The sequence below is a fragment of the Emydura macquarii genome, unplaced genomic scaffold (assembly GCF_026122565.2).
Source record: "Emydura macquarii macquarii isolate MOO-44397 ecotype Brisbane River unplaced genomic scaffold, CSIRO-AGI_Emac_v2 contig_1477, whole genome shotgun sequence".
NCBI classification, from domain to species: Eukaryota; Metazoa; Chordata; order Testudines; family Chelidae; genus Emydura; species Emydura macquarii.
The window spans coordinates 1,754,340-1,826,428 of NW_027131614.1; the positions used below are offsets into that span (position 1 = coordinate 1,754,340).

At 41.6% G+C, this 72,089-nt stretch overlaps 2 protein-coding genes across 3 annotated transcripts in view; both read right to left on the bottom strand.

Annotated features, from left to right (window-relative positions):
* Positions 1-27,386: 27,386 nt before the first annotated feature.
* LOC137156655 (carbonic anhydrase 2-like) lies at positions 27,387-47,682 on the bottom strand. The gene is made up of 7 exons (XM_067553524.1): positions 47,480-47,682; positions 46,239-46,436; positions 34,878-34,996; positions 32,763-32,855; positions 31,800-31,862; positions 30,705-30,860; positions 27,387-28,235 (listed from the first exon to the last, which is right to left on the bottom strand). Exons 1-7 carry the CDS (start codon positions 47,511-47,513, stop codon positions 28,116-28,118), a joined length of 783 nt encoding a protein of 260 aa, XP_067409625.1. The 5' UTR covers positions 47,514-47,682; the 3' UTR covers positions 27,387-28,115.
* A 16,086-nt stretch (positions 47,683-63,768) lies between these two features.
* The window catches only part of LOC137156788 (carbonic anhydrase 3-like), a 23,937-nt gene continuing 15,616 nt past the window's right edge, over positions 63,769-72,089 (bottom strand). The window contains exons 5-7 of one of the 2 annotated variants that reach the window (XM_067553826.1): positions 71,161-71,226; positions 69,399-69,554; positions 63,769-63,888 (exon numbers count right to left, since the gene is read on the bottom strand). In XM_067553826.1, the coding sequence (XP_067409927.1) occupies positions 63,769-63,888; positions 69,399-69,554; positions 71,161-71,226 (342 nt within the window). The remainder of the gene's footprint in view (positions 63,889-69,398; positions 69,555-71,160; positions 71,227-72,089) is intronic. The other variant, XM_067553827.1, reaches the window with a different exon arrangement.

Below are 72,089 nucleotides of genomic sequence, written 5' to 3' on the forward strand. Positions count from 1 at the left end.
AGACTCAGTGGCCTACTTTGAAAATTTTGTCCTAGATAAATATTCTGTTCCATGTCTAAAACTTGAGTCTTCCAGCTGGTAATACCATAGGCAAATCATTGTTTTATTTTGTTTTAATTAGTGGTCTTTGACCCAGAGAAATCACTGTGCCTTGCTGAGTATGGACACTGAGTTGTGATGGACAAAAGTTTCCTGGGAAGATAACCATTGTCCTCATGTGGCACTAAATCAGACAAAATATTCCCGTGCTGTCAACAAATAGTCATCTGGGAATTATTACCTAGGCTGGGGAGAAAACACTTTAATCTAGTGAAGTTCATTTTAATGCAGTTGCACATTTAGCTCTTGGCACTTTCATTGAAAAGAGTCCTTCAACAAATCCTCCCATTTATCAACTGCTTCCTGAAAAAAGACCTACACTGGAGCTCAAGTTCACTTGGCTTTACCTGAGTTTACTCCTTGATTCCCTAGATTTTATTCTGAGAAAAACAGCTAAAAATTACTTTATATCATATTGAAGCTAACTAAAAGCCAATTTTAAATACCCAAGGGCAGCTGAATAAAAAGAGAAGTGCCACAAATTTTTTATAAATGCCTCTAGAGATGTACAAAATAGGGAGAAAATAGATCTTTTGTGGATCATAATATTGAAGAATTACATGCTGTCTAGAGTGGCTCACAACAGTGCCAACCACAGGGCAGACTGTCAAGCAACAGGGCATGAACCCCAAACTGATTGTGTATTCATTCTACATTTCGATTTTACGAACCCAGGAACAAGTATGAGCTCCTAAAACACTATAGCAGTCTTAATAGGGCGTCACAGGTAGTCCCCTTGGGCATTCCAGTCTATCTTGCCACCTAGCTTGATAGAGGCTGCTTTACACCAAAAATCCCTACAATGTTTGGATTATTCCTAGTCCCAAAGGACAGTCACTTACCCCAGGTCAATTGTACTCAGATCTCAAATCAAAGACAAATGCTTGTCCCCAATCTTGTAATGAAGTAACTAAAAGCTTATTAACTAGGAAAAAGAAAAGAATTATTGACAAGGTTAAAGCATGTAATCATACACACACAAATGAGGTACAATCTTAACTTCAAAAAGTAACAGAAGCTTCTATAACAAACACGTTTTTATGTCCTTTAGGGCTAACCCAAACTAAGCAGCTTGGGGATCTCTTGCTTATGTTTAGGAATCTTTGCCCCTCAGCATCCAGACAGCATAAAGATACCAATTTCTGCTTAATGGGCATTTTTATGCCCTTCCCCCAGCAGTCAAGCTATGATGGGATATGGGCTTGTGGGACAAGGGCTTGGGAGAAGCCATGAACAAAGTCTTTCATCCACAGTTGCTTTTCTGATGTCTGTAGACTTTCTTTTATTGGGGAGAAGATAATACTTCTTGTCGTAAACTAGCATTTCATACTTGATAATGTTTCTCCCCTGGTTGTAGAAAATGTACAGTCTTAGCAAACATTTTTATAGTTCTGGAGCAAACACTTAAACATCACCTTATAACATGGGATACCGCTATTATAAGTAGGATTAATACATGCAGCATCCTACCAGCATTCCAGACAGTCTAAAGACATTCTTATAGCTCTATCTTAATAATACTAACACACTGGTGAGTGAGACTGGTTTCCCACTATGCATTTGTCAGTGTTCAGTGAGGGCTAGGGGCCTTGGCATGAGCTGGCACCCGGTCTGCCAGCATCACAGATGTGATCACAATGCAATGTTATTCCCATGAGAAAATCAACCCAGGTTGCTAATTGAATTTCAAGGAGCAATTTTATTTTGGATTCTAAAAAAGGAGGAGGGGCAAGCTATTTCCCAATGACTGGGATCTGGCTTGTGTGGCTGTGCACAGGAGTTAAAGTTATACGTTAAAAAGCACCCTCTTATTCCTATGTGCTGACTATTCAGGTCACGGACAGTACCACATGTAGGAAATCAGCCTCTGCAGGATTGCTATATGCCCCACCTGACCAGTTGGGTGGGGCGAAATAGGAAGTGGGCCAAGCTTTGGCTCCAAAAATACTTCCTCCAACGCATGTGTGAGCGTAGCTTCTACACTTTGCCAGGTATTGACTCCCCTCCTTGGAGCAGGAAAGGCTGAGGTAATATGGTTGGTAAAGCAGGTGATATTGTAACCTGGTGACCCAGTCTAAAGTAGTGAAAAGAGTGCAGCTCTAGGTCCGTCACTTGAAAAGGGTGCCCATGGGAGAGACCAAAGGTACGGTGCATCCCTTAAGAAAAACAATCTAGAGATGGATGGAGAAATCAATATTTAAAAAAAAAAAGTAACTGAGCTTTTCACCTAGAAAATGAGGGTTCGCTTTGATCTTAGAAATCCATAGTTACCACCTCTCTCTTCCCATCCCTGTCCCCGCTCTATCGGGGATGCTTTTTCCCTTCTCACACCGCAGTCTCTGAGCCTTCTTTAACACTCCTCCTCCCTCCCAACCCCTGAATGTTCTCTCTGAGCTGACCTATAAAGCCATTACCCTCTCATCCCTCCTTCATACCCATTTCTTCCATGACCCCTGTGTGAAACTTGCCAGCTACTAGAGGACAATTTAAAGGACCATCATGTGCTTATTTAGATGATTCTAAAACAAGAGCTGTAATGTATACAAAAATGATACAGATTTGGGCTATCCACCCCCAGCACCTGGCCTATCCTACTTGCCCTTTTGGGGTTAGGCAATGACTAGCTCAAATGGAGCCATACTAGGGTGTGTGGAAGGGAACAAGAATTCCCGCAGGTGTGGCTGTGTTAAAGCTATGCAGGGTGTAGCTCTGGGTGCTGAAGAAAGTACAAAGACTGTGTCAGATATTTCTTAGGGGGCAAGTGGGCAGGGAGGGGTGGGAGATAAACATCCATGGGCCCAGCCTCTCCCCCGTCACAAGCACACTCCCTTCAAATTCTGCCCCCGTATAATACAGGAGCTCTGAGAGGAACTATGCTTTTGTCAGGTGTCTCTGACGCACAGTAGCTCCTCTAGGGCAGCATTCCTATACATTTCTTAGTACTGTGTATCAAGGTATAATCTAGCTCTTGGACTGTAAGATCTTTGGTGGAGGGACCCTGGCGTAATGGATCCATATTGTAGAATAAACAAGGTAAGATTATGTCACGGAGGTCACGGATTTCATGACTTCCAGAGACCTCCATGACATTTTCTGCTTCAGCCCTGGGGTATCAGGGCCCCTCCACAGCTACCATGGGTGGCAGGGATGTATGCTGGACACACCCAACTGCCCCACACACAGTGGGGCTTGGGCTCTCATCCCCTCCCCAGTCAGCCCCATTTTCTCATGATTATTTGTAGTCAAAATAACATGCTTTCATGAATTTGTTTACTGCCTATGACTTGTGCCTGACTTTTACTAAAAATAACTGACAAAATCCTAACCTTAAGTATAAAAAATATAATGGGCCCTCTTCTTCACTGCCTTGCTCTCAGTATAGTCACCAACATCTCAGTGAAATGGTTGTAAAACACCCCCAGATCAGAATGGTTATGTTTTCTGTGCATGTTACGCTGGTTCTGCACAAGACAGAGGAGGGGAATCCAGTCCAGTACACTTTACTTTGGCCAACACTGACATTTGTGTCAATAGTTGTGATACTGTGTATTATCTTAATGTGTGTTGGTTCTAGTTTAGGTTACATTCCAGAGCAGACCTGCACTATCAAAAGAATTCTAATGGAATGTAGGTCAGCAAATACTATTAGCCTCTCTCTTAGTGTTCAGTGTATGGTGCCACCAGACTTTTATCAGAGTTTCCAGCTTTTCCTTTTTCCCAGAGCTTAATTTACAGAAAGCAAGAGATCTTATCTTTGTGTTGTGCTTGCTTACATTTGTTCTTCCAGTACTACTTCTGCAGCAGTGTCATCATTACACATCTCATTAGGTAGTCAAGGTCATCCCTGCATTAAGATCTGCAATGTGTGTCACCCTGTGGGTGGCATAATAAAAAGCCCTAAATAAATGAAGATTTCTATAAATCTTTTATATACTCAAAGAGATGGGAAGAAGCTTTCTTTGTCTCTTATATAAGATATTAGGCAATCACAGATTTTTAAGGAGATAGCCAGCACACGAACTAGAGGAGTTGACATGCTACTGACTTGAATTCTAATGCTGCTTTAGCATAATATCAATACTGTTTAGCATAATATCAATTTGCTCTTTCATACAGTTCACGGCTTCTATTTCATGATGAAATTATACTCTGGCAAGAGCTTTGGTTTTTTGTGGTAGAGGCTCTAGCCAAGATTTTGCTCTCTGGATTTCTTTTTGGTTGGCTGTTCATCAGTTCACATTAACATTCATGATGTAACGGATAATAAACTCACAAAAGGCTATATTCTGCAGCCCTTTCTCAGGTAAACCTCCCAGTAAAGTTAATGAGCTAAATCCTCAGTCCTTTGCATTCCCTTAATATTGCTCTGGTGGCCAAAGGGGACCAATAAAGTACCCTAACCAGGCAGTTAAGAGGTCCCCTGGCATGGGTAATCCTTGGCTGGCATTGAACCAGTATAGTCATCTATAGGTCATCCATTCCTAGCCTACCCCAGGGCAGCAGACACATTGGGTCATGGGGAGGGAGCCTGGCTGAAGCACTGCTGTGATCTATTGGTCAGTGCCAGGTTTACAATGGTGACAGAGGTGCCATGGCACCAGGCCCACACTCAGAAGGGGCCCTGGTGACCGACCATGGCTCTGCCTCCCTCCGCTTGTGCTCTTCCCCAAGACTCTGTTGCTCATCTTCTTCCTTCTGAGGCCCCATCGGCCGCTGTCTCCTCTCTGCTCCCACCCGCCCGCTGGCCGCTTTCTCCTCTCCATCCCCTGGCTCCTCCCACCTCCCCAGGGATGAGCCATGCAGGGTTGCCATTTGACTGGACGAAGTGGGGCGGTGGGAGAGGAATTAAGGATCTGGAAGTTACTAGATGAGTCTGTAATCCCCCAGGGGAGGGAGGTGGGGAGGAAGGTGTTGAAGGGAATGCAGGGGGCTCAGAAGAAATACAGCCAAACCCTCTGACCCCAGGTTACATTTAGAATAAAAAGGAAATGTGAGGGGGATAAGTGAAAAGAAGGGGCCAAAGGCAAGGGAAAGGACAGCAGTGGTAAGTTCCCACTCTATCTGTGGTACTTACATGGCCCCATCACTGCAGTATCTGAGCACATCACATTGTCTAACCTATTTCTCCTCACAGCCCCTCTGTGAGGTAGAGCAGTGCTGTTATCCCCATTGTACAGATGGGGCACTGAGTCACAAAGACTAAGGGCCAGATTTTCAAGATATTTAGGCACCTTGTGGGATTTTCAAAAGTGCTTAAAAGTTTAGGTGCTTTGGGAACCCCATTAGATGCCTAGCTCCATTTTTGAGTGTCTAAAAATCTTTGAAACTCTGTCCCTAAGGCATTGGCTGAGGTCATACAGGAAGTCCATGGGGGAGTAGAACCCTGGTTTCTCAGGGCTCGCTCCCTATCTACTGGACCAGCCTATCTCTCTGCTGCATGTGCCAAAAAAAGGAGACTCTGATAGATTGGAACAAAACCAAGAAGGCCAGTTCTCCGAAACCCCAGCAAATGGCCCTAGCAACTGGGAAGGATGTCATGGATGACAGCACGAAAAGCAGCACAGAAGTCAGGAAGGAGAGAGAATGAGAGCCAGATGAGAGGAAATCACTTAACTCCTCAAGGGTGGCAGGTTCTGCCTCATGCTGGGTTGTAGAGCAATAGCTGCTGGGCAATTTTAATTGAAAACCATTTTGTTTTGTCATTTTTTTTTCTGAGTTTGAGAAAAGGAAGGAATGAAAAAAAGTGTTGCATGAGTATCAGATGTGTTTATGCCTCAAATTCTTAGGCTTTCAGCTCTTAGCTGTATTCTGGCCAATTCCAGAACAAAGAACAGAAATTGCATCCACAGAATCCATAAAGTCGACAATTATTGTCATGATTTGTGTTATTCACTGGGCACCTTCTGTGTGCTCAGCACTGTTCAGAATATGTCAGAAAATGTAGTACCTGAGCCAATGCATATAAAATGTGTAGCCCTGGATAAGAAGACTCAGATATTTAAGTATCAAGTGTATAGTTACTGAGCACATGTTAATATCTATGAGCGGAGGCGCTGATGGCAATAGAAGTTTTACCTGATTAAGGACTGGAAGATTTGACCCTCCAACTTTTTGTTCAAGAGGAAGAGCTGCCCAGAACACCTGTGCCTGTTTATTTTCCCTTCCTGCCTGCAGTGACCCTGGTGTACCTCAGAAGATAACTTTTTTTCTCAACTTTAAAATGTAGAATTTTCTTGGTGTTTGGTTTTAAATATTCTCCTGGGAGAACTGCAACTGACTCAATCACTGGAGTGTTGTGTTTAAGAGCCTTCTGGAAAGTAACTAGCCTTTAAACAGAAGTGAAAGCAATGCTGCCAACTCTCATGATTTTGTCATCAGTCTCATGATTATTATTTCCCTTAAAGCCTCAGCTCCTGGAGTCGAGTGGATATGTGACAATTTCAGCCTTCATTCTTAAAGGAAAAGTAAGTTTCTAGCCCTCATAGCTGTGAAGAAAGCTTCAAAATGTGACCCCAGTATACTATGAAGGCTCAAAAAGCAGAAGGCAAATAAAAAGAACACCAAATCTATTATTTTTACATCAAATTGAGTTTAAGCCAATTTTATGATTTTTGGTGTGCCTGACTCCTGATTTTTGACCATTTGGGGTTGGCAATACTGTGAAAGTGACTTGAAAGTGTCAGTTTCATTCCTGTTTAAAGTCAGTTTCTCGTCTATTATTTGTAGTGTAATAACACTCCTAGAGCCCCAGGCAGGGGCAGTATAAACTCACAGGGCCTTGTCCTAGTAGGATGTTTCCAAATGTTAAACGATGTATTCCAAGCTTGGTGAACTGCAAAAAGTTTGTAAACAAAACAATAGAAAATAATCTAGATTTTTCTACAATTGTTTCACTCGTTGTATTCAAGGGTTTGTAACAAAGTAAGAATATACATTAAAATGTTAAACCGAACATTTGTCCCTTAAGTGACTTGATGTAAGATGTCAGAACATGTTAGCAGTAGAGGTGAGTGGGTCTAATATAGGCGTTAGATACAGTGCTCCTGCCAGCTAATTTCTAAATTATTACCTGCAAAAAAACCCTACAGTTTTCAGGTGCCTAAGTAACCATGATACCAGAGGCTAAAGTTGCCCACCCACCAAAATCTGAAATGATGCCCCTGGAGCTGCGCCATCTGGGACTGGTGCAAAGGAGGGTGGGGAAGGTCTGGGTGTATTGGGGCGCTGTGCAGTTGTGGTGGAAGGTCTGGGAGGTCTTTTGGCAGGGGAGCACTGGGCAAGATGGGGGGTGCTGGGTATAGGAGTCTGTGGAGAAGTCTAGGGGGGCACTGGGCAGGGAGTGGCGGTGTGGTGCAAGCCTGCCCCCGAGGGGAAGGGGCATGCTGGCAGCACAGGGTGGGGCAGGCCAGTGTGCATCTGATGGCTGCTGGTTTTTAAACAGTGCCCTTGTGCTGGGCAGAGCAGGATTGCTATGCCATGCCCCATTGCCTCCGGCCAGTCCCCTCGCACCAGGTACCGACTCCCCTTGCCCTCCAACCATGCTTCATTGCCCCCATGGGGGCCTACAAATATGTTTGGCACAGGCCCACAAAAGTTTAATCCGGCCTTGCTAGTGATCTTTGGCATAATGGTCCCTGAGAGAGGTATCAGCTGGTGGACATTAGAGTAGGTCTGAGGCTGCTCTAACTTATACTGTGGCTGAAACAGGGTGTTAGGGGAGTAGAAAGGTGGTGAGCAACCACTCCGAAAACTCCCAGCCCTTTTGGGTCTGTGTCAAATATAACTTGGCCTGATCCATGGATAACAGCCAATGTCAGCTTGTTTTGCCAGCATAAGAACTTAATAGTGAATACAAAAGGTAGTCCTGGAGGAGGACTATAAATTATGTTGGGTCATATTATGCTATCAGTCTTGAAGCAAAACACCCTATGTTATTTTTGTTGTTGTTTTTGTTTTGTGTATGTGTATGTGGGGCATTCTGCTTTAAAATCCATGGCAGGATATGACCCATAGTATGTTTGTGGAAAGCTTAAGTACGAGTTGGACAAGAACTCCTCCAGAATACAAAGAAAGGTTTTTCTCCTCCCTCCCCCTCTCCCACCTTCCAAAGACAATGGATTGAAAGGATTTACATTCTGCCAGATGACGTCACATTCGAGTGACGTAACTTTGTCTTGTGCATGATTGCTGTAGATTTCAATATGTGAAAAAGATGTTAATTTGATTTAATGTGAAGATGGCTCGTGTAAAGAAGTTACTTAATTCTGATAACTCACTTCATAAACTGGTGGCATCAACTAATGTATTGAAGCTCCAGGGGTCTGAAAATACAAGTCAAACTGCAAAGAGGACAGGAGACTGTTTTAAAACCTCTGGAGCCTGTTGATGGCAATGCCAACATACTAGAAATTCCAGGGCAAAATATAATGAGCTACATTATAAAGACTTGCAGTCATTTCACCCACCCTTCATTTTTCAAAGCTGAAAGCAGCAATGTACTTGCTTTCATTCTATGCTTATTCCATTTCTAGGAGTACATATTGCATGCTGATTTACTTAGTGCTTGTAATTATATGTTAAGGTACTGTAGGCAGCATGTGCATGTATAATTTTCTGTTATGTGCCAACTCACAGAAGAATTGCATTGACATTATATATGAAGTAGACTTAAATAGTGGGGAAATGTAGCTGTCTAATAAATGTCTGATAAACTGATACAATGCTGTAAGTATGATTCTCCTTGAAATTACCAAAGCATCCCTGTTTCATTTTAAATTCCAATAAGAACTTTATCATTACAAACAAGGAGTCTTCTCTCTCTCTCTCTCTCTCTCTCTCCTCCCTCCCCTCCCACTGGCTGGCAGAAGTTTATTTGTTCTGATGCAGGTTTTGAACAAATAATTTGCTGCCTAATCTGCCCAGCTCAGGCCTATTGGCTTCAGTGAGAGTTTTGCCTGAGAAAATGCTGCAGGCCTACGCCCTTAACGGGCAAGAACAAAACCTTAGCATTATCTGCTCAGTAATCACATCAAGAATATTCTCATGCTTTACAAAACTCCATGGGTAAAATGCAGCCCCGGTATAAGCAGGTGAAACTCTCATTGAAATCACTGGGGAGTAAGTGTGTTTATGACACATATTAGCTCCAGATGTCCAAAAATCACCTGTTTCTGTCTGAAGCATCTATATTGTACCAAGTCTAGGTGTCCTAATCCATTCAACGAACACCTCATATTAAAGAAAAACAGGCACAATTTGCAAAACTGGGGAGGAAGCCCAATCAAAACAGTGGTGCTATTATTGTTCTCGTGACTGATAAGAAATACAAATATCTGTACTAGCCCCAACTTGATTTCTTTTGAAATCTTCTGGCTATAGAACAGTCAATATAGCAAGTTATCTAAAATAATTGTACCACCCCCGGTGCTAGTGGTGGTGTGATCTTAGCCTAATGGTAGAGTATTTTTTAAAAGATAGAACTGCTTCTAGCAGTTCTCACCATAATTACCTCACTAATGGTAAGTACAGAACTAGGTGATTGACCTTTGGTTCCTATTTTTGTCCTTTGTCAACAAAGTATGACAGTTAAACCAATCTGTGCTTTTACAGTAGAGACTTTTGATAACCTCTGCATCAATGTAGTTCTAAGAATTGAAATTTAGTCTCAGGATTTGGGCTTGATTTAATTAAAGCTGTTTCAGAGTTTACATGATATGTAGGCAGCAAACAAGTGGTTAAATCAGTAACAGTATCAGGCAGTTTGTAAAAGACCTTTTTAAAAGAGATTTCTGGTACCCTTAACCAATCAGCGGGATAAGTATGAAGATGACTGAGAGGATGCAAGTCTCCCATAAGAGAGCTTTCTTCACTCCCTCCCCACACCATGCTCAACTGCACAGAAAGTAACTTATTCCCCACCACAGCCTGCTGGTACATTTAAAACAAAATTTGAATATTAATGTTAAGCCAGTGCAGGGCTGGTGAAAGATACCAGAATAAAATCTTCCAGTTATCCCTAGGAAGATTCCACTAACAATCCAAGTCTGAGGAGAAAGGTCATTGTGCCTCAGTTCTGTCCTGGTTGGCCACCTCTGGAAGCAAGGGTATAGTTCAGTCTCCATGCTCATTCAGGGTCTGATCCAAAGTCCATGGAAATCAATAGAGAGACATCTTTGACTTCAGTGGGCTTTGGATAAGAACCTCTGCTCTTGTCCTGTCTGTGGAGTTGCCCACAAAGTTGTCAGTTACAGCTAAATGAGATGGTGGAAACTTGTCCTCTAGGATTAAGTCCACTGTTTCATTTCACTTAGGCCCCCAGAGAACCAGGAGGTAAAAAGAATTTTGGCTACTACCAACCAACCTTGGTTATAATTAAACCATAGACTTGTAGCATTGTTGAAAGAATCTTCATTCTGTTACTAAACCCCAAGTGTCGATCCAGCCTGAAGCTTTTTTTAAATATATTTTTTATATAAATATTAGTATGTTGGTAGCTCTCCAAGTCTTGGTCAGTTGGCAGCCTCCAGTGTTCTGATATCAGAGCTGCTTTTAATGATAGATTGCATATTTTGCTAGTAGCTCAACACATTGGACCATCTAATGCTGTCTGTTTTTAAGAAACTCTCTACTGAAGTTAATGGGATGTTCTTAAAAACTGATGGCATGATGAGGCTCTTTGTTCTGTAATTCCTTCAGCATTCTGGGATGAATGAAACCCAGTTTTGATGATCTATTGGAAGTTTAATATCTTGAGTGTTTCATCACTCTCTTCCAGTACCTCATCTTCATGGGCCATCAAGAATAATTTCAGAGTAGATATTTTCCTGCCATGTTCTTTGAGAAAGACCATTGTAATTCAATAGTGGTCATCTGCCTACTTTTGCTTGGCCCCTTTACATCCTGGTGTTCTAGATCCATGGACTTCCTACTGATGTACTTAAATAGTTTTTTCTTTGTCTTTACATATTTGATGATTTGTTTTTAAATTCTCTCTCTTTCAGCTTTTGGTATGTTCCCTTAGGGCTTGATTAGGCTATCGTGGCATAGCCCATTGTAAGGAGTAGTGTGGAGTCATGCTGCCCTGGGGGAGCACCAAAATGCATTCTGCCTTGAAGAGACTACTCAGGAATGCAGGTATAGTCAGTGCTGTGTGGACTGGGGTCAGAGCTACAGCCTGGCCTTCTGCCCACTCCTCCATATGCCTTCAAAAAACCTAAGTTTTTATAAAGGCAAAGCTACAATAAAATGTTAACATACTACATAGTATATTACTTATTCAGGATGAGTGCTGTGAAACTTTGCCTGGCCTTTAATTAGGATGTGCAAGGGAGGAAGAGTGTGTGTGTGTGTGTGTGTTTGTGTGTCGGGGGTGTGGGGAGTGGAGAAAGTCTCCTTATGGCCTCTCTGCTCTCAATGCTCAGCCACGTATGGGCGGGACAGAATCTGTCCCTGAATTAGCAAAACCCTGTAAGAAAAATTATCTAGGGATTAACGTAGCTGGCTTAAGAGAGATGTTTTACCAGCCAAAATACAAATAAAATAGATGCAAAGGTATAGGAATTAATAGCATAATGTTATAAAACAATAGTATACCTACAGGAGATAAGTGTTAAAAGTTCTACAAACAAATGTATAAATATATGTGTGTATATATATTAATATGTTTTGTCTGTGGAGTGCAATATATAGAAGGGGTCACTCTCATAATAGTTCATATGAGTCAGTATGTTATCTTACATAAGTTTAATATGTAAAACATATGCTGCTCATAGACTATTTGCATGTAAATTACATTTTCTACCTGAGAATTTTCTGCCTGTCTTAGACCTCAGGAAATAATTCAGAGGGAATAATTTATCTGATTACTGTAGTCTCTTTTCTGATTTGTGAATTACTGGGGTATCTGCAATCCACTTATGATTTTCACAGATATTTTCATATTTGAAATTATTTGCAGCATAGTTTCTTCAATTCTCAAGATGTGTACTTGTTGTGTAAAGGATTCAATATCTGAAATCAAATGTTGTGGATTAATTGAACACACAGGTCATCAGACAGGGCCTGAAGAAATTCATCCTAGAATTAAGGAGCTAGCTGAAGCTTACTGTGGTTTCCAATTATCTGTGAGAACTCATGGAGAATGAGTGAGTTCCTACACAACTGGAGAAGGGAAAACATAGTACCTATCTTTAAAAGGTGGAACAAAGAGGACCCAGGGACTTATAGACTAGTCAGCATAACTTCAATATACTGGAGCAAATTATTAAACAATCAATTAGTAAGCACCAAGAGGATAACAGGGTTATAAGGAATAGCCTGCATGGATTTGTCAAAAACAAATCCTGCCAAACCAACCTAATTTCCTTCTTCAACAAGATGACTGGCCTAGTGGATGGGGGGAAGCAGTAGATGTGATATATCTTGATTTTTTTTTAGTTAGGTTTTTGACAGTCCGCCATGACATTCTCATAAGGAAACTAGGGGAATGTGGCCCAGGTGAAATTACTATAAGGTGGGTGTACAACTAGTTGAAAGAGTGTACTCAAAAAGTAGTTATCAATGGTTTGCTGTCAGTCTGGAAAGGTGTGTCTTGTGGGGTCTGGCAGGTGTCATTCCCAGGTCTGGCATTAATCAATATTTTCATTAAAGATTTGAATAATGGGGTGGAGACTATGCTTCAAATTTTCAGATGACTGCAAGCTGGGAGGGGCTGCATGCACTTTGGAGGACAGTATTGGTCCTGCTTTGAGCAGGAGGTTGGATTAGATGACCTCCTGAGGTCCCTTCCAACCCTAATCTTCTATAATTCTATGATTAGAATTCAAAATGACCTTGACCAATTCTCCAATTTGTCTGATTTCAACAAGATGAAATTCAATAAAGATAAGTGCAAAGTACTATACTTAAAAAGGAAAAATTAATGCACAACTACAAAATGAGGAATAACTGGCTGTGTGATAGCACTGCTGAAAAGAATCTAGGGGTTATAGTGGATCACAAATTGAATGTGTCAACAATGTGATGCAGTTGCAAAACAGATTATCATTCTGGGGTGTATTAACAGGAGAGCTATATGTAAGACACTGAAGATAATTGTCTTGCTCCTTTCAGTACTGGTGATGCTCGGCACAACACTTTAGGAAAGATGTAGACAAATTGGAGAGAATCCAGAGGAGAGCAACAGGTTTAGAAAACCTGACCTGTGAGAAAACGTTAAAAACTGGGTATGATTAGTCTTGAGAAAGGAAGTCTATTATCAGATACGCCCCTCAATCTTCAAATAGATGCAGGCCTGTTATAAAAAGGACAGTGGTCAATTTTTGTACATGTCTAATGTAGGACAAGAAATAATGGGCTTAATGTGCAGCAAAGAAGACTTAGAGTAGATGTTTGGAAAACTTTCCAACTGTAACTGTAGTTAAACTCTGGAATTGGCTTCCAGGGGAAGTTGTGAAATTCCCATCATTGGAGTTTTTTAAGAGCAGGTTGGACAAACACCTGTCGGGGAGGATCTAGGTTTACTTGATCCTGTCTCAGAGCAGTGGGCTTGAGGTCATGAGGTCCCTTTCAGCTCTATGTTTCTATGATTCGTTCCATTGTGATGCTTTGTGGTGTGAACAGAAGTCAAATAGCAAGCCGTGTGTAAATCCTGTTCAACTATGCCAGTCTGATGCTTTGGGGTTTTATCCAGACCAAGTTAGGGGTTGTGTCACTGCCTACTCTGTTACTCTGGGTGATTCGGTGCTGTGCAGTTTTGGATCCAAGCCCTGACTCCAGCAGCCTGCTCACAGCACAACGGCCTCACCCTGGATTCCACCAGCCTGGTTTACTCCTTGCAACAGGACAGCCCAGGTGGTATCTCACTGGATACTCCCTAATTATTACGTTCACTGCCTCCAAAGAGACAGAGCACACTTCAGTCTTTTAGTTTAGCTGAGGACTTCACCCTTCAGTTTAATACACAGCACTGAGATGGTTTTTTTTGTAATAAAACAAGAATAAGTTTATTAACAAAACAGATATGTAAGTGATAATAAGTAAGCATAGACACAGGCATGGTTACATGTAAAACAAAACACATCTTCTAGTGACAAATTTAACTGCAGCAAATTACAGTCTTTGTCTAAGTGGCTTTCTCACCTACAGTCAGTTCCAGTCCTACTTGGTTTTAGGCCAGAAGGATCCACTTTTCATGAGCTCAAAGGGCACTGCTTTCCCTTTGACCCCTGCAGGAGAGGCCAAAATGGCTTTCTGTTTCTGCTTATATTTCCCAAGATCTATTGTCCCAGTTTCAAAAGCCAGGAAATCTTCCTGGGGGTGTAGGCTCCATCCCCTGTCATGATCATAAAATAATCTTCCCTCACTCATTTAGCTTGGTGGCTTTGTTTACCGTATATTAAATGTACTTTTCTTGCCCTCTGAGGTATTACCTGGCTCAACTTACATAGAAGATGCAAGAAAACAGGCAAAACAACATTCATTTGGTTCGGAGAGGCTGAGCTTATGCACTGCTTGCAATATACCTTTTTAAGAACATATTTCCAGCACACATCTCTAATTCTTTATGCACTGCCCATATATATCTCACACAATAATCTTAATGACTGGTTTGCATATGATAACTTATATGACATCTTTTAGATACAAATTATGACAGTGTTGGAACAATGAGTGCATCAGGCCTGAAGTGCATTATCATATAGTGTACCTCTGCCAGTTGGCCGTGAGGGACAACCTGGGTCACACATGCTATTTTTGTTCCCTGATTGCTGATTGTAACTCTTAGAATCAGGTTTATTGGTTCAGAATAACTGAAAATATTCTCTATTTGCTTCTTATTGATGAATGTGGCCATAACTATAAGCAGAGACAAGTTAAAATGGTTTTATGTGGCCTGGAAAATCCTTTATTATAAGATGATATTAATAATAAATGTGAAGTTTAAAACAATGAGAAAAATGCTTGACTAAAATTTTAAAAGAATCTCATTTGGCAAAACATATTCCTGCTACATTCATAAACCAATGTGAATTGATAAATCACAGACAGTTGAGTCATTACAAGTTTCAGCCATGCTGGAAAAAGAAATGAACACTTTAGCAGCCTGAATTTAACTTTCTCAATACATAGGAAGCCATCTCTCATGGCAATCTATAGCAACTATGTATACACAGTGAAGAAATACTTGCCGGTTTGTGGCATAAAGATTTTTTGTCCAGTCACCAGAGCAATGGGTATCTTTGCAAAAATATGAATTGTTAGCTCAGACAAATAAACCAGAATCTTTACTTGTAACAAATAACAAACTCTACTTTCTTCTTCTCCTCGACCAGAAGGTCTAAATGCCACACATAGACCAAATGCTTTTTGCATTTACACCAGTCAGAGTAAATCTGTAGTAACTATATTGACTTTAGTGAAGTGAGTTCATATTTACTCCAATTAGAATAACTAAGAGCAGAAGCCTGGATCATTTCACACACAATCACTCCATGATCTCTGCACATGGAGTAGACTCTCTGTGAGTCGATCTTTGCCTCCCACTTGGAAAGAGAGGCTCAGATGTCTCTACAGTATTGCTCCAACTCCTCCAGATGAAGAGGACTGTGTGGATCTATACTGGGGAGGGGTTGTAGACGAGGTGGGTTGAATAGAGGCATGGACAAGTAGGTAATATGGGGTGAGTGGGAGAAGCACTCACCATTCCTCATCTGACTCTGTGGAGCTTAAATGCAATACACAGCTGGGGCAGTCTCAGGACATTCATAGCCAGGAATCATCCTTGACAGCACAACTTCTAGCAGCAGATAGAGCTGCCAGGGAGGCAAAGGCCTCTTGTGTATCTCTGAGGATCTGCAAGATTTGGGGGTGCCTCTGACAGCCTTTTCAAACCTTGTTCCTCCTCAGAACCTCCTTTCTGTGATTTTGTATCCTGGGAGGGGGTAAAGAGAGCCAGAATTTGGCCCTGCACAGAGACCCCTAAGGGGGTAAGGTGCTGAATGCAGAAACATTGATTTGTGAGTAGCACTGTATGTGGTAGAGTGCTGCTTCTGTGCTGGGGTGAAATGAGTCCCCATAAGGTGAGGTTTGATGGGGCAGGTCCTTCACAGGAGATCTGAGGGGGACTGATGGGTATGTGTAGCAGCAGATCCACCAGCCAACCCCTCCTCAGCAGATATACAGCAGAAACATTACCAAAAAAAGCATCTTTAAAGTACTGATGCGGGCTGTGATCCTACAAACACCCATGAGTGACTTTCTGCACAGGGGTTGTCCCATTGGTCTAACTAAAGTTACTTGCATGTGAGTAAGTGTTTGTGCTATGAAGAGCATTAGGCTCCTTTATTTGTTCTAAGCACAATACTACAAATCTCTTCTTCCATTCTTTTTTCTTTCAATATCTTTTTATTAAACTTTTAAAATGAAAACATCTCCAGGCACTGACATCTTAGATATTTCACATTCTCATGCTGGTCATATTTTCAGATTGGCTAAAAGGCAAAAGGAACGAAAGAAAACTGCTTGCAGGCTGGGGTTTTATCTGCTTAGTTTCTCTCGGGACTGAGTATTTATGGAGGAGTTACAAACCCCTGGAATTAAGGATTTATAATGGAAACCTTGGCAGACATTTAACCCTAGCTCACTGTGCTACCTCTGCATGCCCTTCTTCTGGCATGGAAGATGGAAGTGAAAGCAGATACAGCTACTCCAACACATTTTAAGGTGTTGAGGCTGCTGATATTTTCAGCCCTAGAAGTCTGTGGAGACACTGACTCATATATATCACAAACTTGCTGATGTACAGCTAAATGCATGGTAAAGATTCTACACAGCAAAACTGACTGCTTAACTGGGAGGCTAGCCAAGATGTGCCAGTCACTGGCTGTAATCCTGACTCCCCTGACACTCTTTTTAAAAGGCCAAGAGTTGCATTCTATTAGAAGCGTCTATTCCTCTTTCGATCAGTGGCTCATTCCTTCAGTGTGGGACTGAGGATGGTCTTGTGGCTAACACATAGGACTTGGCCTCCAGAAATCTGGATTTTATTACTGGTTCTGCCACAGGCATCCTGTGTGACTTTGGGCAAGTCACTAATATGTCTAAGCTTCAGTTTCCCTGTCTGCAAAATGGGGCAAATACTTACTTACTTACAGAAGTGTTGATTAGTTAAATTCATATTTGCAAAGGATTCAGATGCTATGTGATAAAAACTATAGAGAAGTTGAGACGTACAATAAACAAGCAGCCTTTGTGTCTCCCCTAGGGATCATGGCTCAGCTGTCCAAAAGTAACTTTTTTTGGCTATTGATGGCTGTTTGTGTGAATTTTGCATTGTGGGGACAGGTTGGGGTATTGAGAGAGGCCAGGATGAAGTGGGTGGCAACTGTCCAACTCACCAAACCTCCCCTTCTCCACTGAGGATCTAGACCACCATTCAGCATTAAGTAGACCAGTTCATTCACCGAACAACAAGGAAGATACGGGAGGCTTCTTAAAATTCAGGAATAATGGATGCTTTGACAGCATTATTGTGGGTTATGGGTTGCAGCTGTCATTGCAGTCTCTCAACTGCTGTTCTACAGCCCTGCAAACATTCAAGAGTAAATTTCAGTTGAAAAATGATATATTAGTAAGCCTGTGGTCTGAATGAGCTGTCTCCTGCCATCTATTGATAAACTGAAGGAAAAGACCTCATGAGCAGACCTTATTTGCATAGACTTTGCCATGGTGATCAATTTTTGGTTTGAATTTTGCTTGGATGCACAGGTAATGAAACATTGTTATCCTTATTGAGGGACTAAAGGGCAACAGAACTGTATTAATATGCCTTAACTGATGGGGCACTGTGACTTACACCTCACTTGCTAAGTGTGAGATAGTGATGCCAACCCCACATGAAAGAGGACGGTGAGTGACCTGGTGGTCAGCCCAACATGCCATTTGACCCATCCCCTTCCACTTCTTAAAGAGAGAGCTAAATACTTTCAGTTGAGAGCCCTTGTCTCTTGTCAGTGATTACTAGAGCTGAAATCACTGATAAGCTGGTCTAGGGGGCTGATCTTTAGACCTGCTGTGGAGACAGCATTGCGTTGAATGACAGTACAGAGAGCAGCAACCGCGAGGTTCCCTATTATTCAGTGAAACCACTAGAGCTGAAATCATCTGGGCTAGATGATGGAACCCAGAACACGGCATTATAGTCAAAGGCAGCATGATGAGAGATGCAGCAGCAGCAGCCACGATGCCCCCTATGCCGCAAATCTTAGAGCTGAGATCACTAATGGCTGGGTTAGGTGGTTGTGGTGCAGTGGAAGTGGACTGGACCAAACTAACACAGCAGAAGCATGGTGAAAAGCAAGTGTGGTGAGACGTCGCAAAGCAGCGGCAGAGGTGACAGTGGTAAGAGGCAGTGGAGGCATCACTATCCCCATCCATCGGGGCTGGAGCTGAACCCACCTGAACACATCCTTGGATTCTGGAATTTCACTGACTGTGGACAGCAAGCCATGAGTGGGATGAAGCACAGAGAAAGGGTCATTGGAATTTCACTCTGCAAGGGAAATTGAGACAAAGGACATTGTGGGATAGGTGTTTTATTTGTTTGCTCACCTTTGAGTCATTGTGGTGGTGGTTTCCCAAATTAATGTCAGACTCAGTGTTTGTGAGAGGGGAAGTATTGCCTATCAGAGGCACTCAGGGAAGATATTTGGGTGGGGACCTGAACTGGATTTGTTTTGCAATGTTAACAGGAACCCCAAGTTATTGAACTCTGCTCTTCTTGCTGCTGACATCACCCGCCAAAAAGGTTATATATTGGGAAAAATCACACATTTAAAAGAAGAAATCCTTACATTTCCTCACGGATGTTAGTAGTACTATCCTGGATTACTAAAACTGAAAGAATTTTAAACATCTAATTCACTTTCCATTATTTGTGATGGATTTTTATTTCATTGTATTGATGTATTACTTTTTATTCCACTTCACTCGGTTTGGACACCAAAAACAATTTACACCCCAATCCTGCATTGTGATGTGTGTGCAGACCCCAGTGTCTCTCTGGAGACGCTTTAAAGTCAGTTGGACACCCTGCAGGCCTAAGGATCTGCCTGTGTTCATCACACTGTAGAACTGGAGTCCTGGTGAGTTTCACTTTGTGTCTAATCAGTTCCTAGTTGCTTTCTCTTTTGCGATATCATGCCATATAAAACCTTGCTTTTAAAAAATCCTAAATATGTGTGCCATTTTCCACCTATGCATTGCTATCTTAAATTCAGACTCAGACAGCCTGCATCCTTCATAGACTTCAGTTAAGAAGACTTGCTGTCTTACCTAATCAAATTTTCAGTCTGTGAATTTTCTGAGAGTCTAGTTTCATTAGAGCTGCAATCATTGGTAATGCAGTGAGTAGGAGTGATGGCTGTCAACCACAGCGCTACTTGTAACTTAGCTCACTATCCCTCCTGGGCAAACAGCTTCATTTGAGCCCTCAGAACAAGGTTTTTGTATGATGGTAAGAAGCCATGTTTCTTGTAAACATCCAGAGACAAGTGTATATTTTCTGAAATGCACAATATTTTTGCTGGAGCACTCAGAACTAGATCCATATTTTGTCTCTTTGTTGTTAGAAATTAAAATTGTGGATGATATTTTTGGTCAAAGTACAAAATGTCTAGTACAGCGTTATAATAAACACAACCATTGCTTGTCAATATTACATTACATTTCACTCGACATCATAGGAATGATTATTTTTTTATGATTTTAAAGTAAATTGGCTCTTTACTCTGTCTAGGCTAATTAACAGTTATGTGATAAAACATAAACACGTTTAAGACAATATGATTGTATCAGAAAGCATAGCATACAGAAGGACAGGTTAAAAAAAACAAACAAGCTATTGAATCACATGTGAGTATGTCAGACAAATAGAAGTGGCAGAATAGGCCCGCTGGATCAAGGCTGACATTTATCACACAACCACAGATATTAGTCCAGGCAGACAGGTATGAGACAAAAATCTAGTAAAACATTCATTTATTACTTTATTTTAGTACTTTATAGGGCAGGGAGTTATTACATAAAGATGATAATTCCTTAGTATAAAAATCATCCTTACTTCCCATAGTCTTGGGATTTCTTCCTGCTATGCTATTTCTCTTGAACTAAATACAAGGCAAAGAACTTTTAATAGCCTACTTTCTTCCTGGTGTGTAATCTAGATAATTACTTGGTCCTAGGAAAATCCCTAGGGAAATAGGAATGAATTTTCAAGTGGGAATGAATGGTCATTTCTAGTTCTCTGGGGATTTTCCATGGGCTGGGTAACTGTATGGAAATAAGGGCTAAATACATGAAAACTAAGGGCTGGATCCCTCAGACACTTAACAAGCATGAGTAACTTTATTCAAATGTATAGTTCCATCAGCTGAGACCATTCGCTCCTGTGATGACACCCACAGGGGCAGAATCTGGAGAGGAAGTTCTCTGTGGAGAGTCCTTGATGAAGTTCTCCCTGATTGTTCTATTGGAGTTAGGGCCAACCTTAACTTTTAGGTCCCTGCATAGGCTGTGGGCCTGGGCCCCAAACATGGAGGATCTTTGGGAGGTCAGGATCTTCCCCATGGAGGCCTCTGCACTGGCTTCATGATAAAGATAGTACAGCTCCTACTAGCCTATTTCAGGGAATCTCTGTCATAGGCATGGGGTCCGTCCTCTCCTTATTACCCCAGCATCCCATTGCGCCTTTCCCCTAGCTGAATCCACAAACCTGTGCAGCTCCTTTATGGACTCTGTGGGGTGTGGGGAGGGAACAGCGCCATAATGGTCATCATCTCCCCATTCCACCATTAATCCATGTGTGGATTAGCAGAAAGAGCCAGGGAGTGGGAAATCCAGGCCATTTCAATTAATTAATGGGATTACTCATGTGAGTGATTACTCACGTTTGTAGGATTAGGCCCCAATGTTATATATTCCTTCCCCCACAGCCCTGACAAAGCGAGAAGTTATCCTCCAGAGACAGACATAAGGTTTGGTTAGATTAGGAAATGCAGCAAGTAGAACATGATATTTAAGAAGAAGGCACAGCGGGGGCTGTTGTATTCATTCTGGGATTATAGCATCAGTTAGTTACATCTGTTGGTTTTATAATTTGCTGAATGATTGTCTTATTTTACTGTATTTTTAAAGCCATTTAAAATGCTTTTAATTCAAATATGCAGTTTTGCTATGATTTCCATTCCCAGTTGTTCAGCATTTGATGCATTATTGTTCCAGAAAGAGTAGAAGGAAATGATGTATTTCATGCTCCATTAGGTTGAACCTCAAGCTGCTGTCCTTTCAAATCTGTTCCAGGACCACACTCCGCCTGAAAACAGTATTTACATGTCTTCATTCAAGCCTCATTTTTCTTTTGTCTACAAAGTGCTGCTCTGGTTTTCTTTTATTGTTTTCTTATTCCTCCTGTGGGCATGGTTCTGACTGGCCATGGTAAAATGAGGGCACCAAAGAGACATTTTCAGGAGGAAAAATTCAATATCTTCCATTGTTTGCAGTGTTATAGCTGTCAGTCCCAGGATATTAGAGACACAATGAGGGTGAGGTATATCGTTTACTAGACCAACACAGTGGCTCAAACTTGTCTCTTTCACCAACAGAAGTTGGTCCTATAAAGATATTATCTCACCCACCTTGTCTCTCTGGTTTTCAGGAATAAGTACCTAGCTGCCTTTGTTCTAAGTAAGTGAAACTCACATGTATTGTTAAAGTGTTATTTCGATTGAATACTGTTACTAAGGTGGTGATGAGAAGCATCATCCAAATAACACTTGACAAGTGTACAAGTAACATTGGATTATGGTCCATCACATGGGCCAGATCTTTCTCCATACACCAAACCCAAGTGGTTTACCCCCCATAATAGATTTTTGCAGTCCCTGGGTAATGGTGATGTCAACAGACTCATTAAAACCCCATCTAAAACAAGCAAAGCATAGAATCAACATTACTTTCACCAGCCAGCTGTTCTGATCACTGTGTTTGTATACTGTAGCCCTTTCCTTTTTCTTCTCTGTTTAGATGATAAGGCCTTCAGGGCAGTGACTGTCTCTTACCATGTGTTTGTCAATACTTAGTACAATGGGGGTGCTAGTCTCAATTCAAGCTTCTAGGGTAGGATTTTCAAAAGCATTTAACTGGATTAGAAACATAAATCCCATTGAAAATCAATGCTGCTCTCAAATCAACTAGACCTGGTTGATCTTAATTTTAAGGTCAACATAGCTACAGCTCTCAGGGGTGTGGCCTTTTCACTGTGTTGTAGACGCAGCTTGGTCAATGGCAGAATGCTTCTAATATTCGATTCTATGATTCTATCTAACTCCTCAGGGGTGTGGCCTTTTCACTGTGTTGTAGACGCAGCTTGGATGGGGTGTCCCTACAGCAATGAAAAGAAAACCCTTCTGTTGGTTTAGGCAATGTCTACATTACAGGGTTATGCCAGCGTTATTACGGCATCATAGCTATGCAGCTACAGTCCCTGCAATCTAGACATGGCTTTGTCACTTAAAAATCCTCCCAAGCATTACCGTAATGCAAATAAGTAATAATAGTATAGCATGGAACATGAGGGAAGAATTTATCAACATGGAGCTCCTGGCTCCCATTATGCTGCCTTTGCCCCATTTTAGTGGCACATAGGAGCAGAGATTACTTTGTAACAAAAGAGGTGCTGGGGCTCAAGCAATTAGGGGCCGGGGCTCAAGCAATTTTTAAATTCATAACTGATGCAGCAAGCCCAGAGGTGCCGGGCCTCTGAACTGCCAAACCTAGAGGTGCCGGGGCTCAGCCCTGGGAAGCCCTGGCACAAATTAAGCACTGTAAAGGGGTCATAAAGCTATCTTAAATTGGCATCTGGGGATTCTCCCAGCATGAGGAAGCCAGCATAACTGCACTCCCAGCCCCCCTCTGTGTGCTGAGGGAGGAAGGAGGCGTGACTGGAGCATGCTGTCATCTAACAGTTCTTACTTCCAGTTATTAAATTGCAATAAAATGGGCTAAAACACCATCAAACACTTTCCTAATGTTAGTTTTTCATATCGGTAATTGCCAGGAGATACTGTGTGGCTGGTTGAATTTGAGGAAAGAAAGTGGTCCATGTGATTGGGAATGGAGAGGAGCTATCGTCAGTGAAAATATATCTGCAAGTCACCTACAAGTTGCTTCTGTGTCCCTAAATTTAAAACAGCTGCTGCTTGCTGGCAGTTTTCTTCAAAATGGCAGAAAATTCTACCTCTTTTAATTTTGTGAGAGTCAATCCCCTGTTACAAATTCTCCCCTCTCTGACTTTAGGTGGGGCACTAATACATAATCCAGTCCTTTGAGGACTATCTCTGATCACATTATGCCCATTCATAGCATTTCAGTACAAGTCCAGTCCTTTAAAATCCTGTGCTTGGAAACAAAGGAGAAATCACAAAACTTTCTAATACTTGGGGTGAAATATCAAACTGGCCAAAAAGGACAGATCACAAGCGAATATTTGTCTAGCATCAACATCTAATGAATGTCACTAGTACCAAAGCTGCATATTTGACAGTAATGAGGCACACGTTTTACAGTGCATGAAATGTCATCTTTTGGGTCAGCCTGATTTCTTTTATCTAATAGCTACCAGAAACCAATTGTGCTGGTCATATTGAGTCATGTTGTGCTATGTAAGCATTGCTTTTCCCTCTGCTGATAAAGATTTGTGAAACGTAATTATAACCGCCTTCATGTAAATCAACAAGGAATGAGAACATAGGTCATGGAGCAGAGCCCCATTGTTCCACTCACATTCAGCTCCAACAAAATTATCATTGAAGATACAGCCCATGAATACCAGGAAAATAATTTATTTTATGTTTCTCTTCAGTTGGCTTCAGTACAAATATCTTCCTTGAAAGGCTGCAATTGTTTAGTTGTACAGTACGCACATGAGGGAACTGGCATGTCCGTTTATGCTGTGCATTCTTGTTTCGGTTTTTTTGCTTGTTCTCTATGATGGGAAAGTAAGAAAGTCCAAAAAACTAAACCTGTAAATAACCAACCAGTGGCAATGCTCCTGGGTGGGCTACAATTGTTCCATGATGGAAACAATTGCCAGTCTGTTAATACTAACCTTCACCAAATTCTCTCTCACTTCCAGGCTGCATAGCCAACTCCCTTTATATTTGGTGAGAACAAATTATGTGGCATTGGCAATGTACATGCCGATTCAAACAGGGCTCATAAATATATGGCTGATTTTGGATTTCTTTGCTAATTGGTATTTGTTATTGATCGAGCACCCAAAAATCCACTAGGTGTTTTACAGAGCAAATAGAAAGACATGGTCCCTACCCCAAGATGCCTGCAGTCTAATTTTAGCCATGATGCAATGTGTGGGAGTAACAAACAATAGGGAAGGGTTAGGGTGAGGGTTACAGCACCGTGGACATGCAGTTACTCAGTATAAACGTGTGCACATCCCGATGGCTCAATACACATTTTTAAATGATTAATTAGTATTGACTCATTCTCAGGGAATGAGTCTCCACCTCAAACTTTGCAGGCTGTATTACAGCCCTTAAAGCAGACTGTGCAACAGCTATTTCTCACGGCATCAGCCATACCTCACTGAGACATGTAACCTGGCCAGTTTACACCAGTGGCACATTTCAGTCATTGTCTTTGTTTTTGTGGATGTTACATCCTCTTATATTTACCATCACCTCATCATAGTTATATATGGCTCACCCCAATCACACATGTCATAAACACAATTTAAGGTAATTTTAAAAAAGTTATTTTGAATAGAATTAATACAGTGTGTGATTTGTTGGATATTTTAATCCAGAAATTTAAATCTCTGTCTCAGGACTTTATACTTCCACCCATCAGAAACCCATAGTTTCTACATCTTTAACACAGTTACTGGCCGAGACGATAAAGGGGAAGCAGTAGACGTGACACATCTTGATTTTGGTAAGGTTTTTGACACACCCGCATGACATTCTCATGAGCAAACAAGGAAACGGTGATCTAGATGAAATTACTATAGTAATGGGTGCAGAACTGGTAGAAAGACCACACTCAGAGTAATTATCAATGGTGTACTGTCAAATTGCAAGGGCTTATCCAGTGGAGTCTGGCAAGGGCTAGTCCTGGGTCCAGTGCAAGTCAATATTTTCATTAACGACTTGGCTAATGGAGTGGAAAGTATGCTTATAAAATTTGCAGATGACGACAGTCTGGGATGGGTTGCAAGCATTTTGGAGGTTAGGATTAGAATTCAAACCAACCTTGACAAATCAAGAGAATTGATTTGAATGCAACAAGATGAAATTTAACAAAGATAAGTGTAAAGTACTACATATAGGTTGGAAAAACCAAAGGCCCAATTACAAAATGGGAAATAACTGGATAGATTTTAGTACTGCTGAGAAGGATCTGCAGTTATAGTGGATTGTAAATTGAATGAGTCAATAATGTAATGAGATTGCAAAAAAGCTAATATATTTCTGTGTGTATTAACAGATGTGTTGAATGTAAGACATGGGAGGTAATTGTACCAGTCTATCTGGCACTGGTGAGGCCTCATCTGGAGTACTATGTTCAATAATGGGCACCACAGTTTCAGAAAGACTTCGACAGAGAATCCAGAGGAGAGCAACAAAAATGATAAGGCTTAGAAAACCTGACCAATGTGGAAAGGTTAAAAAAACTGGGCATATTTAGTCTTGAGAAAAGAAGACTGAGAGGGGACCTGATAACCGTTTCCAAATAAGTTAAGGCCTATTACGGTGAGGGTGGCGATGAATTGTTCTCTATGTCCGCTGAAGGTAGGACCAGAAGTAATGGGCTTAATGTGCAGCAAGGAAGATTTAGGTTAGCTATTAGGAAAAGACTCTAACTGTAAGGGTAATTAAGTTCTAGAATGGGCTTCCACAGGAGTTTACAGGTTGGGAAAACACCTGTCAAGGATGGGCTATATTTATTTGGCCCTGCCTGTATGTGGGGAGAGGGGTGGACTTAATGACCTCTTAAGGTCCCTTGTAGCCCTACATTTCTATGTGTCTATAAAATCCATAGTAATAGTGGAGTTCCTAGAGAATTTCATGGTACCTATGGCACTTTTTTTTTTTTTTTTGAGATAAGAACTTTTTACTTGGGATAGAGTTTGTGTTTTCTCAGAAGGGGGGTAAAATGTTTAAAAGCGCCAGTCACTCAGGAGCCCAAGTTCCATTTAGGGTATTAGGCTCCAAAATGCCTAAGAGCCAGATTTTCAAAGGTATTTAGGTACTTAAAGATGCAGAGAGGCACCTCGTTGGATTTTCAGTAGCTTCTAAAGAGATTAGATGCCTAATTCCCAATGATTTGGGAAAAAGAGATGGTCACTCTTTGGCTGGCAAGGTGTTTTTGAAAAGGAAGGTTTTGCAGGGTTTCCTAAGAATGATCATATTCTGAATTCTCCTAATCTCTGAAAGTCCATTCCATAGCTGTATCCCCTCATCTGAGAGTGTATTAGCCACAGTTTGCACACACGTCACCCTGGGCTTTCAGCTCTGCATTGTCCCAGAAGACCACAACTATCTCAGTGGTTCATTGATCAAAATTTGATCTCTGATATAGCTCGGACTTTAAAAATTAGAACCAGAGACTTAAACTGATATCAGAATCTGCCTGGGAACCATGGGGGACTTGAGCATAGACAGTCTGAGCCCTGGAGAAGCCTGTGTGTTATCTTCAGCTTCAGCATCATTATCTTTGAATCTGTTGCATGTGTTTTAATGAAAACACCGAGGGCCAGCTGGTGTAGATCCACTGAAGTCAGTGGAAGCTTCTGGGTGCTCAGCACTTTTGAAAATCAAGCCATTTAGACAGATTCCTGCCTATCGACTTAGGAAACTAACTTGGTTTTCAGTATGATTTTGTTCTCCTTTTTGTTAAGGAGCAGCTCTACTAGGCAAATGGTTTTGCTGATCCTCAGGGATGGTTGCTTAAGGCTAATACTGTAAATTAAAGATAGTTGCCTTCTCTTTGCTACCAGATATTCTGTAAGACAATCACCCTCTTACCAAAATTGGTCCACATTTCAGCTTCTGTTTCTTTGAACTCCGCCACAAAACCTGTGATATTGGTCCCTGTGTATTATATGTTTAATTAATATGTATTATTGTATTATATGTATATAATTACATATACTTAAATGCAGAAAACTCCCTGTCCTATTTTCCTAGATTGAATAAGAGTCTGGAAACAAATATAATTATAGATCTTTTATTAGCGAATTTATCTAAAATACAATATTCATTTCTTCTTTAAACTATGACATATATTATTTTAATGAAAAGATACTCTGTATTATAATAAGTTTTACAGGTAATATTTAATTTAAGACATTTTGTAATTAACCCCCCCCCCCCCACTAACATTAAGACATAATTGAGGCTGAGGATACCATGGCTAAAAATGTAAAACGATTAAAAAAATATTTACATTTCAGTTTCTTAAAATCTAAGACATTTAATCATCACTATTAATTTGCTTTTCACGGTCTATGTGGACACAACTTAATCTCTTAAATCACATTTAAAATGTCCAAATTATTCTGTATTCCTTTGCTTCCAAAAAAGCTTCACATTACTGAGTACAGTTAGTTATATGTACTATCACCTATAGATGAGGTTACTTAAAATGGCTTATTTTGCTGTCATTATGTGCTTTGCCAAACAGCGGAAGTGTCAAGTCACAGCAATTACCATCAAACATCACGCAGATTTCCCTCCTCCCCACACATTAAGACCCTTTTTCTCTTGGTCTAAAATATTTCACATTTCATTAGCCAGAACTTCAGATGCTGAATGGAAGAAGTGAGAGATCTAAAAGAAGAAATGATGCTAGTGCACAGCTGGCAGAAGTTTGATTTGTGCTTAGCAGAAGGGGCTCCTCCCTCACAAACACAGCAATTTCGAATGAGCTCAGTGCTTAGCTTATTGGAATGAAGCTCTAACGTCTCTGCCTTTCAGAGGCTGGCATGGGCGCCAGTTGTCCATCATATGGTATGGAGTCTCATTCTCAGCACTGAAGCAAAGGCCACGGAGTTTGCACAGCTGGGGAAAAAAGAAAGGATCAATATTAATCTTCAGATGCATCCTCATGCCTCTGGAAACCTATTTATGGCATACACTATGTGCCAGGGACAGTGCAAGTCTTAGAGTGAGGGGAAAGGTGGCTTCAAGACATCTCCAAGTTCTAGCAGCTGTGATGTCCGTCCCCCCCATGTTTTGCTAGCCCAGGATCTCAGGGCAAGGTGCTTCACCCAAACCCTCTCCTGCCCCTGACACATCCACTCCTGCCTTCAACATGCCCTCTGTGCTGGTAGAGTTGGGAAAGAGTGATATAGAACCATCTAGGAGTTGTTTGCTGGATCTTTTGAATCATAGGAATCGCACAAAGGGGCAAGAGCTGGCTCTATATTTGTTCCAGGTCTATAGCTTAATTGAATACTTGGCTATTTTGAAAGCTGAAACTCTTCTGACCGTTTGTTTTTTTTCCTGATCCCTTTCTCATAACGGTGTAATTCAGCAATTACCTCAACAGAAGTCAGTGAAGATATTAACGTGTGTGAGAGGAGAATCAGTCTCAATTTCCATTGGAATGTACTGTAAGAATGTGAAGGCCTATCCTAAAGCATGATCTGCAATTTCATAGCTCCCCAAAATAGAATAATCTCTGTGTATAATTGTGCCATAATACTCCTGTGTTCCAAAGATGCATTAGGACAGCTATACCCTGAAATATCTGAAGTAAATGTGCGGTTTTCCCAACAATAGGACATTTACCCTACACAGTGTTTATCCATGTACTACCACTGAAAACAAGTCTAGCTGTGCCACATTTGAGGTACCTGCTAGAATAATCAACACACAGGAGACTCTTTAGATGTGGTCCCTAGGGAGCTATTTGCCTGTGTGTGATTTTACACATCCTTCAGCTAATGCAGATCTAACTGCAAAACTCAACACCCCAGGACACCATGTGCATTTGTCACAGGCACTCAGCCATTTATGCTGCTTTGTCATATGTGACACAGGTCATGCAAGTATAATTCAATGCAAGTGACCAGCAGGTTAGAAATAGTCCAAGTTTTATTTAACTGATTCAGGACACTGTGTCTGAGAACACACAATTAAATGAAAATTGCTGACAGAAGGATGAGAGGGGGCTGCAGAATTTTGTAACATGCAGAATGGTTCTGTGACACACAATTTCTGCATGGAGGCCTGCCACAGGCAAAGAGCTAGCTTATGAGAGGCCTTAAACTTCACTGAGAGGCATGGTACATGGCCAGAATGCTGCAACCCTATGTGTTCCAATAATCATTAACTCAGTATAGCAATGCTTAGGATAGCAAATGCATAAGTCACTTCCTCTCCTCCTGAAACATATTCAAAATCTACCTATCTTTAGAAAAGCAGTTGTCAACAATGAATTGAAGTCCAGTGAAAACATTCCCAACAGATGCTAAATTTTAGGATTCTTTTCCAAACTGTTTTATGTTTTCTTGCTTTGTTCAGAATTTAAGAATGACAAAATATTTGATGTACGCAGCTCTGGTCTTGAGTAGTCAGTTTTGAAAAGTGTAATGTAATAAAGGGATTTGAGGATGGGAAGAGATGGATGATGGTTCTCCTAAGGATAAAATACTCATTTATTGTGAATATTCCCTCTCCCCTCTCCCCCATGCTGTAAAGCTACATTCATGTCCCTTTGATCATGAGTAATAAATAGTTCCTGTGGCTTTAATTAAACAAAGATGTCAACCTTAAGACTCACTCTGGAGCATCTTATTAGTATTAATAGATGCTGTAGTTTAATGAACATTTCCAATCATTCATCCTCTGCCTTTTCGCTGCTCTTTTATTAAATTATGTCCAGCACCAGATCACAGCTTCTTTTCATCTCAACTGAATAAAGAAACACACTTCTTTGTCTTAGAGCAATAGTCATTGGTAAAATTGATTTAAGTCTTTGAGGGTACACTAAAGCCCTTAAGACATGGCTTATATTTATAGACTCAAAGATCCTATTTATATCTTCTTAGCTAAACTGATGCAGACCTGAGGATGGAAACTTGCATCTACATAATTTCATTAAGGAATAGTGCACAGAGCTAATGCCAGAACGACTCAACTTGTCAGTGCTCTACTCTGCTAGGGCAATTTGCCAGTTTCCTCAAGCTGCACAATATAAGAGTTTCTTGAGATAAAATGCAAACTTCTAGAAGCTACAAATGTCATGCATTCCAAGCAATGGTTTTTCTGCTTGATTCCTGTCCTGAGTGGCAGCAAAGTCCATTTTACAGTTACTAGAATGGGAGGAAATAACCATTTCAGATATATGTATTGAACCAATATTTCAGGACACTATCTACTATTTCACAAAGCCTTGCAATCTGACTCCATTTTGTTCCAGTAATGTAAACCGCAGCTTCGGCAGAAGATCCCACTGAAGTCTAAACCAAGGTGAGTGTCTATATTTAGATGTAGAATAGTGGCCTTTAACTATTAAAGACGTACCTGTTCTGGGCTGACACTGATGGGTTCTCTCAGAACATGCCAGATAACGCATTCGAGTAGAGGGGGCGTGGTCAGTGAACCTTGGTAAGTCCAGTAATCCAGGGATTCAGGAAGCAGCCTCGTGGGATCAAAGTCTGTGAAGGAAGCTTGCTTCCCCTAAGAAGATAGAACAGCCTGTTAACTCTGGCATAAGATCAGTTGGAAAATAGACACCTTGCTTGCATTAGCGGAGATAGTTAAGGAAGATTTGATATTTCTTGCTAAGTCTGCCCCCTGCTTTAAAAAGAGAGGGAAAGAGATGGATGCTAATTCTGCACAGCACTGAGACCCTCCTACAATTTGCTAAAGTCTGTTGGGATTGAAGGTGCTCAGCAAGTTCCAGGATCAAGCTTTCAGTCCTTGCTCCAAATGTCTAAGTTATTGCCTCTTCCTCTAAAAACATCCTGTAGGATGTTTCCATAGGACCAACACAATCTATATCCAGTGCACAGATGGCTAAAGAGATACAGCAAATATAAAAATCATGGGTCTGGTTCTGCTATGTGGTGTTAATGACAAAACTCTCATTGACTTCAGTAGGAGATTGGTTGTGCCTTGTATGATTAAAGATAAGTACACTATAAATGCAGAGAGTACTCCTATCAGCTTTGCAGCTGGGCATCTAATATGGCAATAAATATTGAAAAATCACAGAGGGAATACAATCCAAATGTGGCACTAGTGTAACGCATCTGATTTATACCACCAGGGATGAACCTGGCCCAGTATAATAGCTATGGACTCCACTGCAACTGCAAGCCAGAAGCACACAATCATATTGGCATGAAATCTTTATTCACAGAAATCCTTTCCATTTGCTTCATGACATACAATGCTACATGCCTTCTATTAGCCTAATTTGAAAAAAAAAATATTTGAGCTTGCCTCAAGGTAGGGGTTACACAGGCGTCAGTGCTGATGACATGGACAGCTGTTCTACTGTAGTACTTGCACATAGGAAGCAGAAGTAAGGAATTGCAATTTTGCACGTTGAGAGAAAAAGAATATAGAAAATAGCTCTGCTTGCTGTCAGTTGGCACAGAGATCATACACTACCTTGGTTTGAATGGAGTCCAGTGCATCAATAACTTTCTGTATCCCAGGCCTGGCATTTCCCACCTGGTAATGCAAACCATATGAAAAGAAAATAAGCAGATGCATAGGTGGTGGCTCAGATTTACCACTACAGTTGACTGAAGACACATTTTAAATTACATCATCACAGCACCAATTAGTTTCATAGAGATTTCTCATAATGCTGAATAATGAAAATGACTGTGCCCTCGCATTGTAAAAAATATGAAGCTTGCCAGTCAGCACAAATGACTTGTGATGACTAGTCTGCAGAAGTGAAGGATTGTGGGACAGATTAAATTAATTTTCTTTTATGGTATGTGGATTTATTATTGGACTTTAACTATTCATTTCTTGGAAGAAGTCAAATTTAAATTCCCAACAAAACCAACATGACCAGAATAGAGGGAGCACCGTAGAGACAAATTGTCTTCATTAGTTGGTTGTGTATTTCTCAAACTTTGTATTAAGCAAAGGTAATTCATCTAGCACAAAACATCCTGTCACTCAACAGTGACAAAAGAAAGAGAAAATAGAGATTACTTAGGCTTGATATACAGTTTTTATACCATGTGATTTTTTTTCCACAGACATAATTATACTAATACCACCCCTAGTGTGGTTACAATTATATTGGCATAAAGAGTCATAGACAGTATATCTTACTGCTCTTCCCATACAGAAGGACTTATTGAGTAGAAGCACCTTTGTACCAATATAACTCTAGGGGATGTACCTCTTTAACTCTATGGCACTGTTAAAGCTGTATAGCTTCTGGGTGCAGACAAGGCCTTAGATTATAAGCTTTTTGGGGTGTGGGATGTGTTTTAGTTCTGTGTTTGTACTGCACCTACCATTATGGAGCCCTGATCCTTTATTGGTGCCCAAAGGCACTATTGCAATACAAATAATATATTGCAATAGTAATGAGATTGCTCAACTAACCTGCAGAAAAACAGCTACCACAGTCAAGCCATCAGGATGCTTCACAGCTTCACCAAATCTACCATATTTTGTGTTCCAGTGAACGAGATGAACCTAAAATCAATGAAATGAGATATTCATAAATAGTACCTTCCATCTAACAGAGCACCTCAACTAATAATTTACAAAATGAGGACCTAAGATGGCCATTTACTAAACATTAACAGAGATGGTATTTTACTGCTGAAACATTAAAAGTTTTGAATACAGCTATGAACTCATTGCATCACTGATTTGCTTTTATATCACATGTAGAAATTTGTGCAAATAGATATTTACAATCTATAAAATGCACTTCTAATCCTTACTTTCAAAATCGTTTCTGAATGCAAAGTATGTACCATATCTTGCACTCCTTATTCTGGTAAAACTCCAGTTGACTTCAGTAGGAATTTTGCCTGAGCAAGGACTGCCGGATTTGGCCTAATTATTTTAAATCTGTGTTCTGTTTTTTCAAAGGATATAGGGTTAAACATGTTCTAAATACAACTTCATTATCTTTAGGGGAGGTATACTTGATTACAGAACATTCTGTTTGGAAAGAAATGTACCTCCACATCAATCTAGTTGATTTGCTCTCCTACTTTGTTTTTATTTTCTTAGTTGTTTCTAGGGCTATTGGAATGATGAGAGGATTTTAATTCTTCAGAAGCTCATCTGCTCCTGCTGTTTATTCCTCATTTGAAATCATAACAGTCTGTGCCATCATAACTATCTGTACAGCCCGTTCAGCAGCTAATTATGGTGCCACCAGCAGAATTTTATAACCTCAGGGATCCACTCCAAGAAGGTGCTCAGAGGTCTCAGAAAGTTGAAAGATGCTCAGTACCTCGTGAAGAAGAAGCAGGGCAGGTGAACTCTGAGGGCCAGATTGGCACCAGCCCTGCATGAGTGCACAAGGGATAGGAAAAGAAAGAATGAAAGGAGCTACTTCTCTTATACTCCAGTGTAAGGACCAAGTCACAATCCCAGTCCTGTGCTACCTTAGTGCAAAAATTGGGAAAGTCCACCTCTGCTGCCAGCGCTAGTTTCCAAAGTGGACAGAGAGGAGTGGGGAGGAGTGTTAATCTATGGCTTCATCCTCCTTCTCCTCCAGTCAGCAGAATGAAGGTGAGTCTGGGCCCAGTGGAGTGTAGCAAAGCATTGTACAGCTACTGCTTTAGCAGTATAGGGTCCTGGCTGGGTCAACCAAAATGTCTGCTTGAGCTCTCACTGCTGCATGTCTCCTCCACAGCTCCTTTTGCTCACTCATTATCACAGATCATGGCTTGAAACCCGCAATAAAGCCTTTAAGGAACCAAAAGTCTTGTTCTCAGACAAAAGTCTCTAGTCTTAAAACCAAAACAAGAAAAAGGGGAACCTATGATATACAGATACAGAGAGGACAGAATTTTTTTCCAGCACTTCCTATGAACTATTGGGAGTGCAAGGAACAGATGAGCCATGTATACCTAGCTTGGTTTTTTCCCCTTCTGTCACCTCTGTGAAATGAAGCGACTGCAATGAAAATCATTTTACAGTGAATATCACATCTCACTTGACACCATCTAGCCTTTTTAGATTGTGTTGACACAAGATTTTATTTAACATTTCCCACCATTGCTGTAGCACAGTTGGGAGCACTAACGTGGAGCAGCAGCCGACATTTGAACCACCACATTGCTGCTCCCAAGCAAGGGGTGAAAGCTGGAACATTCTTCTGGTCTGTTGTCATCCCTCATGAACGCAGAATATTAACAATATTGCAGTGGCTAACTCTACCAGACAATGAAAGGCCTTATGTTTATGCTTTCTACTCTGAACAACCAGATGCTGCTGGTCACAGATATGGTCCTTTTGGTCCTGATGAATGGAGGACACCACTTGTGAAAGAACTGAATTTTTGAGTAACTATCTGACTAATGTAGAAGATATCGTATTGGTGCCTGGGTCTTTAGGACAAATTCGCCCTTGATGCAATAATAATCTGATAGAACTCCCAGTATTGCTGCCACTGGGAGAGTTGCACTGATGGGAAATAGTAAGAAAAATGCCTAATGTGGACAGTTCCTTAGAAGAAAAAAAAGCTGGTCCTACCTCAGCATCGTATTGCACGCCATCCACAGTGTGCTCAGAACCTTGGCCCTCACAGGAGCCCCAGTGAATATGAAACTGAATCAGCCTGTAGGGTCCTTCAAGAGCTCCGCCTCTCAGCACTGCAAAGCAAACAGCTTCATTAGCATTTGCCTCACCTCCTTTGTTATGGAGCCTTACTCTAAAACAGAACACTCAACTCAGGGCTGTTAGGGGCAGATCTACACTACAGACTTGCTGTAGCTCTTCTGGTGAAGATGCTCTAAGCCAATGGGAGAGAGCTCTCCCATCGGCTCAATAGATCCACCTCCATGAGAGGCAATAGCTATGTCGGATTTTTCACACCTCTGAGGGACGTAGTTATACTGAAATAAGTGTGTAGTGTAGACCTGGCTGAAGTGAAACTACATTTTCTTGCTCCACATGCTACTCTGGATTACTTTTTACAGTCCAATGTAGACCTAGTCGATACCTGACATCTAAAAATTTACATGCCTTTAATGTATGTGATTCATCAGCAATTTATCAGACATGGTAATAATACAAGGTGATTGGATTAGGAAAGGTTTGTGAGAAACTTTTCTGTCACAATATAAATAAAAAATTCCAGAAAGATGAATGTCCAGAATTCTAGGGGCATATAGAAATGTTCCACCAAAGTGCTCTTAAAGGCCTAATCCTGTTTGCCTTACTTATGCAAATTGCCCTTTCATTTTACGTCATCTATTGAGACCTTGATCCTGCAAATGCACAGCTGGGAATCCAATGTTGCTGTGTTCCAATGTAAATATGAGTAAAGGCCATCCACAGGCACATTGAGGTTAAACACTAGGCATAGTCTTCCTCACTAAAGGGAGGTAAATTTCACGCCTTTTTTTTTTTTTTTTTTTTTTTTGCCCTCTCCCTAAATCCCCCCCAAAATATTAGTAAAATAAGGGGTGGAATGTGAGCGCAGAATGGTCAGGTCTGAGGAGACATGGGTTTGGAAGTGAGGCACTTAGTTATTTAGTATTACTCTTGCTTCTACAGTAATTAGCTTCTAGTGTAACTAGAGCATTCCACAGCACTCTCACCCATGTAGGCTTGGGTTCCCCAAATTCTCTGTCCTGCACATTAATTTTTACCTTGTGTTTATACTCAGAACAGCCCACCCTTGTGAAATGTAGGATCAAGTCCTGAGCCTGTAAAATGCTCAGGGCAGGGAAACTATGTCTTCATGTGCAGCACCAAGCCCAGACGAGGTAATAAGTAATCCTATTGAAATCAACGGAGTAAATCGGGTGGGTAAACAGAGAAAGGTTTAGGCCAAATTGTGAGGTCTAAATGTTTTTGTAGAAGAACAATCTAATTCTTTGTTTAAACTGGTATTATCTGAAAGGCAAATGTATTTTAGGAATAAAATTTAAGATGATATATACCGTAAAATTCAATTTGGTACTTGCAAAGTTACAGAAGAATACTATATGTTACCCTGAAAGTGCCTGAATTATGCATCACAAACAAAATAATTCAAAACAGGTCAATGGAATAAGGATTCTTTTCTCTGTTTGCAAGTATTGTGTGACTGTTGCAGTGTGCGTGTGTGAGAGTATGTAAATTGAGTGCAGATTACAGTTGGCCATTATCTGTTCATCTTTGGCTAACTTTGACTATATGCCAGCACAGAATAAAATAGCCATTGACAATTGGGGAGGAGGAAAATTACAGTGGTGGGAAGGGTCTGACAAGATTTTAGCCACAGGAAAATGCAATTTAAGATATACACAATAACCTTAGTTTCTTGAAACTGATTTTATTTAAAATCTATATACAAAAGACCTAAGCATATATGTTCCCCTCTCCACATGGCATAATTACAGGAAGTAGCCATATGTGGCATACAGAAGGGAAGGGTGGCTATGCAGTAACAGTACCTCCCTGCTGTATACCAATCTGCAGCCCTTCCACGAGTGCACAATACAAGCTCCAGTACATATGAGCAGGAGAACATTGCTAGCTGGGTGTCCAAAGAAAAAGGGAACAGCCAATCTTGGTCACATGTTCCCTTCTCAAAGCAGCATGTACTATACAGCAGTAACTCCTGCTCTGTGGCTAAGGCTCATGTGACAACATGAGACATGTTAAGGTACAACACCTTTTGGGGCACTTCGTTTAAATTTAGAAGTGGGCACTGTATTTTCTGTATTAAGACAATGTTGAGCAGTTTTGAAAGACAGCAGCAATAATAATAATGATGATGATGATGAAATACCCTTAGCAGTTACATAGAACTTATCAGGAGATTGCAAAGCACTTTACAAAGGAGTAAAAGGTGACTCATTGGAAAGTTTAATGATCAAATCCTACTCACTTTACCCATGAGAACAGTCCATTTATGTCACTGGGATTACTTGCATGAATACATTAAATTGGGTTTGGACATAACACATTTCATGGTGAGATCTTAGCGTGTGTAGAAGTAAATGGACATTTTGTTGATTAAGAGAGATCCACTACACAGTCAAAGGTATCTGGTTAAGTGGACCAGGCCATTCCACTGTTATAGTAAAATAAGTTTTATTGAGCAGTTACCTCTCCCATACTTACTTCAGAGCATTAGCAACTTTGTCCTAAACACTGTGAGTAGCACTGATGTTCTTTAGAGCAGAGTCGGGCCCTTTATGTGAAGCTTTGCAGGAATACTGTGACATTACTGCTAGGATTCCAAACACCTATGGGATGTTCTCACTATATAGAGCAAAGCCCTAATTTGTCTCAGTCCAGGAAAAGCTTTTCTTGGAAAAAATCCAAATGGCTAATCTGCAAGATTCCTTCAAGAAATAGTTCAAACATTGACTGAAATCCTCTACGTACACAAATCAAATTGGTAGGAAATAAACTATTCTAAGGTCTATTAATTTGACTATATCACAATAAGCGGAAAGTAGGGCAGGACCAATGATTCTGAATGGACGGGTTAACCTTGTGATGGAAGGCTGTTGTGGGAAACCTCTGCAATAAGTTTCACCTAAAGAAAAATGTGTAACAGTTACTCCTGATAAACAACCTCTTCTGACTCTAATAGAAGCCATTGGGGAAGCCTGAGAGGGTAGAAAGTGTGTTTTGAGGAGATAACATAAAAGAAATTAAACACCTCCCAATATGTGCCATATTTGTACAAATATATATTGGCAGCTTGACAGTGACCATGACTCACCCTGACTGAACTTTCTGATACAGCCTGAGTGTCAGCTAAGGATAGCTCACCCTGTTTAAGGATATGAAGATACTCCCTGAGTGTGCTGACCAGAGGGCTCTTCATGCCATTAGCAGTTAATGTAAATTAGGTTATAGATATAAAATGTATGTGTGTATAGAGGCAAACATAAGTACACACACACCTATGTGTTTACACACACACATACATTATATATATGCACACACATGTGGACTCAGAACATTTTCACACAATAGTATTGAGTCCTTAAGTAGGGGTGGGCTATCCCTAATTGACACACGGGCCATACCAAAAAGTTCAGTCCGGGTGAGTCACAGTCACTGTCAAGCTGCCAATATATATATATATAGTATGTGCAGATATGGCACTTGATGAAAGGTGTTTCATTTCTTTTATCTTATCTCCCAAAAACACACCTTCTACTCTACATTCACCAAACGGCTTCTAACAGAGTCAGAAGATGTTGTTTTCAATGGGTTCTGTTAAACAAATTTCCCTGTAGTGAAACCATTTGCAGATAAAATGTATGCATATTAAACATAATGTATAAGTTAGAAATCCCTATGAATCATTAATAAAAATGTGAGTAAAGTGCATTGCTGTTAACATGGGAGGGGAACAGACCAGAAACACCAGTCCTCTATGGGTGAAATTCACCATTACACAAGGCTCAGTGCAGCACTTAAATCCTATATAATAGCACGAGATTTATATAGGTTTTAAATGGTCAGTCAGTCTCTGTGTGCGTCCTATATGAGCTGTGCTTGGATTGATAATTGCCGTATCACAAGCATGAAGATGGTCTTCAACTATATTGTGGTAACAATGTATTGCCTTGTCTCCTAGCAGCCTTATCTATGGAATAATCTTAGCAACTGTTACTAAAAAAGTGTATTGTGTGTTGCAAAATATTATAATAGTACCAACAACTGCTTATTTTCCTATGACATCTGATGGATGATGAACTGAGACATAGGAAGGCATGGTTCCTGCCCCTAAGAGCTTACAAGTCTTTTACACCTGTCAGTAGATGAACAAATGAAAGAGGGTGAGGCAAGGGATACATCAGACAAACAGAGTAGACATGGGAATGACTGTATGCGGTGTTGTTGTAGTCAATATTAGTGAGACAAGGTGGCTGAGAGTAATATCTTTTACTGGACCAACTTCTATTGGTGAGAGAGACAAGTTTTCAAGCTTACACAGAGAAGAAAAAGAAGAGTGCTGTGTAAACTTGAAAGCTTTTCTCTCTCAGCAACAGAATATGGGTATGTATATTTTAAAAATAAGTGCCGCTCAACTTAGCTGTTATTAGTTGACTCATTTCTTCCATTGTCACAGTAGAAGTGACTCTTAGGCTATGTCTACACTGCCGGCAGTGCAGGATCGATTTTGCGGGTTCGATTGAGCAGCAGTAAAGACTCGCTCAATCGAACCCAGAAGTCGACTCTGTAAATCCACCCCAGCAAGAAGCGTAGCGCTGCATCGATGGGAGGGCATTTCCCATCGGCGCAGCGCAGTGTAGACGCCGTGGTAAGTAGACGTTCGGAAGTCAACAGGAGATTTGCAAGTTACTGTACGTAGCTTGCGTATCTCCTGTTGACTGCCACCGAAATCTGTGGCCAATGTAGACGAGGCCTTAAAAAGGGATTTGAGGGACCAAATAGTGACTCTTAAGGAGGGATTTGAATGAAGGGAAGAGAGTTTCCTCGCACTCTATGTGCCCATTCGAAAATTGATTTCTGGCCAGAAGATTTATAGTTTAAAAACTAACTGAAAGAAATAAGGCCAAGGCTGCCTTAGGCTATGATAACAGTGAGAAAGTTCTGACTCACACAGATATGTCCTGAAGAACAGAGGTTAACCTCTCCATTTCTTTAAGCCACAAGAGTTTTATGCAGTCAATTCCCCCTTGTGATTCAGAGCAATTAAAATATTGGCTTAGACATACAGTAACCTGAAGATTCAGCTTCTGGACATATAATGATGACATGTAACATTGGGCAATACTTAAAGTTACACCGTCAGTGTTTGAAGGCCTAAAAATAGACCTCCTGTGTCAATGGCTCTGTTCAGACGGTCTTATCTGGAAGACTGCAGACCTGTATGTTTCCTCCCTAAACTGATCCTTGCTTCAGTGGGAAATAGAAAAAACCGACAGTGACACAACTTTTAGTGTAACTCACTGCAAACCAAGCAGTGCTGACACACTCTCTCCTAGGATAACAAATATTCCTTGGTCTGTTTACACTGAATCATAACTAAAGAAATGTGTGTGAATTGTCCCCTTGGCACCTCCATTCTTTTCTGTTATAGAAAGGATCACCTGAAAAAAATATACTTGTTTAAAATTATTGAGGAGAGTTTCCCCACACAGTTCTAGTGTCAAAGTTAGCCCAATATTTTGACCTCCCAGAGATGGCAGAGTAATTTTAAAGTTTTATTATGATTGTATTTCCATAAAAATGTCTGATTTACATGAGTTTGTAGTTTGACTTAGAATATTTTCTTCTATTTCTGAAGCAATTACAAAAAAAGAAGTAGCAACGAACAAAGAAGTGGCCATTAGGAGAAATTACCAGTCTATTTACTATTAGCTTTAGAATCATAGAATATTAGTGTTGGAAGGGACCTCAGGAGGTCATCTAGCCCAACCCCCTACTCAAAGCAGGACTAACCTCAGCTAAATCATCCCAGCCAGAGCTTTGTCAAGCTGCAGCTTAAAAACCTCTAAAGATGGAGATTCCACCATCTCCCTAGGTAACCCATTCCAGTGCTTCACCACCCTCCTAGTGAAAAACTTTTTCCTAATGTCCAACCTAGACCTCCCCCACTGCAATTTGAGACCGTTGCTCCTTGTTCTGTCATCTGCCACCACCGAGAACAGCCTAGCCCCATCCTCCCTGGAACCCCCTTTCAGGTAGTTAAAGGCTGCTATCAAATCCCCCCTCATTCTTCTCTTTTGCAGACTAAACAAGCTCAGTTCCCTCAGCCTCTCCTCATAAGTCTTGTGCTTCAGCCCCCTAATAATTTTTGTTGCCCTCCACTGGACTCTCTCCAACTTGTCCACATCCTTTTTGTAATGGGGAGCCCAAAACTGGACACAATACTCTAAACGCGGCCTCACCAATGCTGAATAGAGGGGAATAATCACTTCCTTCTATCTGCTGGCAATGCTCCTCCTAATGCAGCCCAATATGCTATTAGCCTTCTTGGCAACCAGGGCACATTGCTGACTCATATCCAGCTTCTTATCCACTGTAACCCCCAGGTCCTTTTCTGCAGAACTGCTGCCTAGCTTGTCGGTCCCCAGTCTGTAGCTGGGCATGGGATTCTTCCGTCCTAAGTGGAGGACTCTGCACTTGTCCTTTGTGAACCTCATGAGATTTCTTTTGGCCCAATCCTCCAATTTGTCTAGGTCCCTCTGTATCCTATCCCTACCTTCCAGGGTATCTACCACTCCCCCTAGCTTAGTGTCATCTCCAAACTTGCTGAAGGTGCAATCTACCCCATCCTCCTTTAAGTCAGACTTTCCCATTAAATTGTATCATCTTTATAGCTTAAAAAAATCAGTTTATATTATAATTATAAAACAAATTCATGATTAAGAAGATTCTTTGCTTCTATAAGCTCAATAAGTGTGAGATCTACTATCACTTACTATAGAGCATAATAGTGTTTACTACTATGTGTGGTGCCATTGAAATTAAGGTCCCTATGCACATTGTGAAAAGATTTTTGAGGAACATTTCTATAAAGCAGGTTACAGGTTCTCTTGTCACTTACCTTTAGCTATTCTCAAGCAGGTCAGTTGCCAACTTTTGTTCGTCGCTGTTCCTTGCTGTCTTTTAGCAATAGTGAAAGTGTAAATATTTCCTCCCCACAGAATTTAAAGTACCTGTAACTTTAAATAGGTACAAGTATCTTCTTTGCCATAGGGACAAATCCCAAGAATAAGGTGCATTTATTATGAAATTTTAGGGCCTGATCCTGCAAACACTAATTACTGCATGTAATGCTTACTACCAAGTGCAGTTCCATTGAATTAATTGCACTTCTGAGATATCAGAATGAATACACTGTAGTCTTTGGTTTAGTCCTTATGGTATTTGTAGCAAAGAGACTATTTGCCCTTATTTAAAGGGTCAGACATTTTAAGTGCCATTGCTAGGAAATACTTACACTTTCATTGTTACTAAAAGACCACAGAGAATGTCCACACAGGATTTTGGAGCGAGTGGGAGCGAGCCTCCCAGCCCAGGTCAATGTACTCTGGCTAGCAGGGCTCATGCTAGCCCTCTATATGTAGCTGTACAGACTGTGCTTTGATGTTGTGGCTTGGGCTCTGAAGCCTACAGAGGGGAATGAGCTTCAGAGCCTGAGCTCCTAGCCCAAGCCACAACTTCAAACAGTGTCTACACAGCTATTTTTAGAGCGCTAGCATGAGCCCTGCTAACACAAACCTGTTGACCCAGGCTGGGAGGCTCACTCCTGCTTGCTCCAAAATGATGCGCTGACACGGAGAAGCCAATTGAAATGTGCGACCCCAAGAATTAAAGTGGATGAAGAGATGATAAAAATAATTGAAAGAGGAGTTTGTAACCTGCTCGGTACAAATAAGCTTTCCGTAAAATGGCAAACAAAACAAGTAAAATGTCCATACTAAGGAGAAATCATAGCCTTTCAAAATATGAAAACATATATAAAATAATAATAATATAATAAAATAAATGTCTACATTGATTTGTTGGCATTTCATTACTTACAGCATTTCTAAGGCTGAACTAGCAGCTGTAAAATATTAAGTACACACTTTAAAAAGCTCAGGGTCAAATCCTGCCCATCTGATTCATACCAGTAGTCCCAAAAACTTCAGAAGAACTACACTTGTGAGTAAGGGCTGCAGGATTAGGCTGAAAGCTTTTATAAAACATTTTTTAAAAAAAGGTAATCTTAATACTTAGTAGTTTCTAAAAACATCCCAAACTATATTATATTATTATAGTATAGTATAATTAAATGTCTAACGCTATCACAAACCTTTCTCTATCATGATCAGTTTAGAAATCTTAAAACATTACTATAAAAAAAAGTTTTTTAGTGTATTGAATATGGTTGGGATATTGGAATAATGAAAATAGAACTTGTATCAAGAATTATTCGCATATAAACTCCTGCTATTAGTAAAGAGCAAATTTCCTAAAAGAGAAGACCAAAGGATTTTTCTTCCTATAATATTACAGAATTCATAAATTATATGTAGAATTGTTTTTATTTTAAAGAGAGTTAAACAAACATTTATTATGCTGCACAATACCTAGGTGCCTCACCAAGGGAGAGGGATGATTTTTAAGTAACATTTTTTTGTATTGGTGTCTAGGCACTTGACAAGTCGTGCAGAAGATGCATGCCATGCATTATATAACAAATATATTCAGAACCTTTCATTTTCTAGGGGCTATGTTTTATATCAAGTATCTGGATATTCTGATCTCTAATTGCTATTAATTTTAATGATATTTTTAATAATGACCTCATTAAATATTGTCTGAATCAGAGAAATATATAATGCTCACAATGATGCAATTCCAAAAGTTTTCATCCATAAACATATATATATTTTTTTTTGCTTTTGCACCTATTTTTACTAAGACATTAGAACCTGTACCTGTAATTTCTGGGACATGGCCTGATTCTGTAAACAATAAGGCCCTGATCCTGCAAATGCTTAAGTACATGAATAACCTTAGTCACAAGAGTAGTGCTGTTGACTTCAAGGGATTAGTCATAAGTGTCAAGCCATGCATATGTTTAAGTGTGTGCAGGATCTAGGCCAATGGGCCTACTTCTTTGCGTAATATTACTTGTGTGTAAATTAGTCACAAACCCGGGCCTTACTTATTACTGCGTGGTGTGCTTACTACCTTAAGCAGTTCCACAAACATAAATGGGACTTCTCATGGGAGTTAGCACTTCACCCTTTTAGTAAGTATTTATAGGATCAGGTCCTTAATTTTTCATGTAAAAAGGGACAGTAGATAAAATACATTACAATTTTTCCTTTTGCTTGCTACATTATGTTTAACCAGGAACTTGGTACAGAAATAATACTGTTCGGCATCAGAATGTTATAAATAGGAAGTTCATGAAATGTAACCAAGTAATAAACAGTTTTATTTTGTGTTATAAAACTAGGCTAACTGGTTAACGGCAAACAAATGAAGCAATTAAGTGTGCAGCTAACTAGATTTTGTGTACGTTGATTTTCATAAGACTATCAAAGATTACAGAATCTACCCTGAGGTGAATTTATACAGATATCTGTATGGTTGGGTTTTTTGTTTTTGTTTTTTGTTTTTTTCTCTCCCCAGTCGAGTGCCTGATGAGTTGTAGAGCTACTGTGAATATTTTCACTCTCATCCCCTCCTCCTCCCACTCTCTTCAAGCTGTAGCTGAGAGTGATTCACTCTCACAGAATGGAGATGTTCAATTTCTGTGTTAATTTTTTTCATTAGGAGCTGTTCTTCCAAAGGATATTTATGAAAACTTTTATATGTCCCAGCAGTTTACTGTTTCTGAGTTACTGAATTTAAACAAAGTTTCACAACATCCTACACACACACACATAGTGCAAAATCTACCTTTTGCAATTTATCATCATGTTTCCCATTTCTCATGACATAGTTAAAATTCACTAACGGTTTGAACCTGCATGGTGCTGAGCACTGTCAATTTCAATCAACTTTAACAGGATTTAAGAGTTCTCAGCACGCACAGAACTGGGCACCTAGAAAACTGTGTAGTCAGAACCACCTTTCGAAGCAAAACAGATATTCAGGCTACAGTGGATGCTCTAACAATTGTATATCCTTGCCTATATATTTGTGAAACATTTAGCTATCCATTTAGTCCCATTTACTCTAAATGCAGGTAGGAAAATATGTTGTTGAGTTTCCATTACAGTTTTCAACAGCTACAATACTGCCTCAGGTTCATAAAAAGAAAAAAAGACATTGTAGGCACTGCTAATTTGTTTTCAGCACCATCCCCTAAATGACATTGCCAAGGAACTGCTTAGGAAAAATAGTGCACTGCTCAAGCAAGTTAAATCAGGCAGTGTCTAGAGAAGGCAGCTACTGTCTCTACAGAGGGATTGTTTTCCCCTTTCTAATTTAAAAATAGAGGCACATTCATTGTAGAAGGGTGGTGATTTCTGCAAATGCAGCCAGCTGAGGAATTACAGTTAGGGAGCAAGCCTGCAAAACCCATATTCACAGAGTAGCCATGGCTCTTGCAAATAGTCCTATCCACTTCAATGGGACTACTCCTCTGAGTAAGGACAGATCATGTGCAAAGAGGTTTGCAGGATCAGGCCCTTGTCAGTATAATACAATGAACAAGCTCCTGAAATTCTGCTGAATAGCTAGCTTTTAGTGAACTGTGTGGGAATGTGCTAAATATATTGCCATCTTTCTCTAGAAAGCCCAGAGTCAGGGAATGCCAGGGCCCATGCTAGTTTAAATTAGAGAATATCAAATTGACATTTCCTAGCCTCCCCTCTGTTCAAATACTGAACTGGAGAGATGCCCCATTTTTCTGCTTTACGTTTGTTGACAGAAAAATATAAAACTAAAGAAGCTATTTCCAAATCATTTCAAGTTGCTAATTTTAGTTGTTTTGCTATTCTATTGTCTTTTTCTTCCTGCAGTGCACCCTGCCTTTTAGTTTAACCATTTGTCATGTATCACTCAAAGCTAGTATTTTACAGGAGGAGAAATACACATCACTCCTGATCAACTACCTTACTCCCGTCTATTGTGCATTTGAGGCGTGATCCAAATCCTACTGAATTCACTGAAAAGATTCCCACTGACTTCGGTGGGTTTTGGATTAGGTCAGGTGTCTACTTTCTTTTAATTAGAGCAAAGGATGCCTAAGTGAATTGAATGGGTATTCATGGGTTGAATCCTGACCTCACTGAGGTAAAAACTCCGGTTGACTTTAATGGCGCCAGGATTTCACCTTATAATTTTAGTAGAAGATAAGGAGATGAAGTTTGAAAATCCTCTCTCCCTTTCCTTCCCCTGTAATGACCAATCTGTCCAATTTTCAATCCCTCACAAGAGCCCCTGAAAGTAAGGACTCACCTGATTTGTCAGCAGAGTCGTCAAACTCCACATTGAAAGAGTGCCCATTGTTGATGATGTTTCTGGCTGTGGAGGGGTCATAATTGAAATGCAAAGGCTTCAAGGAAGAGTCATACTCCGCAGACTTGGTGTTAATATCAATGGGGGACTGCTTCTCTCCATTGGCGACGGGAAAATCCTCATGCCAATGAGCAGGTCCTACGAGAGACGGCACACACACATCCAACGTGAAAAGATGCAGGCAAGGCACAGAGGGTGGGAATCATTTATAACAAGTGTAATAGAGGAGTTACTGCTATAAGTGAATTTGCGGCTTTAACTCTTGCATCAATATTTAACGATGCCAGCTCTGGTTTTTGCCACATCTGTCAAGGGTAGAAACCCATAGATCCGCCTGAGGACTGGCCACTGGCGTTCGGGACCCGCTGGTCTCAAGCGCATGAACTGTGAGAACTCATGAGAGGCGACGGGCTGGAGACGCAGGAGTCGGCGCTTCACCACTTCGAGGGCCCGATCCTGCGCTGATTGCCCGCCCAGCCCCTCACTGCATCTAGCAGGGCGTTGGGATGTTCAGGGAACCAGAACATCTGACCACCCCCAAATCTGGTTTGAAGAGTTACTACACTTATTGCTGCCCCGGGAGCTTTGTAACAGCGTAGAAACGAGAAGATGCTCCAGTCTCCCCCACTAGCCCAGATCCGCGAGAGAAAGTTCATTGCAAAGGACAGAGCCACGCCAGGCTGAGCTCGCCAGCGGCTCGGGGAAATCACTCAGGAGGCTGGAAGAACCCAGCAAGCCCCGGGACCCGCTCACCTGCGTGGCAATGCCCCTGCGAGCGCTGCCTGCCCCCGGGGCAGGCGATTGCACCTCAGACCCCCGCGGCTCCCAGAGGCCGGCTGCCGATCCCCTCCCCCCTCCCGCGGAGTAAATGCGGAGGGACTCCCCCTTGGTTTCAGACCGGGATAGACCGGATTGGGGCCGGTCGCTCCAAGCCGGCTCTGCCCTGGTCCCAGAGGGGATGCGATTCCTCTGGCCGCCGCAGCAGCGCCCGGCTGCGGGGCAGGAAGAGGTGCCGCGGGCAGCCCAGCCGATGCTTGGCCCCGCGCTGAGTGGAGCCGGAGCCGGAGCCGAAGCCGTCAAGGGGCAAAGAGCGGCCGGATGGGGGGGGAGGCTGCGGCGCGCAGGTGGCCGGGCGGGGGCAGCCCAGCGGGGACCCCCGGCGCTGGAGCCCCGGCGCTCACCGTTGTGGCTGGCGTAGCCCCAGTGATGGCTCATGGTCTCGCTCTCCTGGCCGGGCCGGCTGCTGCAGGACCTGTGTCGCCGTCAGGGGCTTTTATAGGCTCCTGCCAACTCCATGCCCCCGTCTGAGGCCGGGCGGCGGGGGGAGGAGGAGGGCGACTCCTGCTGGAGCTCAGCCCGCGCAGGGGGCGGGGAGAGGCAGCGAGCCCTTTATAACCTGCGGTCGCCGTCCCATCCTAGTCCGCTCCCGCCGCCCGGGACCGGCGGCCCGCCTGGTTGGCTCCGAGCCCATCCCCCTGGCGGCCGGGATGCGGGCGGGCGGTGGGGGAGGGGGAGCGGCCTGACCTCACCTGGCCCGGGGATGCGAACTGGAGCGACTCCCCCCCGCGAGCGCCGCGCCGGCCCAGGCTCACCTGCAGCGCGGGTGCGCAAGCGGCCCTGCTTCCTTCCCGCGGCTCAGCCCCCCAGTGCCGGGCAGCCCCGGGCTCTGCGGTGACCTTGGGACGTGCGCGCGGGGCGAGCTGTGCCGCAGCAGGGCGGGTGCGGAGCTGGAGCTGGAGCTGCTGGAAGCAGGAGGTGTCCGGGGGTGGGAGGAAGAAGAATATGTAATTGTTAAGTTGATGCTGCTCCCTGATGGGAGCTGCAGGAAAAGGTGCTGCAATCAGGGCATTTATTTCTGGCGAGAGCCATTTAATCCGCTCAGGCTCAGAGTTTGAAAGATGCCAACATCTGAAAGCAATTACTGGGGATTTGGAGGGGGATTTATAATAGTCTCAACTAATTTATTAGAGGGAAACAATTGTAACACTGAAGAAGGGAGGGGGATGGGCCCTCCTGAGTAGAGCCATTATTATTTCATGGTGTGTTTCTGAGATCGTATCAAAGGGACTGCCTGACTTCCCTAAAGTGGATCTGTACTGTACACATTTACAACATCTCCTATAGCTCTGGACACACTTTACAACTAAAATTCAGTATATACTTCTAGGTGAATAAATGACCAGCCTAAAATAACAACACAGGATTGGTAAACTAATCCCATGAGCATGTGAAAATAAAACTAAAGTAGTAGAAAGTACAACATATCTTGGGTTTCCCTACATTGCCTAGTACCACAGTAATTAATTGCTGGACAAAGGATCCAATCCTGCAAACCCTTACAGAAATGAACAAGTTTACTCACATGACTGAGTGCTCCCATTGTACCTGGACAGCAATGGGACTACTTGTGTGTGTAAAGGAACGCATGAATGTTCATATGGGTTTGCAAGACAGAACTCTATATGAACATTTTTAATATCCTGTTGGTTTGGACAGTTTTGCATCATAAGGGCACTGCTATCTCATTTTCATCATCAAACAAGTGATAAAATAACATGCAATGAATAGTACTAGTTTTGATTTTAGTCTGATTCAACTATATGGAGCCAAAAGCTGCTGTTAATTACTCCAAAGTAACAACATTACATTACATTACTCCACTGTGGAGTAACAACAAAACTGGAATGATATGGTTTATAATGAACCTAATAAAATTTGTCCCATGAAGTCTTTCTGTGTTAAAGGGGAAGAGTGTGTGCATATAATGTATTTACTGTTACTAACAGCAAAATGAACCAGCTAGGAAAATGCTTGGAAGAAATAAAGGCATTTCTTAGGCTTCTTGGAGGATTATTAGAAAATAGTTTAAAGATTATTACTTGATTAACAAAGTATGCATGTTCTTTCACACTTGTATGGTTCCATTTAAGTAGAAGTAGAGACCCCAAAGCAGAAATGGGAAGGCAAAGCAATATACATAGTGATAATTTAGAAGTGACTAATGTATGTTATGTACAATACAACTGGAAATTTGTGGGGCAGAAATCCACTGGGAAATTCCTCACTTGTTCATTACCCCCCCCCCCTTGTTTTTTTTCAGTAATCACTTTTTCTGATCTAGTATTTCTTCTTTCCATGACTATTGACACTCTCTCACACAGACACGCATATACAAACACACAAACACGTACACATATGCATCAACCATACAAAAATAACAGAAAGGCATTCATTTTATGCTGTGGACTGGCTGCACGAGGAAGGAATAGGATGTCTATATATTTCATATGGCTTCTTTCATTACTCAGAATTGAAAAAGAAATCAGAGCCTGATCCTGCCATCTTTTCACATGCAACTTCCACTGATTTCAAAGAGAATTTCACATCCAGAACAAGTACCAGATCAGGCATTATAAAGTTGGGCATGATTGGTTTCAGGGATCTGCTTGGAAGTCTTACTAGGGTAAATGAAATGATTCAGTCAGTAGCAGGGCCATGGGACTAGGATTTATTATTTCCTTTATAATCTGGTTCTGCAATTTATCAGATGGTTATTTCTACCTTATGTCGTGTATGTGCACACACACAGAGGATCCACAGTCTTTACAAAGCAAGCATTGGAGTGCTTGCATCATCTTGCAGGATTGTGACCCTAGCAGGAAAGGGCTGCAGTGGTTACTCCAGACCATGAATAACCCCCTGGCTCTGCCTTTGAAGGGCGTGGGTGTGGATTCCATATCCCCAGTTGCAGTGCACTCCACTTGCATGAAGTTTGAATTCTTGGGCTTTCTGTGGGCACAGTGAATTTCACTCATCAGTAGTTGTGTTGAGGTCGATAGAAAGACTCACATGTGTAAGGCCTACTTGCATGTGTAGAGTGTGCAATAGATTCTCAAAAATGGAGGCAATGTAAGTAGGTAGATTAGATAGTAAAAGGAATGTAGCCATGTGATTACTCACAGCTCCTGCCTTAATGTTTCCAATAGAAATTGCAATAGACTTTGGAATTAAAATAGGGTTTTTGTCATTGATGGCAAGAGTGTACTAAGATTATAACCTACATTTGTTCGTTTTAGTAGAGCAGCCTCCAGCTATTGTGACGAAGGACATAGGTAAGTTATGTAACTGGATGTGTTTGTCTGTGCCTGTCTTTCCCTCCATTTCTTTGGCTTATGTTGGGCCTAAGGGTTTTGCCAGTATGTGTTGCTGGGTTTGATGGCACCAATATAAATACAGCCACAAGCCTCATCAAGAACTGCACATGGTTTCAGCAGGAGCAAACTGTTCTCTCACAGCAGGTGAAATTCATTCCTGTGCCAAGAGCCAGCACAAGGCTTCTGCATCACTTAGCTCTCATTTAAACCCTATTTTGAAGGCTTAGGCCTTGCTGTTGGTCCTCTGCCCAGGGATGAATTTTACCCAGCATGTCTGTAGTTTCCCAAGTATCCAATTGTTTTCTGTACATTATTATAAATGTTGAATACTCCTGTAGCACCATGATTGTGAATGGTGGTTTACAGAAGTATTTTCAGTCTAAGGACCCCATCCAGCTCCCATTGTAATCAATTTCAAAATTTCTACTGAGTAAGAAGAGTGCCTTAAATAAGACAAACACAAACCCAGGAAAGGATGGTGAATAAAGGTTACAACAAATGACGATACTGTCATTCATATTATGTTGCAAATCAAGCATCTGCATCCTGGGCCAGATCCCCAGGGAGACTTGTGGATCTGACCCAGGATGCAGAAGCCTGATTTGCAATATAATCCAGCCCAGCTGTGCTCTGTGTCATCTTTCTGATCCTCTGATTCGGGAACCAACCAAGAGTTGAATGAGACCCTGGAGCAAGTTAGAGCTACTTTATGGCTGCTCTAAATTATAGCACCAGGATTGATCCTTTCTGGCTATATCTGCCATTAGCCATGCCCCAAAACTCTCCTTTATGATGATCTGTAGGGAATCAGGTGGAGTGGCATTCAGTCTGTCAGTAAAATTCCCCCCCCCCGACAGAAAGCTGACAAGCCAGCTCTCTGTTTTGTTCGCTTTTAAAAAGTCTAGCTATTTGCTTACTGGCTGTCTCCAGCTCCAAAATGATCTGAGTATTTCCTCAGATTTCATTCCTAGATGTGGCAGAAGGATCCAGAAGTTTAAACATAAAGCTTTGGAGGCACTTGGGGAGTTTGGTTACCTATGCTTCCATTTATCAGGTGTAATCATAATGACTGCATCGGGGTCAGACTGGTTCTGAGTGTATTTCCACCAAATCTAATCTGGTAACATCTAGTGCTTTCCCTCCACATTTACCATCTGTTCCTGCTCCTATTAAGTCAAGAGGATTTTTGCCATTTGTTTCGGAGTGAGCAAGTTGGAGACCTTAACTGTAAAAACAACAAAAAACCTTTTAGTATTAATAACAATGTGCAGAGTAGAGTAACCTGCAAGCATTGACAAACTAAGTGAGGTGGGAAAGGAATAAATAAGGATCATCTGCATCCTAGCTGTGTTTTGGATGGGTCTGGGATATAATGCAACGCTGCTTTAAAACACACAACATTTCATAAAATGTTTTTAGGTTGAAAATGAAGCAAAGTAATATTTAAGTAATCTGTTATGGCTATGTCTTTGCCGCCGTCAGATCGACTTATCTGGATCGACTGAGCGGTCAGTGAAGACCCGCTCAGTCGATCCAGAAGTCGATGCTGTTAATCCACCCCTGCAAGTGGCACAGTATTGTGAAGAGGGTGCGCAGAAGAGAAACACAGCAGTCTATGGGAGTTACGCAAGTTTTCTGCGTAGTTTGCGTAACTCCTGTCGACTGCCGCTGAATTGCCGGGGTAAGTGTAGACCAAGCCTATGTTAAAAATACCTATATCATCTGGTCTTTATGTTCTGCCTGCAACCAATAATAGTAACACTGTGTTGTTTCCTAGCTAAAATTGCAGGGGGAATTTAGGTAGAGAGAATGTAATTATCTGATCTGAAATTTGATTAAGAAAATGGGACTAACGCTTCCACTCTTATAAAGAACATCAAAAGATCTTAAATGCCATCTGGACCTAGGTGTTACATCCCATCTAAAAACTGTCCCTTTCTAGGACATTGCAGTTGGTTCAGCACTGGTCCAGAGGATAGAGCGCCACCATCTTAACCAACCAATAAAATGTCAAGCAGTGCCTAAACGTTCCTTTTAGTTTTGCTATCCAATTCGGACCCCATCCATCCTGCTTAATTTAAGAGCTCTGGAATGATAACAGAACAGGTAAGAATGATTGCAAGACATACCTGCACAAAACTCCAAAGAAGGCTTGAATCTTATCCTTAAAAAAATATGGTAGAATCAGTTCATGCAACCAACATCATGCAAGAAACACAATAACCAAAAAAGAGACCAATACAATCTGGGTCCAAGATTTATGACTCAGACCCATCTATAAATTAGTTCAGGTTCACCTGAAAGTTTTGGGAACTTTTTACTAAACCTGGGCTGGGTTTTGAGTCTGTAAGGAGGCCCAAACTCCTGTAAGGAGGCCCAAATTGCTACTCACAACTCTCCATAGACTGGCAAAATAATTTTCCAGCTAATAAGTTTCCAGCTAATGCAAATTGTTCTGCATTTTATGTTCCCTTGCGCAAGTAACCTACACCTCTTTCTTACAGAAACCCTATTGATTAGTTTGTTTAGCCTCCTGCCCAGTGATATAATTATTAGTAGAAATTGTGAGGTCTTTTTGTTATAATATTTGTTGTTTGGCTGCTGCTGCATGACAGCTTCCTCATTCCCAGCAAATACTTTAAGAGATTGAGTTATTGAACTAGCCGTCTCAGCTTTGCAAGAACAATAACATAGGCACAGATCATAACAATAAATAAGAAAATGATCTTCAATCACTCTTTAGGGTAAGCAAGCTGTTTCTGTTACTCTCTCTTTCTCCTATTTTTGCTGTCTGCTGTCTCTCATTCCTAGGCAATATATTATCATTATTATTTATCTAGAGTCAACATTGTGGTAAGTGCATGATACACAGAAAAGAAGACAAGGTGCCTGCCCCAAAAAGAATACAATCCAAAAGGGAATATATAAATATAGGGGATGGGACGCAACAACAGTCAATGTGCCTGAATGATGGAGTGAAACATGTCATGTTAAGTTCCTAGTTTTGTTTAGATTCCCTCTCCCCACCCACCACTTTTTTAATTTGTGAAGTGAATTTAATTTTCTTTACACTGTTGGTTTCCCTTTTTCTGCTGCATTCAGCATGGACAATGAAAATAGACACAACAGCTTCACTTTCTCATTCTCTTGTCCTCGCAGGATGTTTCAGTTTCAGTATTTGGGTTGCCCTGCATGGAATAGTGTTGTTTTAAAAATAAATTGTGTCTACTGAATTTTTTTAAAAGAAAGCTTGTCTACTGACATTTGATTTGATTATACCTTTATATTTACATATCCATAGTTTTAAACCTAAATTGGTGTGACGGGACAGATGCCCCTGGGCCATCTGGTGGCAAGGGAGGTGAGGGGGCGTGACGGGTTCTTCCCCGAGGCCCTGCCATTGGGTTGGCTGCCTGGCCCTGCATGGCTGGGGTCCCTGTGGCTCCCTGGTGTCGTTAAACTTCCAAAGCTGGGCTGCACGTGAGGATAGTCATCCCCTGAATGTGCCTGGGGCAGCAGCCCCCTCTCTGCCCTGGAGCAGCACAAGGTACTTCTTCCTGCCCTTTTAACATGTCAACATGTGAAAGTGTTGAGGGAAGATCATGGTGAAATCTGCAGCATCTTCAGACTAAGCAAAGCACAGAGGCTGCTGAGAGCTTGCCTTGCTTCTTACCAGCTGAGCCTGTTTGTTTCAAGATTAGAAAATTGCTGCAGAGGCTCCCAGCCCTGCTATTGGCTCTGCCACTCCTCTGCGTTCCTATTGGCTGAGCAAAGACTAGGCCAATGAGGGGAAGGGGGAAGAGGAGCAAGCAACTTCATTGCTCCCAGTCCTGGTTGGTGAGGGAAAGGGAGGGCAGAAGAAGAGCCCAGCAAGCAATGTAGCTCCCAGCTGTTGTCACAAAAATCAGGGTGAGGCAAAAGCCCCCCCACCTGCCCTGCTTACATGGCACCCCTGGTTGTTGTGTCCAGTACAGGGGGACTGGGAGGATGCTTGCTCCCCCTGCAGCGGGAGCCCTCGGCCACCAAGCCCTGCTGCCCCAGGACCCTGAGACAGTGGGGGGCAGCTCCTCCAAGGAGGGCCCAGCTGGTGCCCTCCCAGGCTAGCGTCTGGGGGCATGGCCTCTCTAGTCCCCCACCCTCAGTACACCACTGTCCACAACTGTTAGCCAGACCACAAACTTCAAATAGGTTCAACTTTTTCATCATTATCTGGATTATATGAAAATTAGGGACCATACCTTTAGATCTGGCCAAGCTCTTCTCAGTGCAGAGCCGGGGGGACGGCGACAAAGATGATTTATGCCACTTTGTGATTCCCTAATCTTGATGGCTGCTGATTTTTTGTTCAACTCCTGACATAAATTAGAGCAGCCTCGGGGCTGCTCTAACCTATGCCACCTGCAATGACTCCTTAGGGGCCATTCTGTCATCCCAGGATTTCTGGAGCACAAGGTGCTCCAGCATCTCCCCTTTGTGCCCTGATATAACGCCAGAATGTCCTCTATACTGGGAGGCTGCAGGTGGGGTAGCAGGAGGCAAGATATACAGCATCTATGTCAACTTTCTGCCATTCCCCTGTGTTAAGTTTTCCCCATACTTTTGAAAGCTGAGTGCCTTTTAAGGAAAATTAAACCAGCTGTGCTGCCTCCTCTAGAGTCTCACCATGTGATATTAAAGGCCTACTGTTTTCTATGCCCCACTCTACTCCTCTCTACCCCAGTCCTTCACATCCTATTTCACTGCAGAAAACAGTGCTGCAGATCTTCATAAAATACCTTTTACTTGTTCATATGCTTTGATGAATGTGAAACAATTATATATCAACATTATTAAAATAGCATCATTGGCATCTTAGTCAACATCACACATTGAAATGAAAGGGATAGTTCATTATTGTTTCAGGCGCTCTCCAAACTCAGACAGCCATCACACAGCATTTGTTACACTTGTTCTAGGCGTTCAAGGTTTTCTTCACAATAAGGGTGTCTTTTTCATTTTGAAAAAATGAAAGCTGAAACAGAAGAACATGTGAGAAATCTGTCTTTGATCCCCCCCCCCAAGGGGGGTGTGCCCATTCTTTGGAAAACACTGCCCTATGCACTGTGAACAGAGTGGGGCTGAGGCTTTGGCACTGCAGAGATATATATCGCTAGAGATGGGTTGATCTGATCTGATCTAATTGAATCTAATCTAAAGCTGAATCTAAAGATAACCTGCTCTAATCTGCATACTTCTAATACACCCATGACTGTATCTGGATGCCAGATTTTGGCATTCGCCCAGTATAATCCAGGGCTTTTTTGATCCAGATTTTTGGAGGTCTCAAGATCTTCTGTGGTAACAAGTTTATATCCTGAACAGTCCATTATAGAGGAAGGTTAAGAAGAAAGAAGTAATTGTCTGATTGCTCTGATGCAGAATGGGTGGCAGCTGCACATGATTTAGTTGCATTTGTTATCTGGCATTGCAAGCAATTTTTTTCACAATGTACAGCTATCATTACATTTTGCAGGACTTTTTGCAAATATCTGTGTTCTCAGATCAGTTACATATATAAATCCTGAGATCATAGTAATCCTATCAGAATCTTTAAGAGGATTGAGAGTTATTAAAACTTACTAAATAACGATTCTTACAGCTCCACATGTGAGAAATGTGGGGTGGGAGGTAAGCTAAATGGAAAGAGAAGGGGGACAGGGCAGGGGAAAAGAAGGTAACAGGAAGAGGTATAGAAGGATGGTGAGATGAAAAGACTGTAGAGAATCCACTTGTTTAAGCGTAGTAATATTATAATGATTCAGTCTGCCCAGAGGATCACAGTGAAAGTGACCTGCCCATCTTCTTGTTGCCAACATATCTGTAGAAACCCGTCTTATTATCCTTCACGTCCCTTGCTAGCTGCAACTCCAATTGTATATTGGCCTTCCCGATTCCACCCTGCATGCTGGAGCAGTATTTTTATACTCCTCCTCAGTCAGCTGTCCAAGCTTCCACTTCTTGTAAGCTTCCTTTTTGTAATTAAGCTTCAATATATTAAACTGAAATATGTTATCATTTGATGAGTTGATCTTAATCCAGTTCTTGGTGAGCACGTGTTCACCTAAGGACAACTGGCATCTTAGCGCAGAAGGGCCAATCACTGAACTCTGCGTGGAGCCTAATTTACCACCTGAGCACTGTGCTTGGTCAGGACTGAGACAGGAGAGTGCAGGGACACTTGCATCGTCACTGCTTATGTGTTCTACGTATGGCATATGACTGTTTCTGTGGTAGCATTATGACATCCCTACCGTGTCACCACTTGCCCAGCAACCTGGGGAGTCTCACAATGCTTTGTTGCTGTAGCTCCCAACGTGGCAGTGGTGTACTGGGAGGGGGAGGGAGCTAGGGGGCCGTGCCCCTGGGCGCCGGCCTGGACGGAGGGCGCTGGCTGGGCCCACATGCAGAGGAGTGGGGCCAGGAGAAGGGACAGCCACTGTGCTACTTGGGGCAGAGCAGCTCCTGGCCAGGTGCTGGGTTCACGTGGGAGAGTTGTGGGGGGAAGAGGTGGGGCTGGGGCTGGGGACCAATGGCTGGACCTGAGGGAAGATGGGGGCCCAGCCTGCCGGTGCTGAAAGCAAGTTCAGGGGGGGTTGGGCTGACACAAGACTGGGTTAGTCCCCAGCACCCAGCAGCGCCACGCCCCTGCTGTCTGCTTCTTGGCCATGTCCCCGCAAGCAGTGCCTCTCCCTCCTGTGTTCTGTTTCCCCCCGCCCCCGCAGCAAGCCCTCCCAGCCACTGCCTCCCGGCTGTCTGTCCCCCCCCCAACAGCTTGCCCCCCCATCCATCTGTCCCCCCCCAAGTAGCACACCCCTCCTATCCGTGTATGCCTCCCCTCAAGCAGTGCACCTCCCATCCATTCCCCCCATCAAGTAGCATGCCCCCCTCCCAGCCATGTCACCCCCCCAGCTGTGTATCTTCCCCCCACCAGCAGCCTGCTCCTGGGCGTGTGTCTCCCACCCAGCAGCACAGGCCCCCCCTGCGAGGAGGGGGGGGTGCAAATGGAAGCATTTGCCCCCGGGTGCCGGAGACCTACGGTATGCCACTGTAACATGGGCTTCTCACAAACAGTCAAACAGCATGCGGGGCACACCCGGAGTGTCTGTGTATAGCCACAGCCCTGGTCCAGAGACTCTGACCCCAGCAGCCGGTCGGCAAATGCCAGCCACACTCTGGCTTCCAGCAGCCTTGGTTACTACTTGCAGGGTGATCCAAACACACTCCCAGTCCTGGATATGGCCCCCCAAAACATATTTCCAGCCCTCTCCCGGACAGCCTAGATATAGCAGGTCCGTTACCCCTCTATGGGGATCAATATACAACAGTCTGCTACTGTAAATGGAGTTACCTAAGCAATTCACAACACGGGGTTAGTTTTAATTAAAGAGTAAAACAAGTTTATTTAACTACAAGAGATAGGTTTTATGTGAGTACAAGTATAGGGGGGAACTCGTAACTTTATATAATGTTACCACACATTTCATCACGATATTATTGGTCAGCGAGTTATTAGTTTTCAAATGATACTTCACAAGGCATAATTTGCACAAAGATTATTACAATAGTGAGTAAGGTCTGAATACAGGGGTGCATTCCCTCACATGCATCAAACCTACATAAATACTACAGTGTCTTTTATCTAAGATCTATTGTTACATGAAGAAGCGTTTATATTACACAAGTAGCACATGATTTCAATAACCTAGTTAAGGAGGGATCAACAGTCTTTAATGAAAGAAAGACACAAGAAGACAAAGTATCTTTTACTATTAATCTTTTCGTAAATAAACTTTATTGTGTAGGATTTGGCTCAGTAACAAACTAAATATTCTATTTGGTTATTAGACTTCTAATAGCCCAGACAGATTTAACATCAGAAGTTGGAACATCGCCCTGTTGACAGGGTATCTAAGGTCAACACTTCTTTTATATTACTATTTGTATGTGGGGATTTTTTCTGTTGCTTTGGACTCAGCTAGATCATTTAGATATAGTCATTAAAAACATATACAGGATGATTAAGGCAGTAACATTCATACATTAGATTTTACATTGTATCTCTAGCTCCAAGCTATAGTCCTGTTCATTTCTCAGTGACCAGCACTTTCTGGATTTACCCTATTAACCATAAACTAACTTCAAGTTCTCTCACAGTTCCCACTCACATAGAATCATAGAATCGTAGGACTGGAAGGGACCTCAAGAGGTCTTCTAGTCCAGTCCCCTGCACTCAAGGCAGGACCAGGCATTCTAGACCATCCCTGACAGGTGACATGCTCCCCCAAACCATGTCTTTCTCTTTAGGTCTCCTGCTTCTGTACTTTACTTCCCCTAAGTTTAGTCTTTTCTGAAGTACAGTTTCCTCAAAGTAACCAAAGCTTTCCTGCAGCCTGTTGGTTTCTGTCTAGGTCCCATTGTCATTTCCAGGTGGCCCATCAGCCCAGCCTTTCTGGATTTCTTGCCCTGTGTTCTCTCTTCATGCTACAATCCAGAGCAGGCCTTCTCCAGAGCAGATACAGCTCTTCCAGCAAGAATTGTCACTTATCTGAATTCTCCCTGTGGTCCACTAATGTCTTCCCCCCTGAGGGAATTCCCCTGTCCCCTCACCCCCAGTGTGGATAGTCCTATAGAATGACTAGCCCCTTTATCTCAATATTCTTCCTCTAATCATAAACTTTTTGTATTTAAGATTTCTCAGATGCTCTATCCTCTGATTTGATTAAACCCCTGATTAACATCAGCTTGTGCTTTATTCTTTTAACATTCTTGGCTTTGCTTCTCATCATAACGTCTCAGTTGTTTTACATCATTATGACTAGAAGTGTGTTTGTGCCTCATTTCTCCCTTTACATTTTAAAAATCCCTTCCCAGCTTCAAACACTGGCTGCTGGCTTCTAAACTCCCTTCTATAAAGTCAGATATTCTTTCATAAGGCAGGAAACATAAATAAATTCACTCTTCCTAAGACCCAATTATGGTTTCAGTTCCATTATGTTCACTGACATCAGGATTAGCCATCCCCAATCAGATAAACAAACCCTTTAAAATTGTAGTTGTTAAAGACTGAACCTTATTCTTTTCTCCTTTGCATCAGGGTAAATCAGGAGTAACTCTGACAAAATCAGTGGAATTATACGGGTGTAAAACCAGTGTAAGGAAGATGAGACTCAAACCCAGTGGAACTAACTATTCCGGTGTAACACCAGGGTAAGTGAGAACTGGTGGATTAAGTCTAAATGGTTGTTGGAGCCAATCCAGTCAAATGTCTTCTCAGCAAACCAAAGGACCCTCCCCCCCCCCCCCCTTTTAAAATGCTCCTGGCACTCCTGACTCATTGCTCTGACAATGCTGCCCCCTGCTCACCTCTCTGAAGTACACTGACCCTCAATATTTATCCTTGGAACTAATCATCATGGTCCATGTGCCCCTTTCCAGTTTAGGGCCTGAAGCCATAGATTAATCCACTGCTGAGTGAGAGCACAATCAAATCAGTGATGTTGCTCTGAATTAAACTGGGTCACTCTGGTTTTACAATGATCCAATCAGAATCTGCTCAAAGAAGTGACATGGTGTGTTAATCAGTGCAGAGTTTGGCTCCTGCACAGATAAGGACAGGAAAAATCAATGAAAAATCAACCTATCCTAGTGAAGCAGAAAGAAAGTATCTATGGGGGGAGGGAAAGAAAGAGTGGGGTTGCAAAATTGCCCAAATAAATCATCATGTTATACAAAGATACAGTGAAGGAGAATATACAGAAACCCCCACCCCAAAGTTTTATAGCCATGCAGCAAATTTTCCTCATGACATGAAAACAACAGCCATTCTAACAACCTCAGGCTGCAATCTAACCGTCACTCATGTTCTTTCTGCCTGAGAGACACCATCGAATGAAACGAGCAGTTGAACATTTTTTTCCACTGGCTGTGCTAAGGTAGCATGAGGACAAGCTCTCTGAACATTTTGAATGTTAGTGAAAGGGTTCCCAATGAGCAATGTAGGATGAATGGACTTCTCACCTTAACAGTTTCAGCTTCAGTTTAGACCAAATTTAGATTAATCCATCACATGCAAACTGGGTGTTGATTCACTTTTATTACTGGTAGCTGGTAAACTGTGGTTATAGTAAATATTATTTGTCTTAAAGAAGTGATTCCTACACCATTTCAGGCTTCATCTTGGTTCCTTGTGCTCCATTTGGGCCTCTGCAGCTTCAAAGGAATGCAGGTGAATTTGACACAGGTAGAGCTGTTCCTTTGCATTAAGCATCAAAATACAGCAGAATGTACTGTGCACCATAGATCCACGGGGCCGTGGAAGCTCAGCATAGCTAGCTGTGCAGAGTCCTTCTATAGACCAGTGAAAGGTTATTTTTATTTGGCATTTCAGCCTTTGCAACAGAAAATATACTGGACTTGTACAGTGATAGATTAATCCTTTCCACTGAGATGTTAAATTTAAATCTGCCACTGCCCCACACTCCTTATCTCACAGCATTTTATTGCTCAGTTCTATCCATGCATGTTAGATTTTAATTTCTTTAAACTATGGAGCCGATTCCAATTTCACTTACGCAAGCTTTACAACTTCCGGGTGACATCCTGGCCCCACTTAACAAGGTCAGTGCCAAAACTCCCATTGGCTTCAATGGAGCCAGGATTTCACCTTCTGACTTCCTGGCTCCTGCTTTATATTCGACTAACTGATATCAAACTCAGGAGCTATGAGTTTTGTTAGATATCATTCACATCTTACAGGATGGTGCTGTTTGAGTCATATAATAAAATAATAATAAACACTGAATAAACTGTAGAATGTACAATATATTTCTACATGAAACTTCCACATTTCCTATTTGCAAGTAACATTGCTAAGAATAACAGCATATCTTAAATTAAAGTGCATTATAGTATATTATAGATGTGCTACTATGCAGAATCTTGCAAGGAAAATACTATTGTCAAGGTTCCCTATTTGAGATGGAACCGCAATGTCAGCCTGAAATAAAACATCACTGCTGTTAAACAAGGGACACAGAGAGAATTCTGCTATAATTTTATCTCATACACAGGGTTCTCTCTGCCGCCAGAATAATTTGGTGATTGATGGTGCACCACTGAAGTCAATGAGAATTTGCCTATAGACCAGTGAAGGCAGGATCAGGATATTAGTTCCCGTTCTTGTACGTTTGCTGCCATCTACAGGCCAATATGGGAAAGTAACATGGTAACCCAGAAGGGACACCAACATTTATAATATTTCTCTTTCTCCACCCCCCACACAGCCACTTTGGCACCAGGCATCAGACTTTGGGCTACATCCTATTTGATTCTATTAATATGTGCTCTGTATATTATATTATATTAATTATATTATATTAAACTACACAGCAGCACAACACTGAAAACAGGATGCTTTTTAAAAATGTGTTCTAAGTAAAACAATTTTCACATGTATAATTATTGTATGCAGTGTTGCTGTAGCTGTGTCGGTCCCAGGATATTAGACAGACAAGATGGGTGAGGTAATATCTTTTATTGGACCAACTTCTTCTGGTGAGAGAGACAAGCTGTTGAGCTTACACAAAGATCTTCTTCAGGCCTGGGAAATGTACTGAGAGTGTCACCATTAAATGCAAAGTGGAACAGATTGTTTAGCATAAGTAGGTAACACATATTTCAAGGGACATATGTGGCCCATCAGCTTATCTAGTTCTATCATGTGTTTCCTTGTAGGAAACTAGAGTTCATGTGAAATGGCATCATTAGAGATGAGCCAGATCAGTTCAGAAAAGTTCAAGCCGAATACTTCTGAATATACGGGTTTTGGTAGGATCAAAGATAGTACATGATCAAACAAGAAGTAAATGCTATTAGGAATGAGGCTTTTCTTGGAAGCAGAGGCCCACAAGTGACATCATCAGTGTGGGAGTAATTGCCAACTAGCAGACGCTGTGATGAAGTATCATAGTTTAGAGAAGCTATTTCCTTGGAGTCACAAAAAAACCAGGACAGTATCTTACAATACAAGCAAACAGCCAGGGTTGGGTACTACAGTCTTTATCCATCCCTAATTTATACAGAGGTGTATTGTGGAGGACATTGACAAGTATTTTTGTCTGATACTTTTTCCTGTTACCCAAATTAGAAATAACAGCATTTCTTAAAAAAGAAAAAGAAAAAACAACATTTCTTACAAAAGAATTTTATTAGTGTTGGTTCTCTTAAGGCAAACATGCTGTTACTTCCAGTGCAGTCATACAGTCCCCTTTTATTGCTTTTGCTATCATAACATAAGTCCAACAGAGATACTTATACACAAATCTCATTGACATCAGGATCAATTGCATAGGTATATGAGTTTGGCCTTGAGACATGTAAGGACAATGGTACAGTAGAAAAAATGGGGACTAAATAACTCTTAGGGTGCTAAACAGTTTTCTACAGAATTTATCCACTTTCATCCATTGATAAGATCTACAAATGCAGGAAATTAAAGAAAATCCTGGGATTTCTCTAAATTCATTTCATGTCAGTTGCTCTAATGTTAACATGAAAGTTGACCTTCTAACAAGAATAAATCAATTGTTAAAATAATTAAAGTAGGAACTTTTCCCCCTCACACCACAATTTTATTCCCTTAATTTGATCTAACATCTTGATTTCAGTTTTCAAAATAAAATTGTACAATATTAACCTCTGAGTTCGTTAAAATCTTAACTTGCTAAATTATCAATGGGCATTTCGTGAGTCTTTGTACTCTCCACATTTCTATATGAATACAAAGGAGCAAACTCTGCCCTCCGTTACACGTAGTGCTCCCTACTGGATTATGCTAGTAAATTGACAGCAGAATTTGACAAGTTGCCCATTTTAAATTCAAATGACTATTGTTTCTGATAGTTAGAAATCTCTTTGGTCTGGGGAAAGGCAAGCACTGAAGACCATAAGGATAATGGGGAAATGCCTTTTCTAGCCATTAGTAACTATAGCATTTTTCTTCCTTAGAAATAGCCATATAAATGATACTATTAAAGCTAACGCAGCTGTTATAGAGATATAAACACAGATTCCACATTTTCAAGTTAAGGTTAGAATTTGCCTTGAGTAATTTTTGATGTCTCAAAATTAGTCAGGGACCCATCACATTTCATTATTCAGATTTAGACTGAAAAACACAGATCTGCCTCCAGAGGAAGAGCAGTAGAGGGCACAAAGCTAAATAGGCTTTGGGATGTAGGAATTGCCTCACTCAAAGACAACCAGTTTGAGCATAGATTTTACTGGAATGAGGCTCTCACCATTCTGAAATGCCGTGGCTGAGGAGGGCGCCAGTTATCGACCAGGGGACGAACAGGTTCTGTCTCAGCATTGATGGAAAGGCTACGGAGCTTTGCCATCTGCAAGGAAGCAAAATAAAAATGTCAACATGGAATTCACTTGGGGCAAATCCAGGGCGTAATGCCTAGACCAACTAGCTGGGACAAGCAGTAGGGGTTGGGGAGGAATCTTCCTACAAAGTCGCAAGAGCCCCTGAATGGAGACGACTGCAGACTAATGGCTGGAATAGCCTCTGGGGATCTTTACACAGTAGATCTGCAAAGCAGTGGATTCTCTGATCCTGCCTGGCTTCCTCTCTGGCCTGCTCATGACCCGTCCCCACAAACTCTCAACCTGAGTAGCTCTGTTATGCACAAGCGGTAAGCGCCACTGGAGGTCCACAGACTATGTCTAAGGGGTCCGCGAAAGGTTGTTGTTCCAATAGAACAGTAGTTTTCAACTTGTGGTCCATGGATCCCTGGGGGTCTGCCGACTATGTCTAAGATTTCCAAAGTGGCCCACACCTCTATGTGAAATTTTTTAGAGGTCCACAAATGAAAAGAGTTTGAGAACCACTGGATTAAAGCATTTCAGTCCTCCAGAGACTAAACTGTGTGCCACCAGCAGAGAACAGGAAAGAGCAAGATGTCATCGCATCAGGCAAATCATATTCCATGCTGCCAAAGAAGGTGAAGTCTGCCCCCCACACCCACAAATTCCCTGCCAATCTGATCTGGGGGGAAATTCCTTCCCAACCACAATTGTGGTATTCAGTATGACCTGGGCATGTGAACTAGGCACTCCAGCCAGACATCTAGAAAACATATTGCCTGTACCACTTCAGAGAGCTAGTCTACCATGTCTACAGCTTCAGTAAGCTGAATAATTTCAGCTCCTTAAGTCTCACAATGTAACTTGTTTTCCAACCTCTGGATCATTTTTATTTTTCTGCCCCAGGATCAATCAGAATGTAAGAACCACTTATATGGCTGGAGGGGAAGTCTGAGTAGTTTAGCAAGGTTTTGTTGCTAGCACTTCCAGTGAAGGAATGAAATTCTGTTTTAGAGAATAGAGGCATGTGTTTTCCATTCCATGAGAAATCTGCCTGTTGTAGTATAAAAGTATAAAATACACAGTGAGTAGTTGCACCAAAATAAAAAGCTGTTTGAAATTGGACTGGAGAATTCTGACCTTTGATCCCAGTACTTTAACCAGAACATCGCCTGAGTGACTGGGCTATAAACTGGAGCTGCCACAGGGGCAGAGTTTGAAGAAATTCAAATTCATAGTCACATTGGCTGCAGCAACCCACATGGCCAGTGTGCTACCCTCTGTGCAGTAGAATAGCCAGAGACCCCATAGATACTACAGTGGTACTCTATAAATATTTATAGTAGATAGCCAGCCAGATACAGTAGATAGATCCACATACTCAGATATCCACTGGTTCCACCGCTGCTTTCTTCAGCTCAGTTTTGCCCTCAGGCTCAGTGTGTTGGGGTGCAGGGAGCATTGGGTTGCAGAGTTCTGTGACATGCAAGGGACATGCATGGACCTCTTATGCAGGGGCCTCAAATCCTGTCCCCTCCCTTTCAGAACAAGAACTGCACCATTCTGTTCTAACGGTAGAGCCCTGAGAGGCTGTGAAGGACACATCAGGATTTGGTCCTTTGTGAGAAGCCCCTAGTGCTGGATTTTCCAACAAGTCCTTTGCATCAGAAGCAAGCTGAGGCACAAACTATATCCTGCTGTGGTACAGTAGAAAGACCCAGTAATACTGGCAGCAATATTATTAAAGTAGGATGTTGCTTCCTGCAATGCTTTGTATGGATTAGAAGCAGGGCCTTCGGTTTGTTTCTTTCTTGCTGAAAAAATTAAAAATCCAGGATTAATTTTTTTTCATGTGATGCCACAAATGGCATTTTCCAGGTATTTTTCAGGACTTGATAGGGTTCTTCTCTGGCTCTGCACCCACAGGGCACTACTTTCAGTGGAACCCACTCCTGCTGTACCACACACCTCCACATTGGGGTGCACCAATGGTTAGTATATACATTTGCTGTAAAGTGTTATAGAAATAAAATAGCAATAGTACATAGATTGGGTAGTGATGTACATATCTATCTGTTTGCAAGGCTTAATGTGTACGGGGTGAGCACATCTTTCCAGGTGCTCATGTTGTACACTGGAACATTTGCCCCTAGTATCTCAGCCATACAGGAGCACCACCAGGTCTCTGTGGCAAAGGGATTAGCACTTAAAACAATTACTGTCAGCAAGTCTGCAATGTTAGCAGGCTTCTAGGATTACAGATCTTTAAGGGCCTGAACCTGTGAACCACTCTCAGGTGAAGATTACTTAAACCCGGTCTACACTTAAAATGTAAGTAGACATAGCTACAGTGCTCAGGGGTCTGACCTAACCCCAGGTGTAGACACAATGCATTGACCTAGCTACTGCTGCTCAGGGAGGTCAAGTTCCTACACCTACAGTGATAGGAAAACCCCTCCCATCGCTGTAGGCTGCATTTCCAGTATGGGGTTAATGCCGGCATTGCTACGGGGCCATAGCTGTGCTGCTATAGTGCCCGCAATGTAGACATGGCCTTAAAGTGTAACTCTTTGGGGCAGGAACTGTCATTTTGTTCTGTGTTTGTACAGCGCCCAGCACACTGGGGCTCTTTGGCACTACCTTTGGCACTATTGCAATACAAGTAACACCACTGATAATAACTCTGTAAAGCAGCATAACCCCCAATAAACCACAAAGCACCACTACAAGTACTAATTATCCACTTTGAAGAAATTATCAACGTTTTCTGATGGTCAGATCAAGGTGCTCCACTGCAGATTACACACAGATCCTGCTGGCTGCCTGGAGAACAATTAATTCCAAAAACTTGTCATCAGTAGTATTTAAAAAGAAGAGTGTTGTCTGAATCTAGCAGTGATCAGAAACACATCAGATGAAGTCGGATACATGATTCAGCACATAGCTGTTGCATTCTAAATGAATTTCACACTAAAATAAACCCTCTAAAGCAAGGGAGGTGGGAGGAGGAGAGGAAACTGACATTTTTACTGCTGATGCAACACAGAGCTGTTCACTAATAGCCATGCTTTCATCTGAGTTCCAAATAAACCCGTACCTGATCCCCTGTAATGCAAATAGCTGAGTCAGTAATGAGGCTCTAACCAGACTTGTGCTGCTGAGCCAGGAAAGCTGACCACAGCCTATTTGCATTTTGCATGCAAGGACAAGCTTCCAAATGTCTAATACCTTTATATTTTGGTACAAACAAGGAAAAATAGGGAGTTACCTCCAGACCAGCTCCGTATTTGAATGAGCTATGTAAACACAGTCATACAGAAGCTTGTGTTAGTTTTCACCTTTAGGACTAAGATTCAAATCAGACCCCTATTCTGGTGATCTCACTGTACTCAACTTATTCAATTTTTTTATGAACTAAGCAGTCACAAAATTATCAGGACATAACAATTTGGAAATAAAAGTGCCAGCCACGATCCATATGATGCCTGCATTGGCTTATTTGTACTGTATTCATAAAACACTTTGAGACCCTAGGATAAGAAAATATGTCTACATATATCTAAATATGCATACGTGCAATGTGTCATTCACTCACTGTCTGACTCAAAGAATTTTCATGTCCGACTGTGTCTTGAAATTTGGGACACGCATGCATTGTGGACTGCAGAGTACAGGAACAATCTTAGCTTAGAAAACTGACCTTTACATCTGAAATCACCAAAAGGGTCACTGGTCATTTTTATCCAATTTCAATCATTTAATGCCCTTATACATGTACTCTGGAGTGGAAATTTACAAAAAAAAAAAAAAAGGTTAATTTCTGTTTTGAGACTGTCATGTTTAATACCAGGACTTCAGACTGGAGAAATGGAGGTTCCCTGAAGTCTTTGCTTTTGTTATTTAAATTTAGCCATGAACATTTCCAGAAATGTGTTTAAAAGCACAACAAAACTTGCATTAATTTCTTTGTTACATGCTGCCACTTGGGCAGATTGCTTTATGGTCACCATTTTTAAAAAATTATTATTTCACCCGTTAAAATGTGCTTCCTCTGGATTTTAGGGAGGAATCTTTTGAAATATTAAACAAAAAGACTATATTAAAAGAACATTATGGCTGTAAAATGAATCCCTCATAAATCTGGAAATGCCAAAACTGAGGTTGCATCACAACCAGTTTTCAACTGGATGAGCGTATGAAATGCATAATGAATGAGACAGTTGACTATTTATTATTAGCCTCAATAACTGCACTCCATGGTAAAAGTGTATTGTTTCACTCTCTCTTCATTCAAAAAGGGCTGAAGTGATTTTGCTCAAACTTTCAAAAGGCAAGAAACAAAACATATAAAAATAAAAATCAATTTGAACAGACACCAGCTCTGGGACATTTCTTGCCTGAAAAATGAAAGTTTGAGAAAATTATCAGCAACTGAACAAACCTCTTTGGAATTGAAATGGTTTAAGCAAACAGAACTATAGCTTTTGCTACATGCACCAAATGTTCTGCTGGTTTATCACACAGCAGAAGTATCTAGGCTAGTGGCTTACAACTTTGATGAGCTTGGTGTTTGGGCAGTGCTTTAGGTTTTCCCAGGCCCTATGGCAAATAACATGTGTGCGCCACATCCAGCTCCATCATCTCCTACAATCGAGGGTTAAAGTAAAGAGGAGAGCAGACCAAGAGGAAAGCAGAGGGGAAACTGCCACTCCTCTTTGGCTGATGTGTGAGAAATACCGCTCCTGTTTCAATCTACAATAACCCTGATTACAATCAGTCACTCCACATTGGAAGCCACAAAACCTTCACATTCACTCTCTGGTCACCTCCTGCTTCCATGTGAACCCTCCTCTCCTCCCGCAGCCTGTTACAATCTCACTGGTTTGTGAAGCTCCAAGGCCTCTGGTGACCTGACCCTTCCTAGAGACATGGTCTAGGAAGCTAGCAGCTGGAACCAATAATTTTCCAAATGTGAAAGACAGCGAGGGACTGCAGTCTCTGTCACATAGAGACAGACAGGGAATTGGGGTGGGTGGATAGGCCCATAGGGTATGTCTACACTGCAGATGGGAGTGAGTTTCTCCCAGCCTGGATAGATAGACTGGTAGCTGTGTGGACACTGCAGCACTGGCAGAGGCTTGAGCTAGCCACCCAAGTTCAGACCCACCCTGTCCCCTAGGTCCAAGCCCGAGGCTCCACCACTGCCACAGCATCTGCACAGCTCTTTTTAGAACACTAGTGTGAGCCCCATTAACACAAGTCTGTCTATCAGGGCTGTGAGGCCTACTCCCCACTTCAATGTAGACATAATTTATGTCTAGAGGCCTGTGCAACTCTTTTCAGGGTCCCAGGTGTTCCTACTGAAGCCATCTGAGCAGTTTCTAACAGAAGGGCCCCATCCTGAAGTTCAGTTTTTACTCTATTTTAATCAGTCTTTACTCATGCAAATTCCCATTGACTCTAGTGGGAGTTTTCCTTATTGAAAGAAACTGTGAGAGAACCAGGACAATAAGGAAATTAACATCCAGCTGAGGTTTACCTGGTCTGGGCTGACAATAATGGGTTCCCTCAGAAGAATCCAGGTAACACATTCTTCACAAGGAGGTGTAGTGAAGGAGCCATGGTAGGTCCAATAGTCCCAAGATTTAGGGAAAAGAATTGATGGATCAAAATTTGAAAAAGGAGCCTCTTTCCCCTTAAATAAATAAAACAGAAATCTCTTTAATAATACTAGTGGAGACACAGATCTTGCTTAAAGAGAGAGTCAAGTTTCCATAGAAGAATTAATGGAATGTCCAACATCTGTAAGAGACTGACATCCTCCTTTCAAACATTTGTCCTGTAACTTACTTTTCCAGAGATGACTGCTAGCCCGGGTCTGAGATTTCCCAAATAAATAAAATAAAATAAAATAAAATAAAATGACTTTATCAACATGTCCACTGATGTAATTAAGGGTTGTAACTTCTCAGAAACTCTTGTTACCATAATGTATTGTTACCTAACAATTGTGACTGGGAATGAAATATTTATGTCCAAGGTATTTTTTCACTAACCCATCGTATAAACTACATAAATTTGTAGCCATGTTTAGATTTACACTTTGCCAAGGAAAAAACTATAACAAATAGCATTCAAGATGCTGTGCATTTATTTCAATTATTTAGCTCATGTTCTTATCTTTCTTTGTTTTTCTTGAACTGCTTCTTTTTCAGCATAGCCACAGCCCAGTTTTGGATTTCTGTGATATATATGCATGGTGACTGGATTCCACTATCCAAAACTGAATATCTATGTTTCTGCTGTTACTAAAATCTGATAGGCAGTCTCAGTTGCCATGTACTGGGGCTGGTGTCACTGTTGTCTTTTTAACATAGTATCTGACAGTTCACTTATTGAGGAACCTTTGGTTACAGTAATGAGGCTGTTCCACATGTAGATGGTGGCATGAAAAAGGAAGAAGGATGCTTATGGGAGAAAGAGATGAATGGCGGGCCTGACATTATGGGCAGAGCAAAGACGGCAAAGGATGGAGTAATAAATGACTGAGGGTTGGTTAAGTAGGGAGAGGTGGAGTTATGTAGGGACTGGAAGATAAGGCAAAGAAGTTTAAAGCGGAGGTGACAAAGAGTGGGGAGTCAGGGGGAGAGTTTCAAGACTCAACCCCTCAATCAATGGCATTATTCATGTGCTTAAAGTTAAGCACAGGCTTTAGTGATTTGCTAGATCAGTGACAGAGTACTCAGCACCTTGTAGAAGCAAACCCTTAAATAGGTGAGTGACCAGATCAATGTCAGATGTAGAATAAAGAGTGAATTTTCTTTTAGCAGAATTAGAATGGACCCCTATGTTCATCACAGACTACTATTTTTAGTGGTTGCATTTAGTTCCAGTGTTAAACGTAGGCCTGATACTAGAATTCTTATGCAAACTGAGCTCCCTTCCGTGGGAGTTCTGCCTATGTAATGAGTATGGGACAAGGCCCTTAAATAATTAATTAATTTGAAAAACAGTTTAGGATAGGGTTTGTGATGACAGTTGTGCTGATATCAACAAGGGCTGCCTGGCAACTGATCCAAAGCCCACTGAAGTCAGTGAGGACCCTTAGAGTAGTGAGAGGAAGAATGACATTTCTCCTTGAAGCAAGGAAGATATTCTGGGCCATAGTCACAAGAATGTTCTGGCTGCTATGTTTTGCTGGAGCAGTGCAAAGAGTCAGAGCAGACTAATGAATCTGGCCTTCTGATTATCGTTACTACACCTACTCAGTTAACCTAATACAATTAAAACTATTTTGTTACCTTTGTCTTAATATTATTTATCTCTTCAAGAATCCTCTTCATCTCTGGTTTGGGAGTTTTTCCCACCTGTAATGCAGAAAACATGAGTTGAACAGTAGTTATGCCAGTTGAATTTTTTTTCCTTCACACTTCACATTTTATCCGACTGCATGAAAAATTCTACTTGACCCATCCCATCTGTCAGTTTAATTGGTAACATTCTCTGACCATTCTGTACCGAAAAACAACAAAACGTTACTCCTGATGGAGGAAAAAACACCTTGAATAATATAAGAACAAAGTAATTGCCTGATTTTTCATAATAGCAGTGTTGGCTAAACCTACCTACAAGGCTCAGTCATGCTCCCGTTGAAGTGACTAGTATAACTCCCACTGATTTGGGGGGAGGCGGGGTAGGAGGGCTCACAGTATTTTATCATAAACTTGACGCAAAAAAAGAAATTATGATGATAGGAAGTAAATTAGTTTTACATTTCACACAATTTTTACTTACAACAACAGAAAATGTATAATTTCTTTAGCATGTCCATGTACCATTTGATGGTAATTTTCCTACCAAATGCATGCTTTAGCTCTTATACAGTAGCCTGGCATTATTAAAAATACAAGTATATGCTAAGCTGAGTATCCAGGGAAAATATGAATAAAAAGCTGATATCTCTGCAAAGGATCTGATCTCATGTAAAGAAGAGAAGAGCAAAGAAATACTATAATATGACTTTCTATATTTCAGAAGAAGTTAAGAGAGCATAACAGGGAAGGCCCTGGATAGCACAATCTAAAACAAGTGTAACTTCTCATCATTGAAAGAATAACTTAAAACATGGTCCATGCCACCAGTAACTCAAATTTGTCCTTATTCTCTTGGGCCTCATTGTGCAGTCCCATATAAACAAAACACCCACTGAAGTTTGGCATCAGAGAAAACT

Excerpts from the sequence above, each read along its gene's own strand:
- LOC137156655 (XM_067553524.1), bottom strand. The coding sequence starts at position 47,513 with ATGAGCCATCACTGGGGCTACGCCAGCCACAACG. Across the intron at positions 46,437-47,479 it reads GGGCTACGCCAGCCACAACG|GACCTGCTCATTGGCATGAG; the intron begins GTGAGCGCCGGG and ends CGTCTCTCGTAG. Across the intron at positions 32,856-34,877 it reads GCGTGCAATACGATGCTGAG|GTTCATCTCGTTCACTGGAA; the intron begins GTAGGACCAGCT and ends CATTGATTTTAG.